This window comes from Adiantum capillus-veneris, chromosome 9 (genome assembly GCF_014529385.1).
Source record: "Adiantum capillus-veneris isolate H3 chromosome 9, ASM1452938v2, whole genome shotgun sequence".
In the NCBI taxonomy this organism is placed as follows: domain Eukaryota; kingdom Viridiplantae; phylum Streptophyta; class Polypodiopsida; order Polypodiales; family Pteridaceae; genus Adiantum; species Adiantum capillus-veneris.
This window is the reverse complement of record NC_140939.1, coordinates 2,272,507-2,344,595: the sequence shown is the minus strand read 5'-3', so window position 1 is coordinate 2,344,595 and position 72,089 is coordinate 2,272,507. Positions and strand designations below refer to the sequence as shown.

The 72,089-nt window shown below is 43.2% G+C and overlaps 1 pseudogene across 1 annotated transcript; it reads right to left on the bottom strand.

Moving 5' to 3' along the window:
* Positions 1–25,911: 25,911 nt before the first annotated feature.
* LOC147450036 (toMV resistance protein Tm-1(GCR237)-like) lies at positions 25,912–58,305 on the bottom strand (annotated as a pseudogene). Its single transcript, XR_015189078.1, has 9 exons — positions 57,957–58,305; positions 38,967–39,637; positions 38,598–38,804; positions 28,170–28,385; positions 27,779–27,971; positions 27,148–27,416; positions 26,878–27,056; positions 26,313–26,566; positions 25,912–26,229 (listed from the first exon to the last, which is right to left on the bottom strand). The product of XR_015189078.1 is annotated as a toMV resistance protein Tm-1(GCR237)-like (transcript).
* Between the last annotated feature and the right edge of the window lie 13,784 nt (positions 58,306–72,089).

Sequence of the window (72,089 nt, the reverse complement as noted above, 5' to 3'; positions counted from 1 at the left end):
ATTTCTCTGCAATGCCTGTCGATATTTGGGTTCGTGGACGTTAAAGGTGACATCACAAATTTGGTTTTTAACCATTTTCTATCAAGGAAAGCCACGTCAAACATTAGGTCATGATTCAATGACTCCAAAGTGTAAAGATAAGAGCAAATATGCACCATTAATTTGAAGTAGCAAAGCTATAATAGGCAAAAAAATTAATACTCATTAGGAACATAAAGATGCACATAAAGAGTGATGACGATCGAAAGATTTTGAATAGATTTGTATTCATCAATGTTGCTTGAGGGTTACAACAATGGGTTTACACAAATGTGATTTGTGCTATCAATCATCAAATGGTTATAACCCTATTGTGGGCAATAATCCAAGTCCTATATGCTTTAAGCCACCCAAGGCTTCCAAGAGATCATGTGCTATATAGTTGGGACCACGGCCAATTCCAGTTGCTTGTACTTAGACACTCAATGGCAATAATTGGCATATTCATCCTCAGACGATACTTCAAAAACTCCAGTATATATATTTCACCAATGCATATGTATCGTATAATCCATGTTAACCCTCGTGGCTCACGGACACCCTATCGCCTACGACGGACACTGTAATCGTATTATTTATTTAAGTAGAGTCAGGCACCGGGCTTGTCGGTCCAATAGGGAAAGGTAGAGTGATCGCCGATGAGAGGCGCACTCTAACACGAACATGCTAGGGTTAGTTGGCTAAGCATGGGCGCCCAAGTGTGAATGGGGTGAGCTCACATAAAAGCCAATTAAACCTAAAATTGAGTCATTCTCTCATTGTGCAATAGAAGCTGCTCTTGCTCCATCTCCACCTTCTCCTTCACCATCTCCTTGTGTGTGTGCGTGAGAGAGAGAGAGAGTGTGTGTGTGAGAGTGTGTGTGCGATCGAGCGTTGCGGCGGCACGACGGCGGCGAGGCGGTTGAGCGCGGCGTAGCGGCGTCTCCCTCTTCTTCGCGGCAAGGAATCCTCTACGGCAGGAGCATAAGGCGGTGAGTGACACACCATTGCCCTTTTTGAGCTTACTAGTTAAACTAGTTGTGTGCTTGGAGCCGTCTGCGGCTCATACACAGTGTATCGGCAAGTCCCTTGCTTCGACAGTGCGGCAAGGAGCACACATTTTTGGCGCCGCTGCCGGGGAATAGCCCTGCACTAAGCCCAGGAGGCACTTTGTGCTTCTTGTATGAGTGGTTTGCAGTAGGAAAGAAGAGGGAGAGGAAGGCGTATTTTTTCTGCAAGTTGTTAATTCTATTTTTCTGTTGCGCACAGTTTGCATTTTCTCATTGTGCAATAGAAGCTGCTCTTGCTCCATCTCCACCTTCTCCTTCACCATCTCCTTGTGTGTGTGCGTGAGAGAGAGAGAGAGAGAGAGAGAGAGAGTGTGAGAGTGTGTGTGCGATCGAGCGTTGCGGCGGCACGACGGCGGCGAGGCGGTTGAGCGCGGCGTAGCGGAGTCTCCCTCTTCTTCGCGGCGAGGAATCCTCTACGGCAGGAGCATAAGGCGGTGAGTGACACACCATTGCCCTCTTTGAGCTTACTAGTTAAACTAGTTGTGTGCTTGGAGTCGTCTGCGGCTCGTACACGGTGTATCGGCAAATCCCTTGCTTCGACAGTGCGGCAAGGAGCGCACATTTTTGGCGCCGCTGCCGGGGAATAGCCCTGCACTAAGCCCAAGAGGCACTTTGTGCTTCTTGTATGAGTGGTTTGCAGTAGGAAAGAAGAGGGAGAGGAAGGCGTATTTTTTCTGCAAGTTGTTAATTCTGTTTTTCTGTTGCGCACAGTTTGCATTTTCTGTTTTTTTGTTGCGTACATTCAGTATTAGTTAGACAGTTAGCAAAATTCTGCTTTTTTGTTTACACACAGTTAGCATTAGTCACACAGTTAGCATTTCTTGCGTTTTTTTTTGCATTTTCTGTGTGTTCACTGCACAGTTTTGTCAAGTTTCAATTTCTGTATTTTCTGAGTTTTTTGATTTGTGCAGAGTTAGGCGCACAGTTAGTTAATTAAGTAGGTTAGTAATTAGGTGAACCACTGATTAGCAGGTCAGTAGGTAGGTAGGACAGTAAATAGTTAGGTGAGGTCAACGCGCACCAAAACGCGTACCAAATAAAAACGTGAGCGAAGGGGGAGGTTAGATTTTCGAAAATAAAAAACGTGAGTTATAAAAACGGACGGGTTGGGTTGTATAAAAGTTAGATCGGGATCGTTTCCCCAAGCCCAAGCCCAAGCCCAAGCCTCAGTCCTCAGTCTTATGATATATACTAGACTCACTCTTATATATATACCCTACCTCCTCAAGAGGGAATGAGAGCATGTGGGACAAGTCCTCCACTCTCCTCCCTTCTCTTCCCACTTGCACCTTTAGACTTGCTATTTGGAGCCTAGTTCCCCAGCTAGGAAAAGACTGTTTCGGGCTTTTCTGGAGCAAAATAGAACCAAACGGTGGGCTGTAAAGCACAGCGCGTCCCTCCTAGCGATACGCTCGTTTTGAGCTATCACACGGCCCATTCCACGACACGCTCTAAAAAATCTAGCAAAAAAACAAACAAAAAACACGCTAAAAACTAGTCACAAGGCCTCCTAGAGCAGCTTTTTGACACCTTAGGGTATCAAAAGCACATGCACTTACGCTCTGGGCGGGTGCTAGAACACGAGCATATTGAGGGTGCCTCTGTTCATACGGACACCCATTACCCATCCACGATAGGATCTAGACCCTCAGCGGGGACACAAGGTAGCACCACCCAAGACCCTAAAATAGCCGCTAGTGATTCCTCCTCCGACTCAGAAATCATGGAAGCATACCCTACCCAAAACACTGAGAGAGAAGGCCATGCACCTCCCGAAGCTCCACAGCCTAGTACTAGTATGTTTAGCCGTTTCATGGAAACATTAGGTAGAGCTACTCGCTCGGAACCTGATGCAAATGAAGCACACGAAGGGGGTGGGGAAGTGGACTCTCCTTTCACATCGCACGTGGACCCCACACCCCCAAAAAGTGTCCATGTGGATATCCTGCCAACTTCTTACCAAGAAGGCCCTGTTGAGCTGCCTCCTTTAGAAGTTCCCTCTAGAGTACCGTTGGTGACAAGTAAAACCACGGGGAGCAACATTGCTTCTACCTCACAAGAAACCGTTAACACGTCGACTCTAGAAGGATTGTTCATTAATGATCATTGGACATACGACCTCCACACTGAGGTGTTGATGGATCTACACTCTGGCCACGCCTACCATGTAGGATGGATAGAGATTGTACAATCCACCTCTAGTGCCACGAGCATCGAAGATCAACAAAAAATGATCTGTAATGTTATCCATGGAATTATTCAATCAGAAAGGCAAAACCGAGGGGTAAATATACTCTCAACTGGCCCCATGAGATTTCTGGATACGAGCAAGGCTCAACAGCCTACTCTATCACAAATGGAGACTCCTCTAATGAGCCCCATGGACCCATCTTACGTCATTTCACCTGGGGTCTCTATGCAATCTGAGCCTCCGAGCGACAACTTTAGCTTCCCTAACTTGGCTCAACCCTCTATTAAGGAAAACCTAGTGCTCACTCCAGGGATAAGCCTGATAGAGAATGAACCGATGACATCTACGGTTAGCGCAGTGCCACTACCTAGTGTCGTAGTACCTAATATGGGGCCTCGACCGTATGTGCCTCTAGCCCCTTATGCACACATGGCCCCCACACCTCCAATTGTACCACTTGTTTATGCTCCTCGAGTGCCGCTCCCTAGCCCTTATCCGAGTGGACCTATGCCCGGTTATGTTCCATATCCTGCATCATCCACACATATGCCAAGACCGGTACCCGTCCCTCTCCCACATATAATTCCAAGAGTACCTCCACCGGCCCTGCCTCCTCACATAGGTGACTTGGCAGCGTTTGCTCAAACCATAGGTCGATCTATCGCGGAAAATATGCGTCATGCATCTGATAGAGAGCCTAGAAGTAAGGCAGTACAAATTGCCAAACTCACGCAAAAATTCAATGGGGACGAAGATGCTAGGAAACACATTGAAGTGTTTGAACAAGTATGTGATTCCTTAGGGGAACGCAACGAACTACATAAGTGCAATGTCTTAAGCTTGACATTAAGTGGGAAGGCTGGAGATTGGTATAGGACCCTAAGGGTGGACGAGAAAACAATCTACCCTACCCTTCGAAGGTTGTTTCTAAAGGAGTACATACGAGAAGGTGTGCTTTGGGGTGTAGCATCTCAGCTACAGAAGGCCGAACGTAAGGAAGGAGAGTCAGTTCGAGGGTTGAGGAATGAAGGAATCTATAATGGACTAGTGATTAGAGGTATCACAACCTGGGAAGATGTCACTGCCAATGCAATCCAATTAGAGGACAACTTGATGATAGCAGGCATGAGGGTGTCTACTGACACGAGATCCACTAGCTCACAAGCCATTGAGTATGAACCCATGACTGCAAAGCCCATTGCCAATGAGCCAAAGGTATTTGAGACATTCTTGACAGACCTCACCAAGGCAATCCAAGAGTCTCTTAAGGATAATCGACCCCCTCAAAATAGTCACATGTATCCAAGAAGGGAGCAACAATGGTGTTCCATTTGCTTAGGTCCACATAGCACTAGTGAGTGCCCTACGTTTAGAGTAAAATTTAATGGAACTTGCAACGCATGTGGTAGGTATGGTCACCAAGCTAAGGATTGTTTAATGATCAAACGTATTATGGCAAATAGACCATTTGTAGCCTGGACGGATGCACCTCGAGCTCCTGTATTGATGCCTGCTCCACCTGTTGAGCAACTACCGCGACACATGGTCCCTAGATCTCAAAATGTTGTACAAGCTACACCGCTACCACCTCCTGTGCTAGGACCGCAGCCCCCGCATCCAAGAGTCGCCCCTATGAACCAAGTGGGTTGCGAGCCATCAAATTCTTATGCAGATGGCTGTGAGGAGGAAATAGACACTAGTATTGCCTACACTTGATACATTGGAAGAGTGTCCTATATACTACATGGAAGATTGTTGGGGGCAAGTCAAGCCGGTTTATCAAGCTGCTGCTCTCGCATCCAGAGGTCAAAATATCAACACCCAGCGGAGTGCCCTATTAGGCTGCAAAAGAATGCTGCACAGATGCAAATGAATCAAGGGAGCACGTCTGCAATGCCAATACTCACATGTAATCGTTGTGGCATAGATCACTTGATTGCCCAATGCCCCTATAACCCAAATGCGCCTAAAATCACACCCCTAAATTTGGTCGAAATTGCTAGTGTGACATCGCCAATACCACCCGTCGCACCCGCTTATGCGATTACACGGTCCATGCTTCAAGGGCCAGGCCATATCCTCGAAGAGAGAGATACCGCGTCAGTTATCCAAGCAAAGAAAAAGAAGACGCGAAGGAAGAGGTCGCAGAATACGGGAAATTCAAAGCCAAGTTCAAAAACAAACATAGGAACAGGAGATGACCCCGTGTATATGAATGACCTCGAGGATGATTCAGATTCAATCGAGACAATGGAGACTAGAACCAATACCACAAAGGGAAAGACCGACAAAGAAAACCGTAACATGGAACCAAATGAAAACCGAATAAGAGAAAACCATAAAGAGCCTCTGAAAACACCACTAGTGTTTCCAAATCCAATCCAAGACCCCCAAGATAAACCGCAGGGGCAAAAAGGGAAGAATCGTAAAAAGAAGATTGGGACGTATCCAAACCCAGTAGACGAGATTGAGCAGGTGAAACATCTAAGAGGTTTAGTGGAGGAGACTCAAAGGAAACTAGAACCAGAACCCATGCATGTCAAAATTCATGACACAGTGTTTCCCACGCAAGTTCATCCACCCCACATGAACCATAGACCGTTAGCCATATCTAGTATCATCCAAGAAGGGAGTGAGGACGGGGCATCAGGAAGTGAGCATACACCTTTCTTGTTGGAAAGGATGTTTAATGAAGGAATACCTGATCCCATTGAGGAATATGAGATTCCATCCTCACCAGTTCCTAGTCAAGGACCTACACCCTGCAAAATGCCAATGAATGTTGCCAAACTAGTGGACTTCATGTCTTCTGAGGTCCGAGAACCACGATCATAGCAAAGCTGTATGGAGATCCTGAGTTATTCCTTGCACTTCGAGCATTCCTTAACGGAGATCTACGAACGGGATTACCGCAGTTTGCGCAACCAAATAGATCTGACTCGATTATGATTGATGAGGAAAATCATGTGCAATCACTTGACTTAGATGGACACGAGTCTGTGATCGAGGTACCCATTAACGAATTAGGGCAGTATTTTGAAGGCGAAGAGTCTAATGCGACCCTACCCATCACTACCAAGGGATTAACTATAAAGGGAATTCTTGATGGTGGTGCGGGAGTTAGCATCGTTACAAAAGATTGTTGGGAATCCATGGGAAAACCCCGCCTCAGTGTTACTAACATTGTGGTAAAGATGGCAAATGGTACCATAGCCAAACCTATGGGGATGCTCAAGGATCTTAAGATCAAAGTTCTAGGACACAAGGTACGACATACGTTCATTGTAATGGATTTCTCTAAACACCTTATGTCATATGAAATGATTTTAGGACGACCATTCATGAGGGAAGCACAAATGGTTCATGATTGGTCTAAAAATCATGTCTATTTGCAATTCCAAGACTCTGTCCTTAGAGTGGATTTGGTGACTGGTAAGGTACACCCCTTAGGGAGTAAAACCATTATTGATCATCACTCTGACACCACAGTTCACTCGGCCCCACTACAATATTGTTACACTTGCAAGAAGGATACAGACATTGGCCAAGATTCTCCTTACATGGATGTGTTACCGGGTATGACGGAATCAGACAACGTAGACTGGGTACACCTAGCTGCAACCATAGATACCTGGGGAAATAGAGGAACCACTTGGGTCACACCAGAGGGGGAAGAGGTACCACAAATTGCACCTCTGAACATGATAAGTGCCATACATGCATCTTCTAAGGGCAAGGCAATTGTGGACCAATCTGACAGTGACACCGATAGCTCAATAGAAGACTTTGACCAACACGACTTGGACACTGACTTCCAGAGTGAAATGGATTCTGAATCTCATGAATTAGAGAGTGGAGCAAGTTCAAAGTCAAAACATTCGGAAGGACCGAGCACATCAACCGATGATAGCTCCCCCGAGAGTGAAGAGGACACCAACGAGGACTCCTTTAGTGAGCCAGATCTAAATGCAAATCAAAAGCAGGTCTCAAATAAGAAAAAGAAAAACCTTAAGAGGCGTCGATATCGAGCCAATGTACGTGCTAGGATAAAAAAGAAGAGATCCTCAGCAGAATGGCTCAGTTATATAGGAGCATGTGATGCTCATCGAAAATTGGTAGACAATTGGGGTGAATATCTCCAAAATGTTATGTGGTGTAGACCACGACCCCATGACATAGCCCAATTAGAGATCATAGACAAGCCAAAGTTGAGCCGCACTGCAAGGAGGCGTCAAAACCAAGAGTTAGCTCGACAACACAAGAAAGCAGAAATGGAAGCACAAACCAAAGCACAACCAGAATCCACAGACTTGCATCCTGCACCAGAACATTTCAAATCTTACACCACAGGGGAAGCGAAGGTTGTGTACACAAAAGCCCAAAGAATACCTATCGATGGGAATAATGGAATCTATGATGGTCCGGCAATAGTTAAAGAAATAGAATTAGCTGACCCCGGTGAAGAATCAAAACCTGTTTTTATTGCCCAAGACCTCACAGAAGTTGAAGAGGCGGTCCTCAAAGAGCTTCTCAAGGAATTCAAGGACGTATTCGCTTGGACATACCATGATATGAAAGGTGTTCCACCTTCTGTGGTCCAACATACAATCCCTATGATTAGCACTGCAAAGCCCGTACAACAAAGACCCTACCCGATGAATCCTAAGTACGCAAAGATCATTCAAGAAGAACTAGAAAAGCTTATCAAATGTGGGTTCATATATCCTATTGAACACTCTGAATGGGTGTCTCCAATAGTTATCGTGCCAAAAAAGAATGGGAAACTCAGGGTGTGCGTGGACCTCAAAAAAGTTAATGCAGCTACTAGAAGAGACCATTACCCCCTACCATATTCCGAACATGGACTCGAAAGAGTTGCAGGCAAGGAAGCTTATAGCTTTCTAGATGGGTACTCAGGCTACAACCAAATCACGATAGCGCTAGAGGACCAAGCTAAAACTGCCTTCATCACAAAATTTGGCGTGTTTGCATTTCGTGTGATGGCTTTTGGCTTAACAAATGCCCCTGCTACATTCCAACGATTAATAAACACTGCTTTTAAAGAATATTTGAGAGAGTTTTGTGAAGCTTTCTTAGACGACCTTTGTGTTTACTCTTCTTGGAAAGAACATCTATCATGTTTGCGGAAGGTGTTTGAAAAGTGTAGGTTATATCGTATATCGTTCAAATGCCAATTTTGGGTCAAGCATGGAGTTATTTTAGGGCATATAGTATCCAAGAATGGTATCTCAACCGATGAGAGCAAAATTAAAGTGATTCTAGAGTTACCACCACCAACCAATTACAAGGGAGTTCAAAGGTTCATGGGACACGTGGGTTATTATCGACGGTTTATTTTATTTTTCGTTGAGATAGCACGTCCTTTGTACAAGCTTCTCATTGAATTTAAATGGACTGAAGAGTGTGACCAGGCCTATGAACAATTGAAGAGAACACTAGCAAGTGCTCCGATTTTAAGGACACCTAACTGGGATGTCATTTCCATGTGCATATTGATGCATCAAACTTTGCTATTGGGTGTGTTCTCACTCAACCAGGAGAACATAAATTGGACTATCCCATTAGATTTGCAAGCCGTCAATTGAACGATGCTGAAAGGAACTACACCACTACAGAGCGAGAAGGTTTGGCAATGGTTTATGCAGTAAAGAAATTTCGCTACTACCTTCTGGCAAAGAAGTTTCTATTTTATGTGGACCATCAAGCGTTGCTGTATCTGGTAAACAAGCCATGCTCCACAGGAAGAATCACACGATGGTTGTTAATTCTTCTGGAGTTTGATTTCACGATTGTAGTGAGACCCGGTAAAAGGCACGTCATGGCTTATCATTTGTCTCGCATACCCAATGGTGAAGCCCCTACAGGAGTTGATGATGAATTACCCGATACTTCCCTATTCATAGTTGAGACTATGCCTGAATGGAGTGAGAACATTGTTAACTTTTTAGTTAATGGTTTTCCACCCAAGGAACTTTGTAAGGATATCGCTCGAAGGCTAGTAAAAGAATGTGAACCCTATTGTTTGATTGCCGGAACTCTGTATAGATTAGGCAAGGATGATATTCTTAGGCGTTGTGCCCGCGAGGATGAATATTTGTATATCTTGCAAGAAGCACATATGGGCATAGCAGGAGGACATTTTTCAGGAGACCTGACTGCTAGAAAGGTGCTGCAATCAGGCTATTGGTGGCCAACTTTATTTAAGGATGCATCACTTTTTGCAAAAGGGTGTGATGAGTGCCAACGTTACAAGACCACACAGCGCAAAGACAGAATGCCCTTACATCCTATTAAAGTAACCCAACCATTTGAAAAATGGGGCTTAGACTTTGTAGGTCCAATTAGTCCCGCAGCTCGCAACACTCAATCTCGATATATTCTAGTTGCTACGGACTATGTAACAAAGTGGGATGAAGCTAAGGCTTCACAAAAAGCTGACGCGAGGACAACATCTAAGTTTCTTTTTGAGAACATTATCACAAGATTTGGTTGCCCTTTTGAAATTGTTAGTGATAATGGTACCCATTTTATAAATGAGGTAATAAGAGAGCTTACCACGACCTTTATGATATCCCACCATAAGTCTACACCTTATTACCCGCAAGCTAATGGACAAGCCGAGAGCACCAACAAGACTCTAATCTCTATTTTAACCAAGACGGTAGAAGCTCATCGCACTGATTGGGATTTGAAGTTGACATCTGCTCTATGGGCTTATCGTACTGCTTATAAAGTGGCTATTAATTGTACGCCATTCAAAATGGTATACGGCCAAGAAGCGGTTATGCCTTGGGAGTTTGTCATTCCTAGTCTTAGGGTAGCTTCGCGAGAAGGATGGAATGGTAACCCCTTAACCGAGCGTTTGTATATCTTAGAAAAACTAGACGAAGAGAGACAGTTGGTTGTGCAAAATGCTCTTGTGGAAAAGGATAGGAGAAAGAAGTGGTTTGATCGCCATGTGAAGGACAAGGACATCAAAGTTGGTGATAAAGTCCTTATGTATGGAGTACGTAAAGAGAAGAAAAAGTTGAAATATGTTGGTAAAGGACCATATAGAGTATGTGAAATTACCCCACAAGGTACCCTTCGTGTGGAAACTCTTGATGGAGTTGAAACCATTGGATTCCTCAATGGGAGTAAATTCAAAAGATATTATGATCCTTTAAGCCAAGAAGAACTACGGGCCATTCATCAAAAAAAGGCCGCCAAAGCACAAACCGAGTTAAACAAGATACAAGCTCAAGCTGAGGCTAAGGAGCGACAACAACGTATAAGACAAAAACGAGAGGCTAACCTTGGAGTCACAAATGCATTCCACGTGGAAATCGAAGAGGATGGGTTGGACTCTGACACACCTCTACGATACCCTATTGAGTTAAATAGTGCCTATGGAAAAGTGCTATATAACGCCTTTTTGGACACGGGTGCTAAATATAATCTGCTATCCTATGGGGTGTGGTGTCAGTTAGGGAAGCCACCTCTATCTGAGAGTATTATCCAAGTCAAGGGTGTCAACAAGGAAAAAACTACGGTTTTTGGAATCTGGCACACTTCTGTCAGTTATGACAATGGAATTGTAGCTCAAGACTTTTTGGTCATGCCTACTGGAACTATGGAGGGTAATATAAACCTAGGCCGCACGTGGATGATAGCCACCAAATGCACTATTGATTGGGGGACTGGGGGTGTTACAATGCAAAAACCAACTCTTAGCCCTACCACTCAAGCCATAGTCCCTGAGATATTGCCTAAGGAAATAAAACCCAAGACATTGCATGTCCAGGAGGTTGAACCATACGTCCCCATAGCCCAACTCTCTAGAGTTTCAACTGATGTAGTTGAAAGAAAGCTTGAGACACACAAGAACCATCCTAATATAACAGAGAAAACATACAAGTGGGTCCCTAAAGCCTCTGTAGTGAGCATGGTTGATGCAAAAAAACGGAAACCTAGTAAGAACCGTCCCACTCACTCCAAGAAATGTAAAGAAACGTTGCGTTGGATTCCTAAACGACTATTGGAAGCCCAAGGATACTATGAAGGAAATGATCAAATCTGGGTGCCCAAACGTAAAGTGTACTCTTACCTGTCACCTGGCCCATGTAAACCCAATCCTGTGGCTCCAAAACAAATTGAAAATCGCGGAAAGGAAAAAATCATGGAATGTTACACACCCGATCTAGAGCTAGTTTGGGTACCAAAGAAAGAACGATTTGTTCCACCTAGCTCAGGAACAGGGAAATCAAATGAAGCTTCTTGCTCTTCATGTAGTTCCTATATGCAAATAGAAGCTTCGACACAACCTCCACCTACCATTGTACATATCCATACAAGCACGAAAGAGTTTGCACCTCCCGGGGTAAGTTCACCACCTACAACAACGTTGCAAATAAAATCATGGGAGAGTACTTTACCACCCTTGCAACTAGATGAAACGCATAGGGCGGTCGAAAACTATTGGTTAAAACCTTCACCCATAACAACTTGGAACAATTGGTTTCAAAAGGTGACGACCTCATTCCAAAAGGTATGATCTACCCAAGGAAGGGGGGAGTGTTTGCTAACATCAATCATTCACTCGCTCCCCTCTCAACCTTCCTCCCTGACCTCTCAATTCCAATCTTAGGGAATGTATATATATAGCCTTATACTCACAAAAAACAAAAATAGTAAAGAGCAAGAGCGACTAGCAACGAGAGAGCACCCTATCAGATCTTACATATAAGTCCAAATTCACCGTGTCAATTCAAGCAACACACAAAAACAACTCTTATGTTTTGAAGGCCTAACCAAATCTATCTGTCTTGTCAGAAATGGCTACTTCACCAGAGGCATGCACTTCTATTTTTTATGAAAGGTACCCTTTGTCTTTTCCTCAAGTGTTCTACGTATGCTACCCTATACTTTCTTGCGAATGGAATTTGATAGAGAGCCTTGCATGTGAGAGAAATTTTGAGGAGTTAGAATGGCTGATACGTCTATGGCTAACTAGTGATCCCTACCCAGTAGCGAATGTGTCTCCAATGGCACATGCTTATTCTTTTGCACAAGATGAGTATCCACGCATCGCGAGGTTCTTGATTAGCATGCTTGCACAAGAGGATGATGAAGAGGAACTAATAGAGACCGAGGAAGACTATGGCCTCACGGACAACGATTTTATTTATCTAGATGATGAGGATAGAGGCCTAGCCTTAGGGTGGCCACCCGGTTTATATAATATCCTCTTTCCTTGATTCTAAAAGGGGTGACAGATAGGTAGGTTAGGGGTCTAGATTGTGTTTTGAGTTTGTTTTTTAGGAGTTTTAATTTTTCACACTGACATGCCTCCTAGAGGTATAGTGCCTGTTTTTGGATGTGTTAGGTAGGACTTATATGGATCTCCATCCACATGGCTGAGGGCATCTGCTTCAACGAAATGAGCCACTCCATACCTCCAGGTGTACTACTTTCCATGATTCATGTTGGTGGATATGTGTAATTGCTAATAATGATTTTTCATTCTTTGTTTGAGTGCAATAGTTATGATTGTTATCTGCCATTATAGATGTATAAATTTGTCTTTGCTTAAGTTGATTGAACTCCAGTTTAATCTTATGGATGAGCCTGGAGATTAGGAGACCGTGACTTTAGGTTAACTCATTTACTTGACCACTAGGCCTAGCTAATAAAATTATCCGAGTATTTGAGACCTTAGGAATGTTTTAGGCAGAGAAAGGCTTGCTCACTCAAACAACAAAAAACACTAGTGCGAATACCAAGGAAATGGAAGCAAAAAAAAAAAAAAAACATAAGTGCCACAAATGAAAAATCTTACGCTGGAAGAGAAATCCTGGCTTGAATTGGTACTTCACTCACATGTATTGTCTATGGTACTAGAGCCCTAGAGGTTCCCAGTGTGGGCGCTTTTCCTTGAGAAGCAAAAAACCCCGGACATACAAAATAAGCACACACGTCACATGATTGTGACCCAAAGTAAAAAAGTATTAAAAAAAATAAAAAATTAAAAATTAAAAGACTTCCATTGAGCTTACAGTTAACATTTCAAGCTTTTGTTTGCAATTGTGAGAGCGAGTTGGCTAATCAAAGCTGAAAAGCATAATTAGGGAATCTTGCATTTAGATAATCTTCTTAGCTTAGCTAGTACTAGAGTAGTTGTTTTAACCTTAGTCATAGCTAACTAATTGATAGACTCACCATAAGCTCAAAACTCTTGATTAATTAATTTACTCAAAGTGCAATTTATTTGTCCTTAATGGCAGTCTAACATTTCATAAATCTTGCATTTACTCATTTCCACATGTACTTTACATTCCCCTCATGATTTATGGCAATATAATTCCGCTTGCTAAAACAGTGACTTTGCCTTGCAGATTCAAAATCTAGATGCTCTACAACATGGACATACCAAGCTTCAACTCAATAGCTTCCGAGGACGGAATCTACATCAGGAAGGGGGGCAATGTTAACCCTCGTGGCTCACGGACACCCTATCGCCTACGACGGACACTGTAACCGTATTATTTATTTAAGTAGAGTCAGGCACCGGGCTTGTCGGTCCAATAGGGAAAGGTAGAGTGATCGCCGATGAGAGGCGCACTCTAACACGAACATGCTAGGGTTAGTTGGCTAAGCATGGGCGCCCAAGTGTGAATGGGGTGAGCTCACATAAAAGCCAATTAAACCTAAAATTGAGTCATTCTCTCATTGTGCAATAGAAGCTGCTCTTGCTCCATCTCCACCTTCTCCTTCACCATCTCCTTGTGTGTGTGCGTGTGAGAGAGAGAGAGAGTGTGTGAGAGTGTGTGTGCGATCGAGCGTTGCGGCGGCACGACGGCGGCGAGGCGGTTGAGCACGGCGTAGCGGCGTCTCCCTCTTCTTCGCGGCGAGGAATCCTCTACGGCAGGAGCATAAGGCGGTGAGTGACACACCATTGCCCTCTTTGAGCTTACTAGTTAAACTAGTTGTGTGCTTGGAGCCGTCTGTGGCTCGTACACGGTGTATCGGCAAGTCCCTTGCTTCGACAGTGCGGCAAGGAGCGCACAATCCACCATTATCATTGTGTCCACTCCTCACATGTGACTAACAGGATTGGCAAAGCAAGAAACCCCTTTTCAGTGGGATATCGCACAAGACCACATAGATGCCATGCCATCCAAAGTGAAGAATGATGTTACTTCCATGGATGCCATATGTGTGCATGCAAAAAGGAGATGGTGCGCAACAATCCATGGACGATGCTTCGTATGTTGGCTGAATCTGATTCATGTTGTCCTCAACATCTTTAATGGACTTTTTGTACTGGAGTTTCTTTCCCTCCTTGCTCAATCTCTCTAACCAACCATCGAGAGTGCCTCCATTCCAAAAGCGCAATACCAAATCTGGCAGGCGTAAAGGGTGGGAGACAATCCCAACTAGTGGAATGTGGCATGCATATGTGACATGCACAAAGTTGTCCTCATGGTAGGCCATAAGTTCAACAACATTAATAGCTTGTCCTTTGAATGTATATGCTACATAGACATCATCTTTAAATCCTTCTTTGAGAAATCTTTCACCATGATGCTGACTCTGCCCTTGCCAACATTCATAGCTGCCAAGAATTGAATGTAGACATGGTGCAAAGTACGGAGCACATGAGTCACAATGCTACTTGTATATGGAATTGATGGAGCAACAACCGCTTCCACCATTGGTGCTTGCTTCCCTCCATTGGAATGAGGCTCATCATTAGTGCGTGGATATTTTCCCTCCTTCTTCATTAGGGAAAATTTGGACTCTCAAAGGGGCCCTATAAGGAGGTTTGATTTGTCTCTCTTGTCCAAAGTGGGCAACCCGGTGAAGTACATAAATGCTTTGTCAAAACCCTATCAACTAACATATCATTGGAAAGATCTTAGAAAGTAGGTTCTAAATCCCCAAACTCCGACAAATTTGGAGCTGATTTGTGGAAGTTATGGCCTCCCCATTGAAGCTGAAATGTGGGGAGAGATTCCATTTATAAGACGGAGTTGTCACATCAAAAAATGAAATCTTTTAGAATATAAGGAATTTGATGGCATGCTATATATATCAATGGATAGATCTTGATGACTACATTCTAAATCCAAAAGGTTTGTAAAGTTTTGAGTTCATTTGTAAAAATTTTACCGTGCGCACGTTTTGGACAAGAGAGAGAAAATCAAAGTCCTTATAGGGTCCCTTTGAGAGTCCAAATTTTTCCTAATGTCAATTTTCGTAAAAAGTTTCGACCAGCTTTACGCAATCCATAAGGCCTAGTCGAGTTCTCTCTGTTGGATGAAGAGCCTCAACCACCCTCACTACTTGTCCCAAAATCCACATGTACTCGTTTGCTAGCTACCTTTCTGTCAAAATCTCTAAGTTGTCATATGCTTTGCCGTTTCTTTGAATCAAAGCATTGTATGTATCATAATATAATGCATCAAGAAAGGGTTTGAATCCCAAGGCTTTGAATGAGCACTGAAAATTATCTTCACGAGTAGAATGAAACTGCAAATGTATGCTCTTCTATGAATTGACGCTCTGATTTTGTGGCCTTAGCAACCATGATGTATGGGCTACCTACATCCAAACTACGCCATTCACAAAATCATAAAACTAAGAAAAAGTGAGCAATAGATGACTACAAAATATTTCTCATTAACATGATACATTGTGACCATACAACAATGCAATCAAGCAAATACAATATGGTCAAGCACTTACCCTAATTTAGAAAAAACAAAGACAATAAAACAATGATATTGTATGTAATCTTACCCATTGTAAGTAGTCACTACCAAGATCAAACACAAAGTTTTTTAGTTCCATTGTCGGGGGGTCCACCTTTCAAAAATACCTATAGCATGTGTGTTCAAAAAGTATTTTTAAAACCCCTCTACACACACACACTTCCTCATGAATTACAAGACCCCTCTTCCTTCATAAACTTGTAACTTTATTTCAATTTTCCATTTTTAAACCCCTCTTGTACACGTAATCCTGTAACTCTTTGGTATATAAAAAACCTCTCCAGGTGAACTCACGTGCTACACTTGCACCCCGAGCCCCATTGTAAGAGCAAGGGAGTAAGTGTAGATCCGAATGCGGGGCAAGGTTACATTGAAAGAAAGTCACTACATCCCTAAACCAAGGAAACAAAAATAATAAAACAATGCCATTGCATGTAATTTTGCCCATTGTAAGTACCTAAGTCACTATCAAGATCGAGCATAGTGGTTTTTAGCCCCATTGTAAGAGCAAGGGAGTAACTGTGGATCCAAACAGTGGGCAAGACTACATTGAAAACAAGTGACTACTACTAGCATAAACCAAGCAAACACAAATAGTAAATCAATGATACATCATGTAATCTTACCTGTCGTGTAAGTACTTAAACCAGTACCAAAATTGAGGGAAAGGGTTTTGAGTCCCATTGTAAGAGCAAGAGAGAAGTTTTGAATCCAAAAATTGGGAAAGATGTCATTGAAAGCAAGTCACTATGAGTAGTGACGTCACTTCTCTTTTTGTAAGAAACAAGGCTATACCAAGGATCAGAACACAGAGATAAGCGTGTAATTTGATTGCTCTCAGTACAGTTGAGCTATGCTAACCCTATAAATCACTACACAAAGTAAGAAATACCATGGGTTAATCAAACAACATACATGTTATCTATGGTATCGTAAAACAACACATCAAGTGGGACCGATGAGCCAAAAAAGGTGTGTCATCTAATTTTTTCCTAAATTACTATGGAAGTAAGAGACTGTAGTGAATCAAGACAACCCATAATAATATGTAAACCCCAACCCCCTAAACTACCTCTAGGGTAGGATGGTGAAACAAACATTGCATGTAGTGTCTATTTACTCTACATAACCCATATGCAAGTAGAACATGCCATAGAGACAACAAACAGACAAACAGGTAGACATAATTTCAAAAAATTTAATTTTTTATATTTTTACAATTTAAAGTGTAATTAATCACTTCCACATAGCTAGAGAGAGTACGTGATTGCAAGCTAGAGAGAGAGTATCTATACGTAGTTAGAGAAAGCGTGAATGCAAGCTAGAGAGAGTGTATGTGAGTATAAGTAGGTAGAAAGAGAGAGTGTGTGTGTGTGTGTGTGTCTATAATGGCTAGAGAGGGAGAGAGTCTGTAAGTAGCTAGAGAGAGAAAATATCGATAACTTAATTAACCGACAATATTTTGCCAAATTAATCGACAATATTTTGCCACTTTATATATGTAGCTTATCGATTGATTCAATAATTCTTTATTCGTTTGTTCGTGTATAATTCAAGGAAATGCATTTATTTTTTAATTATACATTTTTTTTCATTATTCAATGGAATATGTGTGGTGATGATATTGCATCACATATGTACATCAAGGTGGCCTATGTGAGGAGTACAATATGAACCAGCAAGGTGTTACATGCTATCGCGTGAGATCGCCATGCTCTAGGAGTCTCGGAGTGGAGTTGTTGATTGTGCTTTCAAAGTAGCTTTATCAAATCTGCCTCTTACTTATGTGGTAGAAATCTCACTGTAAGTTCCATACATTCTTTCATACTCCTATGGTAAATATATTTGATGTATGATATGAAAATGATATGACCAAACATACTTCTCATGCATTAGTTATACTATGAATGGAAAATTCATCTTGTCTAGTTTTGCTTTACATGAGATTTGTTTCTTAGTTATTTTGTTAGGAACCTTTTGGGGAGTGTCTGATCGTTTTACGACACTCAAGCTTGGGTATATTGGCACATAGTATTCTACCACACATTGTAGGGTTGAGAATTGTTGTACAAACTTATTATTTAGGACGACTACAAGGTTGCTTGTTATTCAAGTAAAAATAACCTTTTCTTGTAGTCAAATTTGTGGATGGAAGATATACAATACATGATCTCAGTTTTGATGATAAAATTGTTGCATCTGACATTTTATGCCGTGGCCTGTAATAAGCTCACTTTGTATGACAAGTCTGGGCAGAATTTTGCAAATGCTGTTGTGGATTCTAAGGCTATTTCGGATGCAAAACTTTGCATGCACATTTTGGGCATATGAATTTTACCAGGTTTCTTCATTTGCAAAAATCTGATATGGTTGCTTCTTTGCCGCCTCTTACAGCTTGTGCATAGTGATGTTTGTGGACCCATGCAAACTTCGTCCTTAGGAAATTACCTTTACTTCGTGAATTTCATTGATAATTACTCTAGGCATGTATGGGTGTATTCGCTTAAAGCGAAGTCCGAAGTGTTTATGTGCTTCAAACAATTTCTCACTATGGCTGAAAATGTCTCGAAATGTACAATGGACACCCTCCGTTCCGATCGAGGGGGGAGTATATGTCTCTAAAATTGAATCCATTTCTGGCGACTCATGGGATAAAACACCAATAGATAGTGTCGTATTCACCTCAAAAAAATGGTGTTGCTAAGAGAAAAAACAGGTCTCGTACAAAAATGGCATGATGTATGGTCAAAAGCCGAGCTTTACCACATTCGTTTTGACTTGATGCTATTATGTGTGTCACTTATGTACTTAACAGGTGTCCTACGAGAGATTTACAGTCTATGACTCCTTATGAAGCATGGCATGATAGAAAGCCTTCTGTTGAGCACATGTGTGTTCTTGTTGGATGTTTGTCATATGCTTTGGTGACACAAATATAGCATAGAAAATTGGATGATAAGACTGTCAAATGTATTTTTGTTGGTTATAGTGTTGAAAGCAAAGGTTTCAGGTTGTATCACCCCCAAACAAAGTATATTTTGGTCTCATGAGATTTTGTGTTTGTGGGAGATTTTGTTCAACCCTTATTGTCATGTACTAGAGATAGTAATGTAAGCTCACAAGACATTTATGACACTTTGTTGCCTCTTTTTAGTGATGGAAGTTTGAATGTAAATTCAAATGAGGCAAATGCACATCATATGGGGGTTTCAAAAAAGGTTATAGATTATCATATCACTGATGCAGATATACACGATGTACTTGATGAGGAAAGGATTGTGAATGAGCAAGCTAGAGGTATGCCAAAATGGATGGTGCATACTTTGCCCGACAATAAATTGTATGCACCTTTGTCTAGTCTTACTAATTCAGGTTCTTGGCATGCATTCTATGCATTGGATCGTTATGCTTTGGCTATGTCTAGCTTATGTGATGTTGAGTAACCTCTATCTTCTGATGAAGCACAAAATTCATAAAATTGGTTGGTTGCCATGTAATCAGAATATAATGCACTTATAGAAAATGACACATGGACTTTATGTGATTTGCCTCTTGGCAAAAAGAACATTAGTACGAAGTGGGTTTACAAGTTAAAACGCAAGCCGGATGGTGAGATTGATCGCTATAAGGCTCAACTTGTTGCAAAAGGTTAGGCACAACAAAAAAGCATACATTATAAAGAGACTTTTGCTCCAACTTGTCCTATGACTACTGTGCGTTTTCTATGTGCATTGACAGCTCATTTTGGTTGGGAAATACATCATTCAGACATTGTTACAGATTTCTTGAAAGTTGACATATTTGAGGAAGTTTATGTAACGTAGCCTCGTGGTTTGTCATTAAAGGGCAAGAAGATAAAATTATGCAAATGTAAAAAAGCTTTGTATGGGTTAAAGCAATCTCCTCGTGCTTGGTATGAGAAGGCTGACGCTGGTCAAATGAGGCTTTCGTAACAGTCCAACAGAAAGCACATGGTATGTAAAGTATGAGGGTGATGTACTTCTCATTGTCGTTTTCTATGTGGATGATTTGTTGATCACTTGTCGTATGGCTACTGTGCAGTTTCTATGTGCTTTGGCATCTCATTTTGATTTGGATATACATCATTAAGATATTGTTACAGTTTTCTTGAATGTTGACATATTTAAGAAAGTTTATTGAAAGGGCGGTGGTAATGCGTGTGCTAGTCTCCACCCAACCGTGCTATCTTATATCCTCCCCCTAGCGTACACACTGTCCGCCTGTGCCGATGGCCTTGCCCATAGGACCCATGTCCTTACATTACCCCCCCCCCCTTGGAGAATCGTTTTCGTCCTCGAAAACGAACATAGAAAAATGTTTCTTAAGTGCCGAGACATTCTCCTATGTAGAACCTTCTTCAGGTCTATCTAGCCATTTTACCAACACCTGTCGTCTGACATGATGTCTGGTGCGAAGCTCATGAGAATCCAAAATCTTTTTGGGCTCATGAGGAATGCTTGGCGGTGTGATAAGGTCAACCAACACACCTATGTCAATGACATTATCATTCTGTCCTAGCTGTTTTTGTAAATGGCTAACATGAAAAATAGGATGAACTCGTGAGTGCTCTGGAAGAGATAACTTATAGGCCACTTGACCTATACGTTTGAGAATGATAAACGGTCCACAATAGCATGGTGAAAGTTTAGCAACTTTTTCCGTCTTCAGACTTTCTGAATGCTCCGGAACTTTGAGGAAAACCTTGTCTCCTTCTTCGAAAGTAGCAAGATGTCGATGCTCATCTGCATACTTCTTATATCGATCTTCAGCTTGCTTAACGTTCAGTCCAGCAACTCGAAGCATGTCAAAATGGTCTTGGAGAAAATCCTTCGCTTGTTGTATATTCTTCTTAGCCAACCCCACCGTAATGGGTGATCTAGGTTGAAATCCATACAAAAGCATAAATGGACTAAACCCTGTAGTCACATGCTTTGAACTATTATAAGAAAATTCCAATATGGGTAAGTTCCCAATTGGTTTGCTTCTTGCTAACGTATGCTCGTAGCATATCCTCTAGCACTTGATTAACTCTTTCTGTTTGACCATCCGTTTCTGGAATATTAGCCGTACTTAGATTAAGTTTAGTTTCCAACTTTTGGAACACAGCTCTCCGAAGTGATTATCGAACTTTCGATCTCTGTCACTAATGATACTAGCTGAAGTTATGAGTTGCACCATCATCCACTAAAATACGAACACGTTGTCCATTAATAGTGCCATGCATGCGAATCAAATCATGGGGGCCAAAGGTGGGTTGTCACATTGAAGCAGGCACACAACACTTGTGCTTTTCTTCCATATGAAGAACCTTTATAACACAATATTTAGGAGATGAATCTAATGTGAGGCGTTGGACCGTATGCATGGCCTTTTCTTTGCCTTGCAAAAGAGGACAATCTTTCTTGTTATGTTGGTCCGAAAGACATCTAAAACACAAATTGTGTTTCTTTGCACGCTCAAAATCAACAGTGCTGAGAGACCGACGCGGAGTATCGCGTGATTACTTAGGCTTCTTAGCCTCTTGTGGACGTGGAGAGGTAGATTGTCTCTTATTCCTCTTGGAACGTGTGGGAGATCTACCTCGCCATTGGCTCTTGGCCGCATTGCTCTTAGCAAAAGTATTCTTTGAGTAGGAAACATTTCCTTTCCTCTCTTGGTCATCATCATATCTTTGTGCATGACTAATGGCTTCTTCCAAAGTTTTTGGATCTTGGGTCTTGACATAAAGACGATAGTCTTTGTCAAGACCCCCATTAAAACCCCGTATCTTTTGAAATTCATCTAGACCTTCTAGTTTTAATATGATTTCCCGATACTTTGAAAGGTACTGTGTGAGAGAGAGGCCAGACATGCGGCATGCATCCCATGCTAACCAATTCTTATCTTCTTCATTGGAGTCCAAAAACTCTTTGGAGAAAGAAGCTTGAAACGTAGTCCAAGACGGAGGACGAGCATCTATTGGAAATGTCATCCACCACTTATAGGCCTTGCCTTTACGAGATAGACTTGTCTCCACATCCGTCTTTATATCCGGGGTGTGTCTCAATCTATGAATATCACTCCATTTGTGTAAGAACGTATTGACCGTATTCTTGTTGCGATCACGCTCTTCCCCATGAAACTCAGGAATGGTGATATTCTTAAGTAATGCATTGCTATCTTCTGCATCTTCTGTAGCACTTGTCTCTTGGACTCCTTGAGTCATGTGAGCTTGGTTCCCTTGAACCGTGCTACTTGTGGCTCCTTGAGTTGTCTGTGAATTCATAAATTTTACAAGTAACTTTGTAAGATTGGTAACATTTGCATTGAGTGCAGAGAGGTTTCTTTCAAGTATGCTTTGGCGATGTTCCAAAGTCTTGAAAGAAGCCATATCTACAAGCCAATGATCTCCTAGATCATCATTATCATGCATATTAGCGTCAGCAGCACCCATGGTGCCCTGATTTTGATCTACGTGCTCAAAATCAAACGTGTGTATAGGTGGGATATCCTCATTGGCCATGGTAAACACACACTAATGCAAAGAGAGAAAAAGAAACGACAACTTATACCTTGAGAAATTGAAGTCTTTGTGTTTTGTATGCTCCGCGATTTGCATTGCATGCGAACATCGCCTTGTGGAAATTTGAGCGCTTCACTTGTCGTTCCTTATAAGAACACCTTTAATGATTCTTCACAAAAACTCGTCGTTCTTGTGAAGACTTTTCTTCACTTTGAAGCTACCTCCTTAAGGAAAAAAGAATTTTTGGAGGAAAACTTGCTTTCCTCCAAGAAGTGAAAAGGAAGGACAAAGCTACTTCCTTGAAGTTTGAAGCTTTCCCTTTCCTTCTAGTTTTTCTTTCAACAGAAGTAGACTATTTTTCATTGTTATACATAACAAAGACCAATAGCTTGATGGTAAAGTGTTGGCCTCTTACCCTCATGGGGTGGGTTCAACCCTCCTTCATGCAAGGGTTAAGCGGACCTTCCTACGCGCGCAGCCAACGAAAGCCTTCGGAGCCTCGGTGCCGTGGAGTTGCCGGTCAAGTTTGCCTTGGTCGCCCACCTTGGTCGTGCATTGTGGAGGGTGTAGGTGAGGCGGTCGCGGTTGGCCATCGTTGTCCCGCGGAACGTGGGAGAGAAGCAGCGGACGCTCGCACGCACATACAAGCCGCTCTTAGCCTCCTCCCAAAAATAGCTCAGATACCAATGAAAGGACGGTGGTAATCTGTGTGCTAGTATCCACCCAACCGTGCTATCTTATAACCTCCCCCTAGCGTACACACTGTCCGGCCGTGCCGGTGGCCTTGCCCATAGGACCCATGTCCTTACATTTATGTAATGCAACCTCGTGGTTTGTCATTAAAGGGCAAGAACATAAAGTGTGCAAATGTAAGAAAGCTTTGTATGGGTTGAAGCAATCTCCTCGTGCTTGGTATGAGAAGGTTAACATTGGTCAAACAAGGCTTTTATAACAATCCAACGAAAAGCACATCGTATGTAAAGTATGAGGGTGATGTAGTTCTCATTGTTGTTTTCTATGTGGATGATTTGGTGATCACTAGGTGGACAAAATGAGAGACATATTGTTGAATTTAAGGCTAATTTGAATGCTACTTTCAAGATAAAAGATTTTGGGATTGTTGCATCATTACTGGCACATACAGTTTAAGCAGTGTGATGGTGGTATTGCCTTGTATCAAACAAATTACATAAAGACATTGCTATGTAAGTTTGGACTTGAGGATTACAAACCTATTGCCACTCTCATGGAAATAGGTTTGAAACTGACTCTTCATGATGTTGGTGATCCTGTCGATGTCACTCTTTACAAAACTGTTGCTGGTTTCTTTATTTATGTATGCAAGATGAGGCTCGATATTCAGTTTGCAGTCCCACAGGTCAACAGATTTGTGCATAGCCCAGGGTCTAAGCATTGGCAGACTGTTAAGAGGATTTTTCGCTACTTAGTGACACTTTACATCTTGGCTTGTTTTATCCCAAGGGGAGATCATTGCCGCTAGATTTACATGCTTCTTTGGACTCAAATTGGACTGCTTGTTTTGACACACGAGTGTCCACAAGTGGTTTTTGTTTCATGCTCGACAGCTCATGCATATCACGGTTGAGCAAGGAAGCAACCTAATGTGGCCACTTTCAATTGTGAGGCTGAGTACAGGGCAATCTTCACAACTACGACGGTTGAGTGTGTATGGCTAAACGCCTTATGGCTTATTTGAATGTTAGAAAGGACATTGTCAACACTATCTACACTGGTAGTCAAAGCGCAATGTCAATTGCCAGGAGCTCAATTTTTCATGCTCGCACAAAGAACAAGAGAGATCAGCTTGGCTTATTTGCCAACACATGACAACCTTGCATTATATCTTTTCACAAAGACATTGGCTTGTGAGAAGTTCAAAGCTTTCCACCGCAAAGCTTTGGGCTTACTTCCTTTGTAAATTGATCATGTCCTCAAAGCATGGCACTTCCCTATACTCTATGTGTCCACTCTCGTTCACCGCATCACTCCCAAGGGGGATTTGTTACCATATACATGTGGCAGTGATGTGTGTGAACACACTTAGGACCGCCGGGGCATTTTCTCCCTCACTGGGAGATTTTTCCCCCCGTGCATTGTATACACGCCCATCACTCTAGGGATTTCTTACCTTTCCATGACACACTAAGTAATACTCTCTGTTGTGTGCCTTGAGCTTCCTTCGACTTCTCCAAGCTGTTTTTTCCTGCAACCCTAATTCTAACACCAACCCCTCCAAGGACACTACTAGATGCAACTCTAAGCTTCAGTGAATTAAAGAGGGAATCAATGCTTAGAGACACTAAGGCTCTTTAAATTAATATCTCTCTCTCTCTCTCTCTCTCTCTCTCTCTCTCACAGAGTCCTCTTGGGATTGTTCCTACAACAATAGAAGTTCTTTTCTTCCTCTCACTGACATACTAGCTCCTTTTCAACTTATTTAGTAAGAATCTATTGTGATGCCTTAAGAGATTCCCTAGGAATTCTTGATGTGACTTTTGCTTCATGCTCAATAAAAGTAAGTTCTCAAGATTTGAATCCCATGCACAAACTCAAAGATGGATATCTACACCACTCATGCACTACTTGGTGGATGCTCTGTTGAGCACCGCTTTAAAAATAAAACTTAAAGAATTATGGTCACTATCGTCTACACCCTCCACATCGCTGCCTCCCTTGCCAACTGCCCTTTCGTCTACGCACCCTCCTCCCTTGCCGCGGTTCGTCCTCTTCTCATCTCCCGTCATTGGCTCCCCCTCGACCTTTTTTTCTCCTTTAATTGAAAATAGATTATGTGCCAAATTCCTACTAATACATGAGATCTACGGTGAGCACTGAGGGGATTACGTGTTGCAGATTTTGGCGGCGAACAAAAGTAATCAGGGGGTACTCGAGATTACTTTTGACACCAACGCTTTGCACACGTGTTTTAAGTAAACTCGGCCCACATTCTTCTGAAGCACACGTAAGGCGAAGTGGTTAGGATATGTGCCTCACAAGGGTGAGGTTTCGTATTCACATCCCACGGATGCGAAAGGGAGTACTTAGAGATTACTTTTGAAATGCGAGTAATTTTGGGTGCCGCATCCTAGATCTACAGCCCCACATCCACCTTCCATGCCCCTCTCTCCCTCTCTCTCTCTCTCTCTCAAGCGGTTCTTATTGTATATTTTTCTTGTTTGGAAGGCAGCTAAAGGCTAGCAGCGTGCACATCAGCTCAATCTGACTGTCTGGATGTGAGTGAGTGAGTGTGTGTGTGTGTGTGTGTGTGTGTGTGTGTGTGTGTGTGAGAGAGAGAGAGAGAGAGAGAGAGAGAGATTAGGCCTGGTATGCAGGCCAAAAAGCCAACTTCGAATGTATGTTACTTATGATGGGGCTTACCTCAGAATACATTGATTATTCATAACCATCGCTCTCGGTGATGTAACAAGTTTACTTCCAAACCAGAAAGCCTTCCTTGAGATACTTTTGGTGCTCAGGAGTCTCCAATCAAAGAGATTGCCTTGTATTCTTAAACAGTGCTCTTAATGGCTTCTTCTACGGGTAGCCTCTCCATGCTAGAGGCCCCATAGAAGCCATGAACCCCTGTGGGTTTTTGCAGAACAAATGCGGCTTCTTTCGGTCCCGAGATCGGCCCTAAAATTAACACAAATCCAGAATCTTACGTCCTTTACTTCTAATGTCCAACATATTTGATCAAGACAGCCTAATCTTCTTACCTCCATGACACAAAACTATCATGTCTGGATTGATTTGATGAGCAGCGTCGGCGATTTTCTGAACTAGCACAACAGTATCTTCTAGCGATAGAGCAGTTTGGGCACCAATGGATCCTGAGGTAGTCAAGCCCATATGTGCAACGATAATGTCCGCACCCACTTGCGCCATCGCAGTGGATTCAGCCTCATTGAAAGCATAAGGAGTAGTAAGAAAGCCCATTTCATGTGCTCTCTGTATCATCTCCACTTCCAATCTACAAAACTGCACACAATAAACACCACATCCAAAAACAGAACTACCACGTCTCACACACTACTCAATGGCTTCCATAGGCATGCAAAGTCTTTCGACTTTCCACTTTCATAAGGATTTTCATTTCATTTAAGATGTTTTGTATTTCCAAAATTGTGGTTCTAATAAATGTTCAACTTCCTCTGTTTTGACAAATCACATGATGTAGATAGCTTTTTATGTAGGAATTTTGATGAACACACACACAACTCGATTGTGATACAAACAGTAAAATAAAGAAGGGTCTGTTTGACAACCCAAAAAGCCAATTACCCGAATCCCATGCCTGTCTCCTCTAGGTTCTGTCGGAATTTTCCATCAATGAGGCCCACAGTCGGGAAGTTCTGGACACCTGCAATTCCCAAAGCCTCAAGCTCCTTCAAAAACCTATCCATGTGCCTGAATGGATCTGATGCACATACATCTGCAAGAACTGGAGTTTTCTTGACAACCTGTAGAAAGCATAGTAATAATGAGTTGCTTTTCAGACTCTTAATTGTTAACGATTGGCATTGGATTACAGAGAAATCTGAGAACAAAGACAATTATGGTATAAAGCCTTATCGGTAACACTTCATCTGCCATTTCTATGACTACTCCATTCGCGTCCTTAAACGGCATGAGACCAGACAAAGACCCTCTTCCACCCATTCGAAACCTCCTGGAATTGTATATAACAATCAGGTCAACACCACCTTCCTCCTCAAACTTGGCTGAAATGCCAGTCCCTGCACCAGCTCCTATGATGGGGACATGACTTGCAATCTGCTTCCGTAGCTTATCAAGAATCGACTGTCGCAGCTTCACGGTCTCTATCAACACATAACCAGCTAATTGTCGACATTGTGATTCCCATGTAAACTTCTAGCTTCTAATATTGCACATGATGTATTAATGGACCTGCTTTTCTTCTTGTTTACCGCGAGCTTAAGACGATCAATCATCCACTCATAATTGGCAACACAGGATAAGAAAATATTAAGAGAATCGAGTTTTAAGCCATGAGATTTCAACCACGAACAATGTTCAGACAATGCTGCAGCAGCAACTTGTGGCTCGGAGCTAAATAGCATGCAATTCAAGACTCTAAAGAATGATATTGAAGAATATCTACTTTAGATTTTTGTACTATCAGCATGTGACATTAAAAGTAAAACCTTTTTGGAACACTGACCTGGCCTTGCACTCAAGGAGATTGCAGGTACTTTTGGCTGTCCATTACTCATTGACTTGTGCTGAATAGGAGCCTCATAATTACGTGAGTTGCCACTACTTGGTAACAACTGTGAAGGAAAGATTTCCAAAAACTCCTTTGACAGTGCATCTGCAAACTCTATGTCGTTTATGTGGTGAGGAAGCCTCCTAACCTAAAAACAAGAACAGATCTGACTTCATCTTTTGTGTGTCAGAAAAGGCCCTATCTTTCGAAGGCAGAATCAGCTTTATGGTCTCTATCAGCAAAACCTTAATCATGCCATCCTCACATTTAGACTCTCATAATCCTCCAAGTTTGCAGATGAAGATACTGTTTGCTATCCTAAGAAAGTTGAAGTTGTGATAATTACCTGTCTTTGAGGGGTTTGCTTGATACAGCTTTCAAGCTCCTCCAAGAGAGCGGCAGTGGCACTTTCATCATTAAAAGGGTTTCCACTACCATCCAGTGCTGATATGCCCTTTTCTGGTAGAAGAATCCGAACTGGTGCATTTGACAAGTTTATCTTTTTTGCAATAAACTGTGCAGCTGCCTTGTTTTCTTCTACTGTCGTTCTCATCACTGTGACCTGCATGGACAGAGTGGATACGTCAACGGTATGCGACTAATAACCTCTGACATACATGGGTAATAATTATTGGACAATGGCAAGCGCTTGTTCTCTATCGTTGTAGTCTCTCAGTGTTATCTAACATGTTGGTTATTCGGTATTTGGTTGTCTGACTATGTTCTTTCATGTGCAGTCTGCTGTAGTTCCTCATTGTTACCTAGAATGTTGGTTATTTGGGAGAAATCTGCTCTTTAACGTTCAGTCTTTTCATGTGTAACGAGTAAGGTAGCACTTTTGCGGAGCTAAAAGCCAATTTCTCCCAAATATGTCTTCATGGCATCCAAACATAATCCAAAAGCCTAAAATTGATGAATAAATTAAACATATGTTCAATCTTCGTATGAGAAGCATTCTGACGGATTTAAGGATCACTTCTACAGCACGATGGATTTAGGGATCAATTCCATAACACCTATCACCATCTAAAGAAGAGGGTGAGAGATGTTTGACTATCTTTCACAAAAGAACTTCCCACAAATGTACAAAGAATTCTAGAAACTGATGAGTGTATGTATCCTATCCCCTCACACCTCGCTGCTACTTGCACAACCGCCCCCTCCTAGAGCTCTCTCCCACCTTTGCCAAAGTGCTGCCCACCCCCCCCCCCCCCCCCCCCCCCCCCTCCCCCCCCCCTCCAGTGCTTGCCACCCTCTACTCCACCTACCATTCACGCACGCACCTCCCCCTCCCATGAGCATTTTCTTTCTCCTCTTGCTTGCCCCTCTTATTCTCACGTCTGCATCTCGCCTTCCATCTCCCCCATCTTCACCAGCAATCGGTTGTGGGCAAGGCCTGTCCAGGTTTTGTCTCTGCTTTGTTCATTTTCATGCTTCCTCACATCCAAGTCTCCCCCTCACTTCTCACTAGCAGACACTGATGGAGAGCTCAACTTCACCTTCACAGAGGGGCTCTAGTGAAGCGCCCTTGCACGACCCCGCTGAGCTGACCATTCAACTTACTCTTTCAAAGCGGAAATGCAAGCTACTTTAAGGACAGACTTGAATCTGTGGTGCAAAGGAAATTGGATGATCCATTTACTACTTTTGAATCTTGGAAATTGAAGATGGAAAATTGCATTGGTGTTGGCAGTTTCTATGCAAACGACTGCCTTTTGGGCTTGCCTTTTAAGCAACAGTTTATAAAAGCAGATGACTAGGGAGCTTTCGGACACCAATTAATTTATTAAAGCTAACAAATGATTTTTGACCTCTACGCACTTGTAAAGATAGCTTGTGATTTTTAAATTGCTTTTGGGACTTTTGGGGGTCAGCATAATCACGAAACATTTCAGGCCCAAAACGTTTCACCCTCGCAACGTGGTGTTTCACCCCGAAACAATTCACCCTCAGTGGCCTTTCTTGCCCGATAATCAACCACGACGCAATTCTTGTGAAGGGATCCCCAAAAGGACATCGCACCCCTCCAGAGGCATGATGTGCAAATCCTCGTAACCTAAATACCCCTGAGAATGCGACAGGAGTTTGACAATGACAATTGTAAGCAATGTCCCTCCCTGGTGCTGCTAAAACTGCTTCCATTAGTGGCCCCCATTTCTTCCGGTGTTATTCCAAGTCGAGCCATTAATTCCGGTGAGATGTAGTCGGTCTTGGCTCCGCCATCAAAGAAGATAAGGACTTCTTGATCAAATACTTTGCCCCAAGCTCTGCAGAGCTCCGTACTCTCATCTATCTATTCTGGGCTCGCCCCCACAAAATCCGGAACTAGTCTTGCCTTTGTCTTTCCTTTCTTTGCGCGCCCATCTGCCGCTTTGGAAGTCTCTGGTTTTTCCTCTACCTTCTCCTTAGGCACTTTGTTAGGGCATGTCACAAGAATGTGCCCTTGCTCCCCACAACCATAACACTTGCCCTCTTTGTTGTATTATGTACGCTTCCCTACAAGTAGCTTTGGGCATGTAGGTTTCTACTTTTGCTGCACTAAAATACCTCTGGTAAAAGTGGGCTCTGAAGTTTGCTGTGAAGCATGCTCATCTGGTTGCTGAGTCCCTGCTCTAAAGAAGTCAGTGATCTCCCTCTATGAATGTCTCCCATTGCCTTGTCTCTTCAAGAGACTCTCCTTGTGTCTGTGCAGCTCTAGCAAAAACAAGCCTAGGCATCTCTGATCCTAATATCTCATGACTCTAGACAACGGTCCAAATAGACAGTGAAAGCGGCCTCGTGTCTCATAGTATACCGGACAATGACAAATGTGATGTAACTCTGTCTCTAGCTCTAGACACAACTAGTATATCCTGGCTTCTATTGGTACTCTCCTAAATCAACCAGTCTCAATCTTAGCTGATGAGATGATGTGCGCATCTGACCAATAGCACATCATATCCCATAGGATAAATGAGTGTCCATATAGGCCAGTCTGATCACATATCCATCCTCTGTTAGTTGGAGGAGATGCTCTCTATAGAAAGCCATCTTCGTGCCCAACTCTTGTACCGGCTGTATCCATGTGCTTCTGGTATCTACCTGAATCAAATCCTGACGTATATGTCTAGTGATCTCTGTCCGTGTGAGAGAAAGGAAAGGTGCATCGGAATGGAGGCAGTCTATCCATGCTGAAGCCATGTGACTAAAACCATGATGTCATCTGCCCATACCAACATGTTGTGTCCCCTTGTAGCGCTAGCTGTCGGATGACTCAAGGGCTAGCTGAGCATATCTGTCTCTTGGGAGGTCCCATAAATTATGCATGAAGGAAACTCATATAGTAAGGGCCTCAACTACGAGAGGGAGGGCAGCTAGCTCAGCTCGAATAATCTCATGTGGCACTGAGGCCTTAGCCCGAATCAACCGACAGATCATCGAGACTAGAGGCCTCTCCATACATCTCCATCCATCAGTGCTACCAGATTTGCCCTGGTGGTCCACTGAGGGCCCCCAAATCTGAACCCTATAGAGCATAGCTGAAGCCACTAGAGTGTCAAAAAGCCACAGCTTTGTTCAAGGTTCCCGAAACTGAACCTGCGAATACATCTTCTCCAATCCTCTTAAGGCTGCATAAGCTCTCGTCAATCTAGTCTCTGCTGCTCTCCTCAATGAAAACGCCCGTCCACTAAAGACTAACCCAAGATAGGTGTATGCATCTGTATACTCCACCGTCTCCTGGCCATATGTAAAAGTGGGTGTTGATCTCCTGACCCACTGTGGTGTGGTGTTAAACACCATACCCTTGGTTTTCCCCAGGTTAATAGACAATCCACTGTGGCGTGGTGTTAAACACCATAACCTTGGTTTTCCCTAGGTCAACAGACAATCCACTATCATGGGCAAATGTGGACAAAGCATCTAAATGACGCCGCATCCCCTCCGGGGAGTTGTAAATCAACACAATATCATCAGCATATAACAATAGTGGGATCTATGTCCCTGCCAACTGTGCTCCTCTATCACCATCCCTCTCAATGTAGTCAGCAACCTCATCCACATACATCCACGTACATGCCATCCCTCTCAATGGCAACCCTGTTTCACCCCAATAGTGGAGTGAAAAGATCAGAAATCCCCTTTGGAGTGCGTACATGCCCCACTATTGACTTGTATAGAGCCATGATCCCCCAAAATCAACTCTTTGGGCACCCCCATCTCTTGCAGTCTGCGCATCAATCTAGCTTTGGGGACTGTATCGATGGCTTTGCGAAAGTCCATAAAGCAACAATAGAGCCATCTCCCACGTGATCTCCCTCCTCAATAATGGCTTTGAGTATCAGAATATGATCAAGAGTAGAGAAACCTCTCCTGAAATCCGTTGTCCTGACCGTACACCCTCTCTCTCTGCTCATCTACTCAACTATTGCTCAAGGATGGATGCGTACAACCCTGACAATGTGTGTCCAATCATGATAGTGCGGTAGTTCCCACGCTCCATAGGGTCCCCTGACTTGAAGATAGGTACGATCGTAGACAAACTCCAAGTATCAGGTAGGCCCTCGCACATGGCACGTTTGAACATCACTGCTAGAAGCTCTGCAAGCAAATCTCTAGCATGTATAAAATGCTCTGCTACCAAGCCATCGTGATCATATGCTCTCCTAGTCTTCACTTTGTCGATGGCTTTCTTTACCATCTCGGTGATAAAGAAAGCACGTGTGTGGGCATGGCTCTGCCGGATTTGGAAGAGGTGGCTGCCCTGAGACTGTGTAGAGAGATGATGCATACTGCGGAACATAGCCTAGGAATGAGAGGACGCATGGGTTCAATTCTCATGCAAAACACATCACGAGATACTAAGTTATGCGTCAAAATTGGTGCATAAAACTCATTGAGTGCACATGTGCACTCATAAGGCAGCCTATATTAACGAAGTTCTAGGCCTCTAAAACCATATAAAGGGTCATCCTCCCTTCTCTAATGCTCTCAAGTTTTTGAGCTCCCATAAGAGGCTCTCTAGCAATTTTCACTAGGGGTCGCTACCTCTCCAATTTTCTAGCGTTTGTGGCAGTCCTTCACCCTCCCACACTGGCATTTCTTGGCGGCCTTAAGCATTCCCTCTTTGGCACCACCTCCTTGGCCTAGTAGGCGACTCTCTTGCTGACCCTATCCATTGGCACATAATCGGCCACCTATTCAGCCATCGGCCTCGGGTTTTAGGCCTATTCAAGAGATAACTCGGATCTAATTCTTTGCACAAACACAAGGTTACTTTACTTCACTTGAGAGAACTGAACACAATGAGAGAGAGAGAGAGAGAGAGAGAGAGAGAGAGAGAGAGAGAGAGAGAGAGAGAGAGAGAACACGGTATGTCGGGTCCCAAACACCCTCAAAGGCCCCCTTGCTTTGTTGCTACAGCAAGTACTTCCTTTGACTACTTGCACAAATGTTGATACAATGGCTAAATGTTGCAAAAATGCTAGGCTGAATCTGATGCTATAGGCTGAAACGCTGATCTGGTGCAAAAACCCTGAGGCTGAATCTGATGCAAAACGCTAGCTCATCTGATGCAAAAACGCTGGCTGATCTGATGCAAAAATGTTTGCTGCTTATCTGATGCAAAAATGCTAAGGCTGATCTGTTGATGCTAAAGGTGCTGGCGATGGAAACGTTGATGGATGCTGAGGGAAAACGCTAGGGTACTGCTGGGTACTGGGTACTTCTGATGCTCCCAATGGGGACCAAGGAGTTGCTCAGATAGGTTCTTTTGCGATTTTCCCTACCTACTTTCCATAAATATTATGTCAAAGTCACTTATTCAGAAATGACTTAAGTGACTGTTCATATGCCTATATGCTTGAGTGACTGCACTGTGGAAGTGAGGGTTGGTGATGCTTCGTGCAAAAACACTAGGCTGAATCTGATGCTGAAGTTGAGGATCTGCAAAACGCTAGGGCTGATCTAATGCTATAGGCTGAAAATGCTGATATGGTGCAAAAACACTGAGGCTGAATCTGATGCAAAACGCTAGCTGATTTGATGCAAAAACGTTGGCTGATCTATTGATGCTAAAGGTGTTGGCGATGGAAATGTTGATGGATGTTGAGGAAAAACGTTAGGGTACTGTTAGGGTACTGCTGGGTACTGGGCACTGATCTTTTGATGCTCCGAATGGGGACCAAGTAGTTGCTCATATAGGTTCTTTCGCGATTTGCCCTACCTATTTTCCATAAATGTCATGTCAAAGTCACCTATTAATAAATGACATAAGTGATTGTTCATATGCCTATATGCTTGAGTGACTTAGCTGTGCAAGTGAGGGTATGCAACTATGACCTGCCTGATCATGCGCGTCCTTCTAGAGGCTCACAAAATTCCAGGCTAGATCCTAAGCTATTTAAGACCGACGCTAAACTATAACAGTAGCTTGTCCACATGGCTCTAGTGCAATGAGCACGTGACACATCTCTCCTATCTCCCTGGAGAATTCCATCTATCCACAAGAGGCATTGGATCATCATTGATCTATACACATCTTTGACAGCACATTAGGTCCACACCATCTACATTTTCTTAGCAATCGAGAGACACCAATCCCGTGCAACCACTCAGGAGGTCACAAGCATCGTGAGCCTATATTCATAGCCACATTAGTTGCAGAGACAAAGATTCACATTCATTCAACAATCTAGTCAAAGCCCCGAGAGGAGCCTTTATCTTTGAGGAGTTATTTGGCAGTTTCAAGAGACATCATACGAAGGATTTCCCAGGGTTCGTGGACAATCCGAAGGACATACCCTTCTTCATGCTCTCATAGGGTCAGCATAGGCTTGTCAGTAACCTTCGTAGACATCAATGTTTGCATATCCATCCATCCGCTCTACGAGCATCCATATAGTTTATGTTTTGGTTCACACCATCCGAGTTGGAAGAGCAACAGTTATTGGTTAGTAACCAACAAGGGCATCGTTGATCCACATTGCAATCCATTGCTTGCAAGTAGATGCATTATGACCACCCATGCCACTTGGACATTTCCACATCACCAATCAAAGCCTCTTGTCTCTCAAAGGTGAATGTGGACATTATCTAGGACTTCCATTGGAGACCATCTTGAGGTATGCAAGGAGTTCGGTACATGTACCTCACCTTAAGAAGAAGGGGATGTCACGTGCACATGTCTCCAAGGGATTTTATTCGGGCAATTTTGTGAGCCTCTTCGCAGGACCTGCATGTCCGAACAAATCCATTAGATATGAGATAGCCATTTCCAATTTTTGGATCCTCTTACATAAATGGTTTGTACACATGCTTGACTAGTGTTGTTACACTTCGATGGACATCCAACAACAGCATGTAACTTAGGATAAGGGGAACCCATCGATTCAATTCTCGTGCAAAATGCATCATGAGGTAGTGAGTTATGGGTCAAACAGTGCATATCACTCATTGAGTGCACATGTGCACTCATAGGGCAGCCTATCATTAACGAAGCTCTAGGACTTTTAAACCCATAAAAGGGTCATCCTCCCTTCTCAAGTGCTCTCAAGTTTTTGATCGCTCCCATAAGAGGATCTCTATGTTTCAAGTAAGGGCTGTGGGACTGCCCTGGCCTTGAAGGCGACTCTCTTGCTGGTTCTATCCATTGGCACATCAGCAGCCATCAATTCAGCCATTGGCCTCAGGTTTTAGGCCTATTCCACCCTTGGCAGTTCTTTTTTGCCCACATCTCCTCCATGAAGGAACCATCTGTTGGCTGCCATCTCGGTGCTATTTTAGCCACGCACCCACAGCTGATACGCAGCCGAAGGTGCATTCAGTTGTCAGCCAAGGATTCCCTCACATCCGGTGCAACAAATCAGCATCGAGCATTCCCTTTCAGTCCCCATCCGTTGCCCACATCAAGGCGTATCATCAGCATCATTCATTCAGCCCCCGAGGTGCTTCATCTTGAAATGTTACCGCGGCTACATCATCCATTCTAGTCAAGTCGAGTCTTGCATGGACGTCTTGAATCGTGTACATTCCATTTGTGCAATCTAAAGCAAATACCACATGGGTAGTGCTGTGGGGGGGCCTTGAAAGGGTTGGTTGGGACTCCAACAGTGCGTCTTCTCTCTCTCTATCTATCTCTCTACATCTCTGACTGTCTCTCAAGAAAACTAAAAGGAACCATCAATAATGCAAAGTTGCAGTCATTAGCCCAAGGAAAATGCAAAGGTTTGTTGAAATGTGAATTCTCAATTCTACTTATTCTCACAATTCCGCTGCATCTGTCAAGATAGGCCCTCAAGTCATCTCCAGAACTAGCCATTAGGGGAGACCCTAGATGTTTCAATTCCTTGTCTTCACTTTGGATTCCACCCTTTCAATGTTCTTTGGTTGCACCATCATTCACATTCAGACGTTCAGAGATCAACAAGATTATCAGATAAAATCTCAGCAGATTGATACACAAGGATAAGGGTGACAACTCCTCGGGAATTGGGGAAGAAAATGGTTTTTAAAATAAGCATTTCCTTCACATTACTGAGAATAAATTTTTTGTATGGTCGAGACACATGGAATCCACCTCTCGCACGGGCTTGATTGAAAAGCTTCGCACTTTCTCCCTAGCTGCAGCTAGAAAGGGGTAGATATAGTTCCATACATCCGGAGCAACAGATATACCAGCTATGCCACTTAGAGCCATGAGACCACAGTATTACATATGCCGGTGCCCAATATAATACTAGATAGTGGGGACGATTTAATTCTCTCTTCAAAAAGGGCTTCAGGCCTTTGTCCAAGGTGACGGAGTACAATAATAAGAGATGCGGCTATGCTTTCTAGAATTACCTTGCCATGATGCAATGGCCCATGAGAAAGTTTATATAAGGGTACTTAAGTGGTCGCCTACTCTGGAAATCAGGCTTTGCTACATACCAGCTAGTCTTTTGTACAAGATGGATAGGTACGATAAGTACCGTACAAAAAATCCGTTAAAAAATGTTGTGAAGTATGGGTAATCACTATCGGTACGAAAGAAACGTCAGGTAATGTATACATGTCTCCTTATGCATGCTTGCATACATGTAAATGCATGTATACATAATGACCCTAAATGCATGCATGCATGTGTTTTTGTGTGTGCGTATAAATAGCAACCAGTACTAAAGTAGTGAATACCGGCAGTGTATTTATCATACGGTATGGGAAGACTGATAGGTACGCGTTTTGGATGCAACCTTGAACTAGACATTAGGGTCATATGATGATGGTTTAATTCTAGGCCTTTTACAGACGTAAATAAACATTTTATTTCATTTCTTTTCTTTTGCCAAAGGTGCTGAACATCCACTCCACGAGTGTTAATTTACTCAAACACCTCACTTATTCTCAGTAATTTTCAGCCCCTTGTTTCTACTCTCAAACCAATAGTATGTCCGAAAAGAGCACAAAATAGACCACTAATGCATAAATCATTAGGGCACAATGACCCTTTCAAAACACACATGTACACTTCGTAATAGAAAAAAAAATGATAGAATCGAAGTAATATCTCAACAATTCTTATAGAATTTAACTTCTTGTACTAAAAGGTGCCAGATTGGTTTTCTTTAGAATGACCTTGTGGATTTTGGAGATGTTAAGTCTTTCAGTCCTTTGAAAATGCACTAGAGATCGGTTTTTTGTGAATGCACTAAAAGCATCTGACTTGATAATTGTGGCAGCTTGTCCACTGTACTCATTCTCCTCTTGGAAGTACCCACCTCATGTTTGTGTACAGTTTATTGAGTCAACAACAACAATGTGCTTTGCAAGCAGGTTCAATAGAGTGAGTGTGCTACACTGCCTAGCAAGCGTTGCATAGCTAACACTACAGAGTGAGTGTGCCACAGCTACATCCAGCCTTAATGGTCTAAACTTGCAGGGTACCCTTTATTTCCTGGTTCTGCTGCTCTTTTATTCGAGAGTTGTCTCCAGGCTTTGTGCGCTCTTTTTTCAGTGTGTTGGCGAAGTCCAACGACCCTCAGCCCACCCTCAATTGTTTCCAATGGTCAATATTTGTGATATTTACCTTCTTAAGCTTAAACTTCAGAACATGCACAATGTGTTTTGCAAATATATGAAATGTTAACATTTGCAGCAAAACATATTATACTGAAGCATAGTACTGCTAATCGCAACTATAAAAAATGACGGTGAAATTGAAGTGGATGGTTTAAGTGTTGCTCTAATTTTATGTTCCTGATGTACACACCTTTGTTGGGGCTTGAGTTTGCGAAAAGGGCTTCTCTCCTACTATTTCCAATTTTTTTAGACTCGTGTTAGTCATCAAGAACTTAATAACTCTATACAATTAAATATTCGCTTTTAAGGGCTTGTTGATGAATGCCCTTCCTTGTGCAGAGCTATCTTTTAGGGTACAGTTCAATACACGTGAGTAGGACTGAATGAAGGTAGAAAGGTGCTTCACTTTTTAGTCAGGTATTGAATGCAAGAAGGTCAATAGAGAAGAAAAAGGAAGCATTTTATAGTACACTGTGAAGGCCAGGTTCTTTTCAGCAAGTTTCATGACAAGCATATCAACCTAGTACAAACCTAGATACTAATGAAAGCCATTCACAACAACTATTCTTGCAAATGCTTGAAAAGAAGAATATGTAGCACTAATGTAGTGATCAAATACTTAAGAATATCAACGAATCAAACATTATGTCTACAATATCATGGCGAGATATAACAACAGTTTCACTATCCAAACCCTTGAGAGATGGCCTTGAAAGCTGCCATTGATATATTAACTAACCTGCTCATTATGGACAAATAACTTTCTGTGCGCAAACTTTGTGGGGACGGTGTCTTTGCTACCAAAATTAACCATATCCAAAGCTCCGACACTTAAAACAAGCGGTATATTCTTCTGTATAATGACCTCAAAACGCTTATCGCTGCAAGCCATTACACCACCTACAATGTGATCTGCAACTTCTGTGGTCGTGATGTCAAGAACTCCCTGTCGATACAAATGGCAATGGTAAATCAATATAAGATTCGCATATGGATGACATACTCCATGTGCAGTCCTCATGCAGTCAAGTCATTAAATGATAGGTAAAATGGCACAGCAGTTTAAACAAGTAGCTTTTTGTTTTTTGTGATGTAAGAGTGGACATACCTGCAGAAATCCTTGACTGGTAAGGTTTTCCATTGCCTTGCCGCCAATTCCAGTTGCATGAAACACAAGTGTTTCAAACCCTTTCTCCTCCAAATTTTTTCTGACAGCCTCCACACATGGGGTTGTCACTCCAAACATCGTTAATCCAATAGTGGGTCGATCTTCCTGCCTGCTCACCGAACAAGATTTGTCCAAATTTCTTACAGCAACCATACCAGCTAATGCAGATGCTGCATTAGACAATACAGCTTTGCTAACACTATTGAGCCCTGCCATGTCAACAACTGATGGAAGAAGCATTAGGTCCGATGACTCTATGTAAGGGGCTGTATTTCCGCTTGCAACCGTCGACACTAGCAGCTTTGGAAATCCAATTGGAAGAGACCTTGAAGAGACCTTAAAGCTGGTGCAATGAGTGCCGTACCCCCACTCCCTCCCACTCCTATTGCACCCAGCATTTCTCCTCTCACATGCAATGCTTGTAAGTATTGTTGAAGTGCAGCACTTACAATAGATACTGCGGAGCCTCTATCTTCCGGCAAAAATGAAAGCGATTGCCTTGAAGGAACTGGGTGGTGCTGGAGGACCTCTTCAACGCTTACTCCATTGATTCCAGAAAAGACATCTTTATTGGGTATCTTTGTGGAGACATCAACCAGCCTGACTTTGACCTGCAACAGCAAATGATTCTTAAGATCAAACCCATGTTCTGCTATTTATGACTTTGAAAATGTGAGCTAATTTTAGCTACTTTTACACTATTTTCTAGGCAGAATTTTTCCTTTTCCTCTTGTTGTCAACCAGTATTTTAAAGCTGAGACGCACTTGTCCCGAACATTGGATAGACATGAACAAATTCAAGCAGACAAAGACTCTCCTTTAAGTTACTTTCTCAGATATCTAAAAAGGGATTCCAAATCTTGGTCAAGGTCCCATGGTCGGGATAAAATAATGATGCCCAAAGCTATATATGATTCAAAAAAGTGCTCCTACAATTCTGAAATCATGAGAGAAATGCAACCTCTTCAGCAAGACAAAATGGCCTCCCACTCCTTTCAGAGAGAAGCATTTACAAAAAAATTTGAGGCATGACTTTTTCTATCTCATGTTGCTCCAATCATATCCGTATAGCAGGCACAAAATTTGGAAGTTTCTTACTAAGGTGGAGTTGCATGCAAGCCTGAACAGATGGAAATCTCCTGGTTGGGATGGGCTTACTATCGAACTCTACCTGTCCTTTTCGGACAACCTTAAGCAACCGATACTGGTAATGATGAATGCGGCATGGGAGAAGTAGGAAATCCTTCTCTCTTGGATAGAAGGGATGCTCAAGCTACTGCCAAAGCACGCTTTATGTGAGCAAAGCTCTCACTGGCGGCCCATCACTCTTATGCCGGTGATCTACAAATTGATGGCCAAAATGATAGTCAATCATATTCAAGATTACCTGCATCAAGGACTTCATCAATTCTAGTATGCTTCATACCTCGTCCGAACATTACTGACAATCTAGCATTCATTGGCATGGAATATGTAAAATACACTTAGCAAGATGTATTGGTCATGCAAATTGACATTGACAAGGCCTTTGATATTGTGCATTGGGATTACATTGCAAAAACAATGCAAAGGCTAGGATTTGGGCCGAAAATTTCACAAGTGGTCTTTCTCTTGTATGCTCATAGCACTTCTATAGGTTTTCTGGGTGGATCTCTCACAAGCCCCTGGGCTCTAGACGTTCAGTCAGACAAGGGTGTCCCCTTAGTGCTTTGCTTTATGCGATTGCTTCTCACCCCTTGCTTTCGTATTTTGAGGCCCTGACTTCCTCTGGCCGCTTGCATGGTCTAACTCTACCATCAGGGAAACAATTTAAAGGACATGCCTACGGTGATAAATCTTTGTTCATGCCCAAGAACCATAAGGAGGATGTACAACACATTATGCAATTGCTTCTCACCCCTTGCTTTCATATTTTGAGGCCCTCACTTCCTCTGGCCGCTTGCATGGTCTGACTCTGCCTTCACGGAAACAATTTAAAGGACAGGCCTATGGTGATAAATCTTTGTTCATGCCCAAGAACCATGAGGAGGATGTATAGCAAATTATGCATGCTCGGCACTTGTTTGGTATGGCAGTTGGACTGCAAGTCAACTTTCGTAAATCCAGGGCCTGCCTCTGAATGAACTTGATTGGCACAAGCTCCTCCGTCCAAGAGAGATTGTTCCTCCACAGGTCATAGTTCACCATCTGGGCTATCCGATCGCTTGGAATGTGTTCGCTGCCAAGGTGACTAGGTACGTAGTTTGGTACAAATTCGGTACGTAAGGTACGTAGTACAAAATGCATTGAGTTTTTAGATACGAAAAAATCCGTACTTTTTTTCACAAAACTTTAAACATTTACTTATGCATTCACCAAGACTTCAAATAAAAACTAGAGTCCACGACTTTAACCGAACGATGAAAACACAAAGCTGACCAATGTCTACAACCAAACAGTGTTAGATGTCTGATGTCATGGTCTCATAAAACTAAGAGCATCCAAAAAATTACATAATGAGAATCCAAGACTGAAGTCTGAAGTCCTAACTACTGCAAACCGCACATTGCACGATTTATTTAATTAAAAAAAAGAAACATCCATATGGATCCGTACTGTACGGATAGGATTCGTACAATGTACGGATGTTGAAACCGGCCCGTAAGGCGGTAGACTTTAGATTTCACCAGAATCTTTACTTGATAAACTTCACTTGACTTTGCGACACAGAGAAACTTCACGAATAAACCGTTGATTGGAATTAACACTTCAAACAAAGCACGGCCTAGGAGCTAGAGTGCTTCCAAGCAGACAGCGACACCTTGTAGGCCCAAAGATCGGCGCCCCTTCCGGTATTTCTATTTTCTTCTAAAACTTAGAGAAAACTTGTAAATTCCTATGAGCTGTTCCGCTTTTACCGGGCTGAAAATGACCTACTCTAGCCCGATTTCGGTAGCATAACCGAAGTAGGAGGCTTCATAGACAAAATCCCCATGTAAAAGGTAACTTTCGCGCCGCATATGTGCACTTTCCCAAACCTAGCGAGAATCTGCAGCATGCTGAATTCTCTGTTTTCTGCCCCAAAAATGCACCAGATCACCTGTACAGTGATCTCCTCGCTTCCCCGAAGCTCCTTGGGGTATTAGGGATCAATTAGGGTCAAAACCCTAAACCTGCAAAAATATACAGCAGGCTGTAATTTACTGTTTCGAGCTCCGTTTTGCGTGCCGTCGCATCCGTAGCACGCCCTCGAGCTCCCGCACCTGTAGGGCTACTTGCCCTTTGAATCGAACGAGATTTCTCGTGACGAGGAGATTGTTTCAACCCATACAAAGCTTTGTTACATTTGCACACCTTATCCTTTTGTCCTTTCTTGACAAAACCGCGAGGCTGCGTTACATAAACTTCCTCAAATATGTCACCATTCAAGAAAGCGGTAACAATGTCTGATTGATGTACATCCCAACCAAAATGAGCTGCCAATGCACATAGAAAACGCACAGTAGTCATATGACAACTGAGAGCAAAAGTCTCTTCATAATCTATGCCTTTTTTGTGTGCAGAACCCTTTGCAACAAGTCGAGCCTTATAGCAATCAATCTCACCATCTGGCTTGCGTTTCAACTTGTAAACCCACTTTGTACCGATGGCCTTTTTGCCAAGAGGCAAATCACATAAAGTCCATGTGTCATTTTCTATAAGTGCATCATATTCTGATTGCATGGCAGCCATCCAATTTTCTGAATTCTGTGCTTCATCAAAAGACAGAGGTTCCTCAACATCATGTAAGCTAGACACAGCCAAAGCATAACAATCTGATGCATAAGATGCATGGCAAGAGCCTGAACGAGTACGACTAGACAAAGGTGCATCCAATTTACTGTCACGCAATGTATGCACCAGTCATTTTGGCATACCTCTAGCCTGCTCATTTTCAGCCCTTTCCTCATCAAGTACATCATGTACATCTACGTCAGTAATAGGCTGATATGTAAATTTCCAAAAACCTCCATAGACTGTACATTTGCCTCATTGGAATTTACATTCGTATTTCTACGACTGAAAAGAGGCAATAAAGTGTCATAAATGTCCTGTGAGCTTGCATTACTGTCCCTAGGACATGACAGCAAGGACTGAACAGAATCTTCCACAAACACATCCCGTGAAACCAGAATACGCTTTGTTTGTGGATGATACAACCTGTAACCTTTGCTTTCAACACTATAATCAACAAAAATACGTTTGACAACCTTATCATCCAATTTTCTGCGCTGTGTTTGTGACACCAAAGCATAAGCCAAACAACCAAAAACATGCATGTGCTCAATAGATGGCTTTCTATCGTGCCATGCTTCATATGGAGTAATAGACTGCAAAGCTTTCATAGAACACCTGTTTAGTACATAAGTGGCACACATAATGGCCTCAAGCCAAAACTAATGCGGAAAAGCTTGACTTTTGACCATACATCGTGCCATTTCCATAAGTGACTTGTTTTTCCTCTCACCAACGCCATTTTGTTGAGGTGTATAAGGCACTATACATTGGTGTTTTATCCCACAACTAGCTAGAGACATATACTCCCCCCCTCGATCAGAACGGAGGGTGCCCCATAGTGCATTTCGAGACATTTTCGGCCATAGCCAGAAATTGTTTGAAGCACATAAAAACTTCGGACTTCGCTTTAAGCGGAAATACCTATGCATGCCTGGAGTAATCATCAATGAAAGTCACAAAGTAAAGGTAATTGCCCAAGGACGGAGTTTGCATGGGCCCACAAACATCAATATGCACAAACTGCAACCTGCATGTGGCCCTAACTGAACCATCCTTTGGAAACTTCGAACGTTGCATCTTACCCAAAATACAGTCTTCACAAACATGTTTGACAGGTGCTTCAAGAGGCGGCAAAGAAGAAACCATATCAGATTTTTGTGCAAATGCAGCAAACTGGCAAAATTTAGATGACCAAAACGTGCATGCCAAAGTTTTGCATCTGAAATAGCCTGTGAATCCACAATTGCATTTGCAAAATTTTGGCCACACTTGTCATACAAAGTGCGCTTATACAGAATGCCAGATGCAACAATTTCATCACCGAAACTGATATCATGTACCGTACATCTGTCATTCACAAATTTGACTACAAGACCAAGTCTAGCAAGTGCAGATACAGACAAAAGATTCTTCTTGATCCCAGGTACATAAAGTGCATCAACAAGTGTGAAAGAACTGCCATTTTCAGCAATAAGCACAATCTTTCCAACTCCCTGAACCGGATAAGAGGCATTGTTGGCACAAGTAACTGAATGCCCATGAGGGACAGACTCAAGAGAGGTGAACAAATCACAGTGTGAGGTAATGTGCTTTGTAGCACCACTGTCAAAACACAACACATGTGAATCTGCAGCAACTGACATGCATGCATCATGGACAACAAGATTATAGGTACACTCTGCACTAAAAGCCCATTCTGCATCAACATCAGCATCATAAAGTTATTGCATCATTGTAAAACCTGTAAACCAATTGCCATAATCTGTAAGCATCCCGAACTCCACTGGGATCATATGATATGTAGATCGATTGCGACATGCCAGGTACATAACCCTGTCCTCCAGGGTCAAATGGCTTAAGAAGATCTTGCTTAAGTACCGGAGGGAGCTTCATAAAATCCACATGAACATACACTATCGATCTCTACTGACATCAAATAACCTTGGTGTAAGCTTGCTACTCCTGGATCAAGTAGTAACCAACGACATCCCAGAAGAATCCAACCATATTCAACCTGCTTCTTAAGGACCTCAGAATCTCTTGGGTCAAATACCATAGCAAGCACATAGCATCTATGAGCCTCACAATAAAGTAAAACTTCCCTTGAATCATTATGCAACACCCAGCTCTCGTAAACATTTGACAGCTTTTGCTCAGCAAGCATATAGGAACATTGCGTCCCTTTTACTGGTAACCATAATAGCATTGACATAAGCATTAGTAGAAAGATCACCCAACCATAACCAGTACAAAACCTGAAAAAGCATACGCATCCCTTGCTTTATCCATAGTGACTTAGCATCATCACCCCCTCTAACTTCATAGTTATCACGAACCTCTGAAAATCTTGCATCAATGTCAGAGACATCATTACTTGGAACTCCAGCCTGACCATGAAAAAGAGCTGTAACTTGTGAATTTGCATCCACTTTTGGATCAGTAGAGCAGTGAATACTCTCAACATCTGTCAAAGAATTGTGGATGGCTTCCTCTTGTAGCTCATGAGAAATAACAGAAGAAGAAACTTTGTGTCTAGTATCCTGTACTTCAGTCATGTCAGAAACGTTGACACACAAAGAACATCATCCAAGCAATCTTCATAAATCTCTTCATCCTGTTCCGCTTCACACATTTCTACGGTAGCCAAAGATCCATCGATACTCTGTGAAGACTCTTCATGCTCCTCCTCTGAATAGGTACTAGCAATAGAGAAATCATCCATAATATGTTGCTCATACATACCACAATCAGATAAAAAGACATCAATAATGGCATTCTCTTCTCTCAACCCTGACAAGGAAGCATCACTATTTGCATCTTCATCTTACTCTGTGATATCAGCACCTGTAAACATATCGTCAACAGCAACTATAGACTCATGTTGTCACGTGACACATCTAACCCTATGTGTACGTGGACAAGCTACTTCATGACATGGGTTCAGTTCAGCTCAGTTCAACTAGAATAGGAAGTGATATGGCACTTTTGTGAGTCTGTTTGCAGACCGTGCATGTCAAAAACACTTAAGAGTAGATGCATATCCTCTGGTTGCACACAGCATGATCATCAGATTTCCATCAGAACCCATCAGGAGCATTTTTACAGTGCATAGACCTATTTTCCCTATTTTTGACAGTTTTCACTTATTATTTTTAAGTAACTTTTGTTGGGAACTAGGTAGGGCAAATTAGCAAAGCAACTATATAAGCAAACCTAGCGCTAGCACTTATGAGCAGAAGAGGCAGCAGGGACCGGACCTCCATAGTGCACCTTCTCAAGCAAGACCCCCCAAACTGAAGACCTAGCGTTTTTTGCAGATGCATGCCTAGCGTTTTTCAACAAGACAGCAGCCTCGCAGTGGAAGCCCCAAACCTCACAGATCTCACCTTCCCGCAGCAGATCCTCGCCGCACGGTCAGATCCAGCATAGTTTGTAGATTCAGCCCGGAAAACGCAGATTTCAGCATCTGCGTTTTCAGCCCGTCGTCGTCGCCATCGACATCATCCCCGACATAGAGTCAGAATTCAACAGATAAAGGTATGCATATTTCAGCCATTAGCATTTTCAAATTTCAGCCCGTCTCGTCCTCGTCCTCATCGTCGTCAACATCGTCGGCAAGTCCAAGCATTGTAGAGATTTGTGCAATCAATAGTAGACCGCTCTCGCCATAGAGAGTGGGGCTTTCGGAGGAGGGTTTAGACAACATTCTAGTGTCGTATTCTTCTCTCTCTATCTCTCAGTCTCAGCACCTGCATTCATAGTGTTTATCCACTTTGTTTGTGTCCATTGCACTCTCTCACTAAAGGAACGGAAGGCTCTCCCTTCCGTAAGTAAAAGGAACCCTTGAGCACAGTTTGGAGCTCTCATCTTGAGCAAAGCTCAACATTCACTTCCGCTGCACCTTACATTGGTATCAGAGCTTTGGTAGTGTTTTGTATCACTCAAGGAAAGAACCACAAGAACCACATAATTTTTTTTGCTTGTTGCGGTCGCACGTAATCCAAGATCTCTTGGGCGTGTCGATTCCTAATCGTGTTTTTGAAGAGTGACAAGAAACCCAAATAAGAAGGGCTTGTCCAGCCTCCCCTTGTGCCTCTTTTCACTCATTGAGAGCGGACCGTGCACTTAGCAGCCGGCCAATCGACGTGAGGTGGGAAAAAGCAACCTTGGTGTGAGCACAAGGCCGCCAAGGGATGAGTCCGCGGAAAAGAGAAGAGCTCGGGTGAAGAAAAGATCTTTCTCTAACACAGATTGCAAGCTAAAGAAGAACCTCAAGAACTCAAGAACCAAGACCCGCAAGAACCCAAGTTCCTTGTGAACTTAAGAACCCAAGACTTCAGTGGATGGTCATCACCCGAAGCGGAATGGATACTTCGCATGGAGGAGGTGAGCATGGGAGTGGCGAAGAAGAGTTTTCCCCACCAGGAGGTTTTTCTGACCCTCCCCCTTCCCCATCTACGCCAAGGATTGCACTAACTCCTATGGAGCTTTTCGACAAGATGTTCATGGACAGGAAGTTAGAAAGCGAAGCAAGAAAAGCAGAAAGAAAGGCAGAGCACGAAAAAAGAATGGCAGCCATAGCATGCGAGCACAAAGAATGAAGAGCTGAATTGAATCACGAGCGCGAGCAAGCGTGCTTGGCGGCCGAACAAAGAGCCCAACACATGCAAGAGTTGGAACATGCAAGAGTTGTTCCAACTCTTTTCTAATGTGCAGGCACAGATGGCACAGGATCAAGAGAAGGAGACTCTCTCAGTTTCGTCTTCTCCAAAGCACGACACACAGGAATTACATGATTTGCATGATCAAGATGTGATTACTGACAAGTATGATGATTTGCATGATCAAGATGTGATTATTCATGAGCATGATGATTTGCATGATAAAGATGTGATTGTTCACAAGGATGATGGTCTAGTTGATACTTTTTCTAGCGAAGCTAACCTCGTTGCAGATTCGATCAATCACAAAGAACCGATCTTGGCTCTCGAGTCGAGGTCCAAAGAACCCCCACAGGAAGATTCGATCAATCACGAAGAACCGATCTTGGCTCTTGAGCCTAGGTCAAAGAACCCCCACAGGAAGGATTATGTGTTCGAATGATTAGTCAGCACGCATTGTTTGAGTGTTTCACTCGTGATGCTTTCCTGTATTTTAGTCACCGTCCTTATGTGATCCCTTTTCACAGACATGACATATAGTACGATGAGCACGATTCACTCATGAATGAGCACGGATGTATGCGGATTACTCATGGAAAGATGAAATGTTTTCACCCAAGGAATTCGCATTCCATGTCTCTTCCTTGGCATGACACAGTATCCGAAAGAGCACATATTGAGCATCAAGCATCGGCATTTCCATTGTGATTTGCCACAGTTGATTGATTTAGATCAGAAAGACAAGTTTCAATCCCATTGTTTGCGTATATTTGATAAAAGGTTTGGCACTCCGTCTCTATGTTCATCTACATTGAATGCACAGTCTTTAACAAAGACTACAATTTTTCCAGTCACTTTACATGGAATGGGTATGTTCATGTTTTTGTGTTGGAAGTGGTTTCAGGAATTTTCATCCTCAATCATCAACATAGAGTCAGAATTCAGCAGCTAAAGATTTACAGATTTCAGCCATTAGCATTTTCAGACTTCAGCCCGTCTCGTCGTCGACGTCGTCTGCAAGTCCAAAGCATTGTAGAGATTTGTGCAATCAATAGTAGACCACTCTCGCCATAGAGAGTGGGGCCTTCGGAGGCATTCTAATGTCGTATTCTTCTCTCTCTATCTCTCAGTCTCAGCACCTTCATTCATAGTGTCATTCACTTTGTTTGTGATCATTTGCACTCTCTCACTATAGCAACGGAAGGCTCTCCCTTCCGTAAGCAAAAGGAACCTTGAGCACAGTTCGGAGCACTCATCTTGAGCAAAGTTCAACATTCACTGCGCTGCACCTTACAGATAATTATCTGAAACATTAGAGCAAAAATCAAGTACGCAGAAAGATGACTCTTAATTACAGAAGTGACAGCCGAAGCAGATACAATAGGGACAGACTTCCCTTTAAGCTTTGCATCAAGGATGCGAGTTTTGCCTCTACGTTGAAGGGTGATCTTTTTGTTGAAGACATCCAGCACTCCATGTATACGGAACATCCACGGGATTCTCAACAGCGCATCGCACCCTTCCAATGCATGATGTAAAATTCCTCTATGTCCATATATGACTCAATCTGCAGAGACAGCTTTCCAATGATAGACGTAACACACTTTGAGTAGCCAGAACATGCCAACCCCGCCTCTACTGTGTACCCCATCTCTTCAGCTTTGATGCCCAATTTGATGGCCAATTCTGGTGAGATAAAGTTTGCTTTAGCACCTCGATCTAAAAAGATAAATGTTATCTATCTCTAACTTTACCAACGCTCAAACTGGCCCTAATTGCACTGAAACCCTTGCTGCATGCCAATATTACCATACATGGGGTTTGCCATCATGCCTTACATACCCCCAAAGTCTGTACCTGGCATATATTGCTAGTTTTCAGGTGCATAACCAGCCATGCTTTGAAACACGAATCCTACCCCGAAATACCCAGGATGTACCGTGGGTGGTGGAAAAACCTGTTGCATAGCTTGGAAACTAGTTCCATGTTCATTTAATGCAACATTTGGACTCTAAAAGGTGGCTAGCTGAACTGGTAAGGCCTATGGAATAGGCATCCTAACCAACTGTTTGAGGACAAAAGGAATTTGTCTTAGAGCCCCAACCGAATCCGCAACATGTGAGTGCTCCCTGCCCTACTAGGACGCACAAGGGACCTGGGCTTGAGCCTTAACAGGCTCTACTGCATGAGACAGTTGCCTTGTCTGCTGTGACACTGGTGGCGCTTGCAAAAATTCCATAAACCTAGGGTTCTGCATCACATTCACAGCAGCAACCAATTGTGTCCTAAATGCATCTTTTTCTAGTTGCCCAGTCATAAACCCTTGACCTTGTGGAGCATTTAAATCAACAAAAGGTGCAGATAGGGGTAGCCATGAACTCTCACCACGCTCGAACATTGGAGGAGGAACTGCCTGTCTGTCCTCTATGAAGAGGAACCCTCTTTCCTAGTGTCATTCGTCTTGCCAGCCATTGTGCAATTCCAAGTTCCTGTGCTCTGTGTCTTCGCCGTAAACCAACCAAGGCTCACTCTTTAAGGAAAAATTGATTCTGTCCTCGCGACGGAATAACGAAACCTGCCCGTAGGGTGGTAGACTTTAGCTTTCACTCGAATCTTTACTTAATAAATTTTACTTGACTTTACGACATAGAGAAACTTCACGAATAAAGCGATGACTAGAATTCAAGTAGACAGTGACACCCTGTAGGCCCCAAAGATTGGCACCCCTTTCGGTATTTCTTTATCCTTCTAAAACTTGGGAGAAAACCTATAAGGTCCTACGAGTTGTCCCGCTTTTACCGGACTAAAAATGACCTACCCTAGCTCGATTTTAATAGCATAACCGCAATAGGAGGCTTCATAGACAAAATCCCCATGTAAAAGGTGACTTTCCCGGTGCATACGAGCACTTTCCCAAACCTGGTAAGAATCTGCAGCACACTGGATTCTCTATTTTCTGCCCCGAAAATGCACCAGATTACCTGTACAGTGATCCTTGCCCCGAAAATGCTCCAAATCACCTATACAGTGATCCCCTCGCTTCCTTGAAGCTCCTGGGATCAATTAGGGTCAAAAGGAGGGGATGTCACGTGACACATCCCAACCCTATGTGTCCGTGGACCAGCTATACCACAGCAGGGTTCGGTCAGTTTGGTCAAGTTTAGATTAGCAGTGATCTGGCACTTTTGTGAGTCTATTCGTAGACCGCGCATGCCCAGTCACTTAGCATAGATGCATATCCTCCGGTTGCACACAGCATGATCATCGGAATTCCCATCAGAATCCATTCGCATCAGTTAGGGGAATTTTCCAGTGCATTTAGCCTATTTTCCTATTTATTGGGATTTTCACTTATTATTTTTAAGTGACTTTCCTACAAAAGTAGGTAGGGCAATTTTGCTAAGTTAATATATAAGCAAACCAAAGTTCACACTTTCTAGCAAAAGAGGCGGCAGGATCTTCCCGCTCAACAGGCAACTTCTCGGCTGTAACCCCCCCCCCCCCCCCCCCCCGCAGCACCATCGCCAGCAGATCCCGCTTCCATCCTTGGCGTTTTTACCAGATCCAGCCATCGCCATTGGAGTTCCCTCTTCTGGCGTTGGTCCCCAGTAGATCAGCCCACCCTTGGAGTTTCCCCCCTTCAAGCAAGCCTATGAACTAGCGTTTTTCATCTTGGTCACATCAGCGTTTTTGGCAGTCACTAACACCAGGCCATCCCTCAGAAGAATCAGAGTTTTTGCTATTCCTTGGCAACAGTACCCAGCAATTACTAACGCTGGCAATCAGTGGCAGATCTGCAGCAAATCAGCACTACAAACGCAGGGGAAACTATCAGCAGCAGCAGCGTTTTTCACCATCAGTCGCAGCAGAAGATCCACAGCCAGTAAGGGTGATTTGACACTTGCAAAACAGTCCATTTTCAGCAAATAAAACCCTGCTGTATCAGCATTTTCTCAGCCAAAGTTATCCCCCAAAAATGCAGCCTCAGGGAACCCTAAAGCTAGCGTTTTTCCAGCACCCAGATTCAGCCCTTAGCCCACAAGAAACAGTCTATTTTCAGCAACGAAAACAGTCCCAGTTTCAGCCACGAAGCCGTCGACATCGTCACCGTCGTCGTCATCGGCATAGTCCAACAGCATCAGTCCTTTGCATTCGCATTGTACTCTTTCGTGCAATCAAGTAGACCACTCTCGCCGACGAGTGGGGCCTTCGGAGGAGGGTTTTACAACCTCTCGGTGTCGTATCTCTTCTCTATCCTTCTCTCAGTCTCATTCACTTGCACGCACAATATCCACCCACTTTGTTCGTGATCATAGCATTCTCCATAAGACGGAAAGCTCTCTCTTTCCCTAAGAACTAAAAGGAACCTTGAGCGATAAAGATCACTAATCTTGAGAAAAAACAACATATATTCTATTGCACCTAACATTGGTATCAGAGCTTTGGAAGTGTTCTGCATTACTCAAGCGAAGAACCACAAGAATTTTTTGCTTGTTGCAATCGCAGGAACCCAAGTTTACTTGGGCGTAGCGATTCCTAATCGTGTTTTGTTGAAGAGTGCCAGGAATCCCAAGAAAGAAGGGCTTGTCCAGCCTCCCCTTGTCTCTTTTCACTCATTGAGAGCGGACCGAGCACTTAGCGGCCGGCCAATCGACGTGAGGTGGGAAAAAGCAACCTTGGTGTGAGCGCAAGACCGCCAAGGGGTGCGCCCGCAGAAAAGGGTAGAACTCGGGTGAAGAGAAGATCCTTCTCCAACGCGATTTGCAAGCGAAAGAAAACCTCAAGACTCTCAAGAACCTCAAGAACCTCAAGACCCTCAAGAACCCAAGTTCCTCGTGAACTTAAGAACCTAAGACCCGCAAGAACCCAAGTTCCTCGTGAACTTAAGAACCCAAGACCCCCCAAGAACCCAAGTTCCTTGTGAACTAAAGAACCCCCAAGAACCCACAAGAACCTACGACTTTAGAATGATCATCACTCGAAGCAGAATGGATATTTCGCTTGGAAGTGATGAGCATGAGAGAGGCGAAGAAGAATTTTCCCCACCAGGAGGTTTTTCCGACCCTTCCCCATCTACGACACCGATTGCATTAACTCCAAAGGAGAGTTGAAGCTGTCGTTTATGGAACAGGATTTACAACGCAAAGCAAGATATGCCGTAAGGATGGCAGCCATAGCGCGTGAGCACGAGCAAGCACGCTTGGAAGCCAAAGAACGACAAGCCAAATGGGATCGTGAATTCAAAGAAATGGAACGCAGACACGCAGAAGCCGAAGCAGAAAGACAAGCAGCGAACAAAGCAAGACAAGCAGAATTTGATCGCGAGATCAAAGCAAGAAGGGAAGAGCTCTTGCGACTCTTTTCTCAAGCTCAGGCACAGATGCAAGAGATCCGGGAAAAGGAGACTCTCTCAGTCTCTTCTTCTCCTAAGCATGATACACAGGATTTGCATGATTGTGTGAAGCATGATGATGATTTGGATGACAAAGATAAGCATGATGATTTGGATGACAAAGACAAGCATGATGATTTGAATGATATTGCTAAGCATGATGATTTGGATGCCAATGACAAGCATGATGATTTGCATGATCAAGATGTGATTGCTCACAAGCATGATGAGTTGCATGAAGATGATGTGATTGTTCACAAGGATGATGTGTTAGTGGATGCTTTTCCTAGCAAAGCTAACCTCGTTGTAGATTCGATCAATCACAAAGAATCGATCTTGGCTTTCGAGTCGAGGTCCACAGATCCCCCACAAGAAGATTCGATCAATCACGCAGGATCGATCTTGGCTCTTGAGCCTAGGTCAACAGAACCCCCTCAGAAAGAACCTAGTCAAGAAGAACCCCTTCAGGAAGAACAGATCCTGGCTCTCGTGCCTAGGTCTCAAGAACCATTACAGGAAGTATTATGTGTTAGCATGATTGATACGCACGCATTGTTCGAGTGTTTCATTCGTGACGGTTTCCTGTATTTTAGTCAACATCGTTATGTGATCCCTTTTCCTAGGCATGACATATTGTATGTTGAACACGTTTCTCTCATGGATGAGCACGAATGTATGCGGATTGTTCATGAAAAGCTGAAAAGTTTGTATGTAAGGAAGTCATATTCCATGTTTCTTCCTTGGCATGACAGTTTCCGAAAGAGCACATGATAGTATAAGCACCAAGCATGGGCATTTCCATTGTGATTTGCCACAGTTGATTGATTTTGATCAAACAGAAAAGATTCGATCGCATTGTTTGCATGTGTTTGATGAACGGGTTGTCACTCCGTCTCTATGTTCGTCTACATTGCATACACAGTCTTTAGAGAAGACAAGATTTTTTTCCTTCACTTTACATGGAATGGGTATGTTCATGGTTTTGTGTTGGAGATGGTTTCAGGAATTTTCAGCCATGGAGATTCTTGAAGACGAAAGAAGCAGGACTCTAGACGAAGTTGAAGCAAGGAAGGAGCTATCAAAGACTTTGTGTCGCTTTCGGCGCGGCCCAAAGAAGCAAGCGTTGCAGACCTTTATGAAGTTCAAGTACCGCACGACCCGCACATCAAAACGGGCCGGCGAAGAGTCCCTTCCAGGATTCCGGATGCCGTTGGCGATCTCCCTCGACGCCATACAGTTCGGTACCAGTACCTCACTTTGAAAAGGAGGGGATGTCACGTGACACATCCCAACCCTATGTGTCCATGGACAAGCTATACCATAGCAGGGTTCAGTCAGTTCAGTCAAGTTTAGATTAGCAATGATCTGGCACTTTTGTGAGTCTATTCGTAGACCGCGCATGCCCACTCACTTAGCATAGATGCATATCCTCCGGTTGCACATAGCATGATCATCGGAATTCCCATCAGAATCCATTCGCATCAGTTAGGGGAATTTTCCAGTGCATTTAGCCTATTTTCCTATTTATTGGGATTTTCACTTATTATTTTTAAGTGACTTTCCTACAAAAGTAGGTAGGGAACTTTTGCTAAGTTAATATATAAGCAAACCAAAGTTCACACTTTCTGGCAAAAGAGGCAGCAGGATCTTCCCGCTCAACAGGCAACTTCTCAGCAGTACCCCCCCCCCCCCCCGCAGCACCATCGCAAGCAGATCCCGCTTCCATCCTTGGCGTTTTTACCAGATCCAGCCATCGCCATTGAAGTTCCCTCTTCTGGCGTTGGTCCCCAGCAGATCAGCCCACCCTTGGAGTTTCCCCCCTTCAAGCAAGCCTATGAACTAGCGTTTTTCATCTTGGTCACATCAGCGTTTTTGGCAGTCACTAACACCAGGCCATCCCTCAGCAGAATCAGCGTTTTTGCTATTCCTTGGCAGCAGTACCAAGCAATTACTAACGCTGGCAATCAGTGGCAGATCTGCAGCAAATCAGCACTACAAACGCAAGGGAAACTATCAGCAGCAGCAGCGTTTTTCACCATCAGTCGCAGCAGAAGATCCACAGCCAGTAAGGGTGATTTGACACTTGCAAAACAGTCCATTTTCAGCAATAAAACCCTGCTGTATCAGCGTTTTCTCAGCCAAAGTTATCCCCCAAAAACGCAGCCTCAGGGAACCCTAAAGCTAGCGTTTTTCCAGCACCCAGATTCAGCCCTTAGCCCACAAGAAAGTCTATTTTCAGCAACGAAAACAGTCCCAGTTTCAGCCACGAAGCCGTCGACATCGTCACCGTCGTCGTCATCGACATAGTCCAACAGCATCAGTCCTTTGCATTCGCATCAGTCCTTTGCATTCGCATTGTACTCTTTCGTGCAATCAAGTAGACCACTCTCGCCGACGAGTGGGGCCTTCAGAGGAGGGTTTTACAACCTCTCGGTGTCGTATCTCTTCTCTATCCTTCTCTCAGTCTCATTCACTTGCACGCACAATATCCACCCACTTTGTTCGTGATCATAGCATTCTCCATAAGACGGAAAGCTCTCTCTTTCCCTAAGAACTAAAAAGAACCTTGAGCGATAAAGATCACTAATCTTGAGAGAAAACAACATATATTCCGCTGCACCTAACACTAAACCTACAAAAATACACAGTAGGCTGTAATTTACTCTTTCAAGCTCTGTTTCGCGTGCCGTTCGCATCCGCAGCAAGCCCTCGAGCTCCGCACCTATAGGCTATTTGCCCTTTAAATCGGATGAGATTTCACACGTGAAATCTCTTCGAGTTCACCTATACTTGCGGGGGATTAGCAATTAGCTAATCCAGTACATGTGCAAGAGGCTCTTGCCTCGACAATCGCACATGAACGTTCCCACACAAATGTACATACATATGAAAAGCCCTCGAGCGGGACATCACGTTTCTGTATTCAAAGAGGGAGAGAGATGCATGAGAGCGGAATCATTGTGCCGAAGCCTTTGCCCGTCCCCTCATGGGACGGGCGGGGAAGCTTTACACATTGCTATGGCCAAGCTGTAATGAAATAATAAAAGCTCCTCCCACTCACACAAAAAGGCGCTCACCCTATTGGCTGAGCCCTTTGTTTTATTCGGTGGGGCATGAGGTTCAACCCCTGCTCGTGGATTTGGGGGGGGGGGGGAGAGTGGGGGTGCTTGCATGTCCACGAAGTTGTCCAGCACGCAATTCACGCAGCAAATTACCTTTTGACGGCTTCCCGCCGCCAAGTTAACTCACATACCTGCTGCCCAAGTATGGGCAGCCGATTTGTAACCGGCTGAATTTCCTAAGTACCCACCGACTTATAAAGTGTAGAGAGGGGCCTAAATGACTTTGAAATGAGCCTAGATACCCTTTTACTGATCAGATTTCAGTGCCGACTAGCCCGACCATCTCGTGGCGACCTACCGTTCTCAACTGCGGGTGAAACTCTCGGCCGTCGGTCATTTCACACTGGTCACACAATGTCCGGCCAATTGTGACTTCAAAAAGAGGGTCTCAAAAATCAAATAAAAATAAAGTGAAAGGAACCAACAACTAAGGTTAGTGGTTGCCACAGCCTTGTGACAGATGCAACCTTGTCCGCTGCACAAAAATTAAACTGGGTGGGCATTATGATGGCCTATGTGCATTTCTATTTACCGCTTTTATCCTGGCCTCTGCGATGTCTTGGGTCCCTTATGTCTTGCATGCTGGAGCGTTTCGGCGCACATCCTCCCACAAGAAGGGGTTGCGGTTTTTATCCGTGGATAAGTTATGCACACCTAAGCAATTGGGAGGGCTTAATTTTTGGATCTACTACGACATGTTCTGGCCAAGAAAGCAATGCTTTTGCCCGTTTTGGTGGAACAGCAACAGCCTTATACCCTCATGGTTTCACATTTATGCGGTGGTATTGTCACGCCTTCTTTTGATCATTGGCACCCCTCGTACTAGGATGTCATCTTTGGGCAGCTTGATGGCCATATTCCGAGATGTCTATTCACTTCATCCCTTGTTTCTGATTGGAAGATTGTTACCTCGCATTTGTCTTGGTATGGTCGCCAGCCCCCTCAAGGTTCCTCCCTCCGGTTAGAGAGCATTTACTATAGTAAAGTGTTCTCTCTCACCTTGATTCAATGCTCTCCTCGACAGGCATACTTTCTTTTGCAAAAAGGGTTATGCCAGGTTGTCTCAAGGCAGGTTCTCTTCTTTCCTATTGTGGCTCTTCGTTATGAGCTGGGATCCCATTATCGACATTTGTGGCAGCAAATTCAGTAGTTGCTTGCTGATGTTTCCCCAATGCCTCCAAATTCCCAGCTTTCGGATTGGAATCTTGACCATACTAGTTCCAACTGGGATCGTCTAGGTCAGTTTATGCTTCACTGCAATTCAATGCATGGATTGTGTCTCATGGAAATCAATTCTGGTCACTCTCCAAGTCTCAGTTGTGGTGGAAAAGTTTAAAGAACGTTGTCTCGCATCTGGGTGCGGTGCTCTACTGGTTAGTACTTTGTTGAATGTGCGGCGCATCACCCCCTCTCGTTGTGTCCAATGTCATGGGGCTGACGAGACTATGCCGCATTTGCTTTGGGATTGCCGCTGCTCCAAGACTTTCATCAGATAAGTGTCCTCTACTTTGCACCTTCACTTCCCCTCCGGAATCTTTCTCCGGACGGTTCTAGATTTTTGAAGTCCTCCGACCGCTTCAGTTTCCGTTTGAGGTCTTCTTCACTTGGGTTCTTTTGGTTTATGTGGGCCATATGGCACCAACGTAGCTCTCAAATGTTTCATGCCATGAAAATTGACCCTTTCCCTTACTTCAAATTTTTGCTTGGACAAGCGCCACACTTGCTCATGATGTGGGAGACATCTCTCCTGAAGCTTATAGGACTTACTTTGCCTGTTTCTAGATTTCGGAGCCTCATGGTGCTTCTTCTTTTGTACCTCCTATTTATGGTGGGTTTTCCTTGGTTCGAGGTTTCCCACTAGTGAATTCAATCTGTTATCAGACCTTTCATTAGATCATCAGAAGCCTTGAAGAGATATTTTCTAGTTAAGCACACACAGAGAAGTGTGCATGTGCGTGTGTGCAAGTAAGTGCCCCGGGCCGGGAGGGAGGGGGAGTACCTCCGCTGAGAAACGAGAGAAGGAAGATGAAAGGGACTCCGCAAGGAACAAGAGCTCTTTCTGCTTGGTATCTATGGTGCCGATGACACAGACGCATGGAGAAGGTGAATGGCGTGCCATAGTCGCTGATTCCTGAGCAGCTTGATAATTTGACGAGAAACAACGGGGAGAGCGTGAGAGGTGACAAATGAAAAGGAAGACTTCGCGGGCCGATCAGAGCAAGTCGATTGATGAGACGTGGCCTGTGTACAGCAGACGGAGACTGGTGTAAGCCCGACATTAAGCAGGCGCCGCGCACTGGAAAAGTCTGGACTCTGGAATCTCGTCCCGTTGCTATATCTTTTGCAACGTGCAGCACTGCAGGTTCTCTCATCCATGTGGGGCATTGAGCCTTGAGGGCCCCAAGCCTCGTCTATAAACGTCACGGCCCACGGGGTGGACTCAAGGGATCAATGGCTGGGGATGGATCGGCCGTTGATCGTCCCCCAATTTAAATAAAAAATTAAGGGTGCCTGGCGACGCAATGCTCCCTCGAACCCGCAACTTCCCCCTCACGACCCCAGAGCTTTATCCACCTGCGTTGTTGCGCGTTGATGCAAGTTGTGCGTCTTTGCGCAATTAAATATCTTCCCCCCCTTGCTATGTCGATTCGACGGCCCAGATCGCACACCTCGTCGTTCACTTGCCCCTGCCGTAGATCCCTCGAGTGACACCCAGTGTCACTTATAAGCGAGGGGCCGCAAGGGAGCGCCTAACTCAAGTTTGCCTTTTTCTCTATTTTATCCATTAAAAGTGTGTGCCAAGTAGAGAAGTACACACTAGAGAGAGTAAGAGTGGAGTCACACACAGGGTTAGAATTCACGTTGGCATTTTAAAACAAAAAGTTGAACAAGTATTCATGAATCATGAGGCCTTCACATGAAAGAACCTAGTACTTCAACTGTCAACAAAATGAAGGTTCATTGTGGCATTCTAATTTTTAAAATATAGAAAGAGAACAGAATTAAAGTAAGTCTTTAATGAAGGTATCTAATTATAATGTAAAAGAAAGTTAGGCATTCTAACAAATAAAATGAAAAGAACTAGTATGTGATCTGTGCGTTGCTGCTCTGGCCAAAGAAACATGGCCTCTATTCTCATAGGGATTTCTTCTCTTCCAAGAGGAACACTATCAATGTTTTCTTTTTGCATATATAGTCTATTGCATTTCTAAAAGTGATGATTCATGACACAACCTCTTGACAAATTCTAACAAACCATGAACATATGTAAGGGTGGGTTCAAATTGGAGAGGTGGAAGAGAAGCACCTTTCCACCACTTCCAGGCGGCGGAACACAGAGATTCTCAGCTCTGCCGCCGCCCTAGCGTTCACACAAGACGGTAGTCCCTTTGCTTGCATGGCACGGCTCCATGGGTTGGAGAAGAAAGGCATGAGGGTGGAAGTGCTCACGGGCGAGGGGGGGGTCGGAAGAAAAAGAGGCCAGGGTGGAAGAGAAAAAGGTGAATTCTTCCTCGACGTGGCAACCAGTCAGCACCTTCCACTGCCTTATGTGAACAAGGCAGCGAGCTAGGGAGATTTTGATTGGCTCACAGGGAATTGGCTGCTCTTCCGCCTGGCGATGTGAACCCAGCCTAAGAGGATGCAAACTATTCTTTGATACCAAGCTTGAGAGCTTCTATGTTTTGTGCACTTCTAGCTCTTGTTCGACAAACTTAGGAATGATGTACTTCTATTGGGGGGGGGGGGGGGGGGGGGGGGGGAGAGAGAGAGAGAGAGAGAGAGAGAGAGAGAGTCCTCCTTTTGGTCTATCTTGGTCTAACAATGCTACTGGTAATAATGTATATCATCACCTAATCACAACAATTCATAGGTAGGTTAGTATGATAAGACACACACTATTTATTCATGTAGATTTAGGTGCCATTGATACTTTAAAATGATAGAAATGAAAGCAAAATAAAGTCACTCAATTGTTTATTTTTGCAAGAGTTTTGGCCACTATGATAAACTAAAGGACGTGGTGCAAAATTGAGGTTGTGACCTCGAATCATGCGTATCATTGATCTTTCTCCCACTCTCTCCCCAAATTACAAAAGCATGTTCCTCTTTGAGAGAGTAGATTGAATTCAACCATTTGTTGCTTGAGCATATTCCCTTACCCACAATTTATCATACCAGCCATTTGGCTTACCTCCCATTCGCTTAAATGTGAGATCGGGCATTGAGATAGTGTCGGAGAGTCTCCTTTTGTATGCACATTATGTCTCTTGAAATTTTGAGAGTATCAGCATCATACCTTACGCGAGTACTCAACTTTTGATCACATCAAACTTGCTTCTCTCACATTTTCACGTAGACCATGGCCTACGTTTCTTTCTCTCCCAAAAACTTCATGAAATCAATATGCTTGTTACCTTATATCCATAGTCTTCAAGCATGCTACATGTTCTATTTGGTCCCATAGGTCAATCTATCCTTTAAGGATGAAACTCTCTCTCTCTCTCTCTCTCTCTCTCTCTCTCTCTCTCTCTCTCTCTCCCCCCCCCCCCCTTTTTTTGAAGTCATTGTGATTGTTTCTACGATATTATAAATTCCACACCTCTCTCCCTCTCTCCCTCTCTCTCTCTCTCTCTCTCCGTGTGTAAGTATGCGAGCATGTAAGAGCTATTATTCAAGAATCATGACTCACCGGTACAATTTTTAGGTCTCTTGCGTACTTCTCTCCCCCCCCCCCCCCCCCCCCCCCCCCCCCCCTCTCTCTCTCTCTCTCCCCATCTGCCTCTCTTAGAACTCATTAGAGAGTATTTGTCACTCAATTATTTATTTTGATGATGTTAATGTTCTCTCTCTCTCTCTCTCTCTCTCTCTCTCTCTCTCTCTCTCTCTCTCTCTCTCTCTCTCTCTCACACACACACACACACACACACACACACATATCCATCTAAGCTATACAATAGGACGACTCCTTGCGAGCAGTGTTTGAAGAAGGTTTGCCTGAGCTAAGTGGTTGTGAGTTTAGATTAGCCGGTTTCAAACCTGGTTAACAGGAAAAAAAGCATGTAAAAATATGTAAGGTAGTCAAAAGATGCTCCAAAATTGCAATTTTTGTTTTGAGAGAGACTCTCACCTAGTTTCTTGTACATACTAGAAGTTTAGCTTGTAGGTCTCATTTATCGGTGCGTCGCCTTTAAGTAGGAGATTGTTGGGGTAAAGGTGCTACGCCTTTGCAAGGGGCCGGACGTCCGGTGTCCAACCACCCGTCCACATGTATACATACCTTATTCTTCATATAGAAAGAATAAGGAGCACCTCACTCACTTGAGTCATCAGTTCCTAAGGTTTCTCCACCCATACCGGTCTCGTGCTCTTCCCCTTCCTTGCACGGATTGCACCACACACGCACGCACGCATCCGCGCACACGTGCACTCACAATTTTTTGTTAGTTCCTTTGGTGTGCATCTTAATGGAGAGAAAATGTGCCATTTAAGGGAAAAAAACATTGCATTGTAGATACATCAACAAAGTGCAGGTGATTTCGACCGAGGTTGCGGCTACAAAGGGAAGATGCAAGAAGGATCTTGAGGGCTTACGTTGTGTGTGCACCCCGAGAGAGAGAGAGAGAGAGAGAGAGAGAGAGAGAGAGAGAGAGAGAGAGAGAGAGATTATTATTGTCCTCGGAGGTCAAGCATGACCTATGGGACCAAAGTTACATGTAATGTGGGATGTGTGTGGCTGATGAGTGACTCTTGATGCTCCAAATTGTGATGATGAGAGTCGCAATGCAGAGCCCACACTGTGGCTGGAAAACGGAAGTCTGTAGGTCTAAGTCATGTCTACAAATGTGAGGAAAGCAAGTTCAGATGTGACCAAAAGTTGAGTACTCTAGTAGTGTGTGGTACTCACATTCTCAAACTTGGAGTGAGCATAATGTGCATAATCAATTTGACTCTTCTCCATTTCCCCAACGCTCTGTCTTGCATCAAAGGGAGTGGGAGCTAAGCCGAATGGTTGCAATAGTGCGTATCAATGGACAAGGGGATCGGCTCAAGCATGTAAGGGTAAGTACAGTTTCCTCTTTCAGTGAAGAACATGGTTTTGTAGCTAGGGGCAACATGGGTGGTGTAATGTATGAAGCGTGACCCATCGGATTCCTCCCAAGCCATTATACATTGGCGTTGTAGAAAAGCTTCATTCACTTGGGAGTCAATTGAGGCATCATGTAGCAAGTGTAATGTGTCTCATCTCCCACACCACTTTTTTATGTCTTGCATCCATCCCGTGCTCAAGATCTTGCTTTTATGCATCTTTTGAACTTTTTGACTTGCATTGTAGGAAGTCGATGTGAGGGGTTTTGATGCATCTTAATCATGTACTCCACAACCCTTTCCATGCACATAACCTCAGTTGGAAGAGTGTTACCATATACATGTGGTAGTGATGTGTGTGAACACACTAGAACAGCCAGAGCATTTTTTCCCTCTTTAGGAGGTTTTTACCCCTGTGCATTGTATATACACCCATCACTCTAGGGCTATCAATCTTTCCATTGCATACTAAGTAACACACTCTCTATTGTGTGCCTTGAGCTTCCTTCGTCTTCTCCAAGCTGTGTGCATTTCTCTGCAACCCTAATTCCAATATGGTATCAGAGCAGGTTGCATCCTCCCGAGCATAGTCGCCAGCTGCTCCAGTACACGCCTGCTCACTTTCTCCGATTCTAGTGAGCTTTGGTGAGCGTTCGCAAGTCGACAAAAATTTTGGGTAAGCTCGTAGAGCTTAGTCTGCTCAAATTTCTGATTTAGGCTCATTTTGGCCTCCGTTTCCACTACAGGCAGGCCTGCACAGGCAATTTCGTCATTTTGTGCAAATTTTTTGTCAGTGCCGTTTTTTGCATAACAGGTGTCTTATAGTCTTCTACGGTTTGTGCTATATAGCACGTGTTGTTCCTGCTTCATTTCTCCTATTTCCGGGCAGTTTTCACATTAGGTGCAACATTTACTATGGTTGGCAACAACACAAATGTGTTCAAGATGTTTGCTGCTGAGGACAGGTTGGATGGGGACAACTACCCTATGTGGACTTATATGATGCAACATCTTCTTGTGTCAAAGGGCGTCTGGAACATTGTGAAGGGCATTGATGTACATCTTGGTTCTAAGGATGTAGGCGATGTAGAGGATATTGCAGGTCTTGCTGCAAGGATTGATGCTATTAGAGTTGTTTTGCCTACGGTAGAACAAGCTCATTGGGATGTAAAGGATGCGCAGGCTCATGCATTGATTGCGTTGTCTATGAAGCGCACCATTGTTCCTCACATCCGTTCAGCAAAATCTGCAAAACAGGCTTGGGATATTTTGGCTAGTCTTTATGCAAACCGTAATGAGGCTAAAATTGCTTTGCTGCATAAAGAGCTGGAGTCGAAGATTATGCATGAGGAACATGATATGGACACTTTTCTTGGTGGTGTCAAGGATATCAACGAGCAACTCATTTCTGCAGGTGAAATCATTTCAGACAGTTCCCCTGTGTAGACTGTTCTTGATGCCTTACCAGATTCTTACCAGACTTTTGCTAGTACTTGGAGACTTATGACCCAAGGAAATCCTGAAGTTGTCAAGTTTGATGCATTATGCACATTGTTGTTACAAGAGTCACTTTCCAGAAAAAACAGGACTAGGCAGCATGCAGTTGAACAGGCTTTTATTGCTTCTCAAAGAAAGGGTGGTAACAACAATGCAACCACTTCTTATGGTTCTGCTGCGAGTGGCAAAACTTATGTTCCTAATGCTTTTGCTGGCAGCAATTCGTCTGGAAAATCTGGTGATAAGGGGAAAAAGAAAATACGTTGCCATTATTGTAAAGCTAATGAGTCACTTGATCAAGTCGTGTCCTAAGTTGAAGGCCAAAGACGCTAAGAAGAAAGAGGGTGGTTCCACTGCAAATGCTGGTTCCAATACAAATGCAACCATTGTTGAGTCTTTTGTAAAAGGAGACTGTGATGTTGATGTTGATGTAGAATGGGCTTTTAGTGCAGAGTGCAATTACAATCCTGTTGTCCATGATGCATGCTTGTCAGTTGCTGCAGATTCACATGTGTGGTATTTCGACAGTGGTGCTACAAAGCACAGATGTTGATGCAGAACGGGCTTTTAGTGCAGAGTGCAATTACAATCGTGCTGTCCATGATGCATTCTTGTCAGTTGCTGCAGATTCACATGTGTGGTATTTCGACAGTGGTGCTACAAAGCACATTACCTCACATCATGAATTGTTCACCTCTCCCTCATGGGAATTCAATCACTTGTGCCAACAATGCCTCTTATCCGGTTCAGGGAGTTGGAAAGATTGTGCTTACTGCTGCTAATGGAAATTCCTTCACACTTGTTGATGCACTTTATGTACCTGGGATCAAGAAGAATCTCTTGTCTGTATCCGCACTTGCTAGACTTGGACTTGTAGTCAAATTTGTGGATGACAGATGTACAGTTCATGATCTCAGTTTTGGTATGAAATTGTTGCATCTGGGCTTTTGTGCCGTGGGCTGTATAAGCTCACTTTGTATGACAAGTGTGGACAAAATTTTGCACATGCAGTTGCAAATTCAAAGGCTATTTCAGATGCAAAGTTTTGGCATGCACGTTTTGGTGATCTGAATTTTGCCAGTTTACTGCGTTTGCAGAAATCTGATATGGTTGCTTCTTTGCCGCCTCTTGAAGCACTTGTCAAACATATTTATGAAGGCTGTATTTTGGACAAAATGCAGCGTTCTAAGTTTCCAAAGGATGGTTCAGTTAGGGCCACATGCAAGTTGCAGCTTGTGCATAGTGATGTTTGTGGGCCCATGCAAACTCCGTCCTTGGGCAATTACCTGTACTTCGTGACTTTCATTGATGATTACTCCAAGCATGCATGGGTATTTCCGCTTAAAGCGAAGTTCGAAGTTTTTATGTGCTTCAAACAATTTCTGGCTATGGCTGAAAATGTCTCGAAATGTACTATGGGCACCCTCCGTTCTGATCGAGGGGGGGAGTATATGTCTCATGAATTCAATGCATTTCTGGCTAGTCGTGGGATAAAACCCCAATGCACAGTGCCTTATACACCTTACCAAAATGGTGTTGCTGAGGGGAAAAACAGGTCACTTACGGAAATGGCACGATGTATGGTCAAAAGTCAAGCTTTGCCGCATTCTTTTTGGCTTGAGGCCATCATGTGTGCCACTTATGTACTAAATAGGTGTCCAAAAGTTTTTCAGTCTATTACTCCATATGATGCATGGCATGATAGAAAGCCTTCTATTGAGCACATGCGTGTTTTTGGTTGTTTGGCATATGCTTTGGTGCCACAAACACAACGCAAAAAATTGGATGATAAGGCTGTCAAATGTATTTTTGTTGGTTATAGTGTTGAAAGAAAAAGTTACAGGTTGTATCATTTGCAAACAAAACGTATTCTGGTTTCATGAGATGTAGTGTTTGTGGAAGATTCTGTTCAGCCCTTACTATCATGTACTAGAGACATAATGTAAGCTCACAGGACATTTATGACACTTTGTTGCCTCTTTTTAGTGGTGGAAATACGAGTGTAAGTTCCAATGAGACAAATGTACAGCCTATGGGGGTTTTATAAAATGTTATAGATCAGCCTATTACTGATGCAGATGTACATGATGTACTTGATAAGGAAAGGGCTGAAAATGAGCAGGCTAGAGGTATGCCAAAATGGCTGGTGCACACTTTGCGTGACAGTAAATTGGATGCACCTTTGTCTAGTCATACTTGTTCAGGCTCTCGCCATGCATCTTATGCATCAGATTGTTATGCTTTGGCTATGTCTAGCTTACATGATGTTGAGGAACCTCTGTCTTTTGATGAAGCACAGAATTTATAAAATTGGATGGCTGCCATGCAATCAAAATATGATGCACTTATAGAAAATGACACATGGACTTTATGTGATTTGCCTCCTGGAAAAAAGGCCATTGGTACAAAGTGGGTCTACTATTTGAAACGCAAGCCGGATGGTGAGATCGATCACCATAAGGCTCGACTTGTTGCAAAGGGTTATGCACAGCAATAAGGCATAGATTATGACGAGACCTTTGCTCCCACTTGTCGTATGACTACTGTGCGTTTTCTATGTGCATTGGCACCTCATTTTGGTTGGGATGTACATCAATCAGACATTGTTACGGCTTTCTTGAATGGTGACATATTTGAGGAAGTTTATGTAACACAGCCTCGCGGTTTTGTCAAGAAAGGACAAGAGGACAAAGTGTGCAAATGTAACAAGGCTTTGTATGGGTTGAAGCAATCTCCTCGTGCTTGGTATGAGAAAGCTGACACTCATTTGGTCAAACAAGGATTTTGTAACAGTCCAACAGAAACCACATTGTATGTAAAGCGTGAGGGCGATGTACTTCTCATTGTGGTTCTCTATGTCGATGATTTGCTGATCATTGGACCAAATGAGAGACATATTGCTGAACTTAAGGCTGATTTAAATGCTACTTTCAAGATGAAAGATTTGGGGTTGTTGCATCATTACTTGGGTATACAGTTTAAGCAGTGTGATGGTGGTATTGCCTTGTGTCAGAAAAGTTACATAGAGACATTGCAATGTAAGTTTGGACTTGAGGATTGCAAACCTATTGCCACTCCCATGGAAACAGGTTTGAAATTGAGTCTACATGATGATGGTGATCCTGTTGATGTCACTCTTTATCAAACTATTGTTGGATGACTCATTTATGTATGCAACACGAGGCCGGATATTTAGTTTGCAGTCTCACATGTTAGCAGATTTATGCATAGCCCAGGGTCTAAGCATTGGCAGACTGTCAAGAGGATTTTTCGCTACCTTAGTGACACTTTATATCTTGGCTTGTTTTATCCCAAGGGGGGATCATTGCCGTGAGACTTACATGCTTTTTCGGACTCAGATTGGGCTGGTTCTTTTGACACGCAAGTGTCCATAACTGGTTTCTGTTTCATGCTTGGCAGTTCATGTATATCATGGTTGAGCAAGAAGCAACCTACTGTGGCCACTTCGAGTTGTGAGGCTGAGTACAGGGAAGTCTTCACAGCTACTGTTGAGTGTGTATGGCTCAGACGCCTTATGGCTGATTTGGGTGTTGGACAGGACATTGCCAACACTATCTACACTGATAGTCAGAGCGCATTGGTAGTTGCAAGGAACCCAGTTTTTCATGCTCGCACAAAGCACATTGAGGTGCATTACCACTATGTCAGGGAGAGGCTCTCAGTAGGAGAGATCATCTTGGCTTATGTGCCAACACATGACAACCTTGCAGATCTTTTCACAAAGGCATTGTCTCGTGAGAAGCTTGAAGCTTTTCGCAAAGCTTTACGCTTACTCCCCTTTGTGGACTGATCATGTCATTAGGGCATGGCACTTCCCTTTACTCATGTGCTTGCTCTTGTTCACCGCATCACTCCAGGGGGGATTTGTTACCATATACATGTGGTAGAATACACTAGGACTACCGGAGCATTTTTTCCCTCTTTAGGAGGTTTTTTCCCCCGTGCATTGTATATACGCCCATCACTCTAGGGCTATCAATCTTTCGATTGCACACTAAGTAACACACTCTCTATTGTGTGCCTTGAGCTTCCTTCGTCTGCTCCAAGCTGTGCGCGTTTTTCTGCAACCCTAATTCCTACATGTGGTAGTGATGTGTGTGAACACACTAGGACCACCGGGGCATTTTTTCCCTCTTTAGGAGGTTTTTCCCCTTGTGCATTGTATATACGCCCATCACTCTAGGGCTATCAATCTTTCCATTGCACACTAAGTAACACACTCTCTATTGTGTGCCTTGAGCTTCCTTCATCTTCTCCGAGTTGTGCGCGTTTCTTTGCAACCCTAACTCCAACAAAGAGATCTCGACTCAAGAAGTAGGAGCATATATGGTGTTTGTGTCTTAAATTGGAGAAAAATGATAAGAAAACGCTTTTGGACATTCTCAAACTCTTTCCAAGTAGACTTTGAGATGCTCAACTCCATAAAGAAGAAGCGGTGTCACCAATGTGTCAAAAAGGTACTTCTTTTGAGAGAGAGAGAGAGAGAGAGAGAGAGAGAGAGAGAGAGAGAGAATCAAGGGTGTGCACGCTATGTACCCAGGGAGTTCACCTTCCAAAAATACCAATAACACATGCGTTCAAGAGGTATTTATAAATCTCTCTACATACACTTCACCATGAATAAAATGCTCCCTTCTTTTTCACCTCTGTAGTTTTTTGTGGAATTCCATTTTTACACCCTTCTTGTATATGTAATTTTGAAACTCTTTGAGATTTACAAAACCCCTTTGGGTGAACTCCCATGCTACACTTATACATTTTGAGGTGGACCCTCGGGGTCTTGCACACACATAGAGAGAGAGAGAGAGAGAGAGAGAGAGAGAGAGAGAGAGAGAGAGAGAGAGAGAGGCACATCATGCAGTCAAGGGAAACACATGCGGGGTGGCCTCTCCTTGTAGCTACGCTAGGCCTCGAGCATCGTCTCTCATTGGCATTGTCTAGAGGTAGAAGGGGAGAAGGATGACGTGGACAGATAGAGAGTTTGGGGACCTTTTAGTGTCAATACAGAAGTTTTAGAATATTCTAATATTGTGGGAAGAATCCCAAAAGATTTCAAATATTTGAAGATTCTGATAGAATTGGAATGACACACATAAGTTGATCTCTCTCTCTCTCTCTCTCTCTCTCTCTCTCTCTCTCTCTCTCTCTCTCTCTCTCTCTCACACACACACACACACACACACACACACACACACACACACACACACATGTCTACCTTTACATCTGGTTAATTTTTTTTACATACACGGATCACTATCTACCTTGTGTATTAATCCTAATTTGAAAACCTAAATTATCGAACTAAGTCAGTATGGTTTTTTAAATAGGGGGTACCCCTCCTCCTAATACCTCATGGGTACCCACCCTTAGGAGATTTTGTAGAATCGTGGCCCTCATTACCCTAAAACCTCATGCCAGCTGGCTCTATCTGTACCCCTTGGCTATACTACAACACGCTGTAGCCTATACACTTGCTCTCTCTCCCTCTCAACTCCATGTATGCAAGTAGGAGTGGCCATAGAGACGGCTTTGGAGATCGTAGCCATTGAGTAACCGATTGTGGGGCGTCTTCTCACCATTCAGCTAGCCGGATGCGCTATATAAGGTGAGGGTGCTTTGGCCCCTCACTTAGTCTGTGGGTGTTTCTTTCTTTGTGTGTGTATTTCAAAGCAAGGGGTGAGGGCTTTCACATCGTGCAACTATGGATGTCGTTGAACTACCATCACAGGTTGGTATTCTCCTTGGCAAGGGTACCTTGATTAATGGTGTTGTACATACTACATGAATACTTCTTTATTACTGTCTCACAGGTATTGCCTGGCTTAACTTGGTTTTCTTGTTGGGAACTCTATCGTAACTGCATACAGTGCATAAACTAATAGTTTACAGGAGGGACAGTGAAACACTTTGGTCGGGGAGACCCGTTCTTTCTAATGAAACTGGAGATCAATATTGCTAGGTTTAAAGATTTTTCTAATCACGTTGATTATTGTTTGGTATTTATGGTAGGATGTTGGCTTCTTATAACAAAGGGCTTTTTGTATGGTGCCCTAAATTCATTATGATTGAACCCATGCATAACCAGAGTAGTGGTGCTTGATTTACAGTAATTGGATAGTAAAAATTTGGGATCTTTTGGTAATTGGTACTGACATTTGTCTGATCGGCCATACGTAGCCCAAAGATGTGGCTTCTTTACTCTCTGACGCGTGGAATCATCTGCATATTACTGCGTGGTGTGAATGAGGTTTGCTCTTCCCTTATGCCATCTTTTGGGATTGTTATACTTGCTAATAGTCTCCTGCATTTTCTTATATAGCATGACGTTGAAAGAACAGTAAAACATATATGGGTTTTTGTCCTTTTTGATAGACAAGTTATAAATAGGTTCTTTGCTTTGGCTCATTCAAAGGGGTTTTTTCTCATTTGGCATGCAAAATGAGGTAAGTTGAAACCCGAATGGGCATGAAAAATATGAATTCGCAGTGCAGAGTTTTGTTACGTTCAAAAATGGAATATTTTCTCATTGAGAAATATCTGTAGCTGTTGTTTTGGATACTTTATGGCTTCAAGGTACTTTAAAAAGCTAGAAAATTTTGGAGCCTGACAAAACTGGCAAGTATTTTTGGTTTTGAAAGATTGATCTAAGTAATGTTTTGGGGATTAAGACTCTTGGTTCAGAAGAGATGGTGGCCTTTTTTTGCTCAAGATGGTATATATGCTTTTGATTTTTTTTTAAAAATGGGGATTTACAAATACTATACTTATAAGTACTTTTAGAAAAAATAAAATTGGGTAACTGAAACCAAAAGACTAAAATACATGAACACTTTGGACAATGGTTTTAAGTTTTTTTTAAAAAGTTGTAAGATGGACATGGATAACAGCTGATACAGCCCATTGGCACCTGTAAAACACATCCAAGACTAACGTATCTATTGTCTTGTTTGGATGGATGCAGGTGAGGACTCTATCCTTTCTTAGATTTTTTTTTTGGCTTAAAGCTATTGTTTGTCAGATAGTACACTTGCTCCTACCACTTGGAAAGTAATTCTTTATTGGATCACTATCATTGTATACTAGAATGTGGCTTCATTCTCATATGCCATGTATAAAGATAATTCTAAGATCGAGTTGTTTTTGTACTAATTCTTGCCTTTTCTCTAAAGCCAGCTATCTTTTGATTGTAAAAGTTCATTTATGTATTATTATATAAGTTAAAAGAGCTACACACACGTCCTATATATAAGGTTTTTTCATTGCTTTTTTGAAAAAATCGGGACGTTGGCCTTAGAAACTTTCTTGAATCTTGGTTCTATGTCTAACTCATTGCCTTTAAATCCTTGATTGGTTGGCTTGTGTTAGGTGGTCCTACATAGGCTGAGATTCTGGTTTCCTGCTCGCGGCTTTCATGGTCTCTAAACCTTGCTGGTTTAAGGATTGCAGGCCCAAACTACTGGACTAATCTTATATATACTTTCTTTCAGGATCACAAACATTTAAGTTGACAGCTCGCATGAGGGTAAACCACGACCCGGAGAAACATACAAGGATTTTAGAGAAAATTAGATTTTACCTAAAGGACCAATCTCCTAAAAATGGCTTGACTGCTAGAACTAGACCTTTTTTGGCTAGACGGGCCAAACTTTGTGCTACTTACTACCACAAATAATCCATGATTTACTGACTAATTTTGTCTATTGTAGACCCTTCTCTCTCTCTCTCTCTCTCTCTCTCTCTCTCTCTCTCTCTCTCTCTCTCTCTCTCTCTTGTCCTCAGATGTATTGGCAATTTGGATGCTTCTCAATTAATTTATGACTCGGCTCTATCTTCTGACAAAAAGCCGTCTATCTTACGCATGTTGTCCTTTAATAATTGGGTCAAGATTATGGCTACCTTGGACAAGGGGTCCAAAGATGGGGTGAATATGATTTCCCAGTACATAGCCCAATTGCCTACTTTCAGACAATATCAGCAAGAGCTTGCCTTATTTTCTTCTTCTGAAGCAAAATTATCCAACTTTTTGAAAAAATTGTGTGGGCTCAATCCATCTTTTATGAATGCCCTGACTGCCCCATATATTCCTCAAATTGGTGGAATATTTTGCAGAGATGGTGCAACACTTGAGGTTGTCAAGGAATTCCAAAACAATCTTTGCTCTCTAAGTGACTCTAACCTTTTAGAAATGGTAGAAATGGTAGCCAAGGTATCCAAGGTTTTTCCTTTCCTTCCTGTTGGACAAATTGAAATTGAATCATTTGGTGTGGACCATCAGCTTTGGGTTCTACCTAACAAGGTGTTTCTGGCACCTATTCTTAGCAAAACTTGGGTATATCTGGCTAACCTCCTAGCTGCCACTATTGAGGATTGTAGACTCAAAATTTTGAAAGGTGGCCAGTTCTTGGACAAAGGAGAACTCATTAAATCCCCCTTTAACCTCAACCTGAAGACCACTCCAAGTGCTCCTCTAGTACAGGTCTATACATACGAACAAAAGGGAACATGGAGTTTGCTAAAAGTAATCCAG